Source organism: Heterodontus francisci, chromosome 1 (genome assembly GCF_036365525.1).
Source record: "Heterodontus francisci isolate sHetFra1 chromosome 1, sHetFra1.hap1, whole genome shotgun sequence".
Taxonomy (NCBI): Eukaryota; Metazoa; Chordata; class Chondrichthyes; order Heterodontiformes; family Heterodontidae; genus Heterodontus; species Heterodontus francisci.
Genome location: NC_090371.1, coordinates 142,288,933 through 142,361,021, shown reverse-complemented (window position 1 = coordinate 142,361,021; position 72,089 = coordinate 142,288,933). Strand labels below are relative to the sequence as shown.

General features: G+C 43.7%; 1 protein-coding gene across 1 annotated transcript; it reads right to left on the bottom strand.

The window, feature by feature from the left end:
• Nucleotides 1-20,684: 20,684 nt before the first annotated feature.
• LOC137368804 (putative nuclease HARBI1) lies at nt 20,685-24,929 on the bottom strand. The gene is made up of 3 exons (XM_068029040.1): nt 24,468-24,929; nt 24,119-24,418; nt 20,685-20,816 (listed from the first exon to the last, which is right to left on the bottom strand). The coding sequence occupies exons 1-3, from the start codon at nt 24,927-24,929 to the stop codon at nt 20,685-20,687; spliced, it is 894 nt and encodes a 297-aa protein (XP_067885141.1).
• Nucleotides 24,930-72,089: the final 47,160 nt, after the last annotated feature.

Genomic DNA, 72,089 nt, shown 5'->3' with positions numbered 1-72,089 from the left:
AGGGGCAATTTACAATGGCCAATTTACCTAACCTGCAAGTCTTTGGCTGTGGGAGGAAACCGGAGCACCCAGCGGAAACCCATGTGGGCACAGGGAGAACTTGCAAACTCCACACAGGCAGTACCCAGAACTGAACCTGGGTTACTGGAGCTATGAGGCTGTGGTGCTAACCACTGCGCCACTGTGCTGCCCTACCTCCTTCTGTTCTGTAACCATTCTATGATTCCATGTTTTATGATCCCATTTTGAAAACTGACAGTGGAGCAAATGGTAAATCATCTTCAGCCTAACCAATGGCCCTTATTGGGCACACTGGAGTCCGCCAATAAAATGTTTTGTGTTTTTCGCTTAACTCAATCTTGGGCCAATATTGTTCAACCATGCTCCCCCCCACCCCCGCCATTCACCTCCCACTTCACCCATGACCCACATAAGAGCCGCTGCTAGTGTCGTAGCTGGTCAAATTGGTCTATTTCAATCAGGCAAGCTGCATCAGGATGTCCAATTGGTATCTGCAGCTTGCCCAGAATTATGGAGATAAGCCCCAAGGCCCAATTTGGAATAAGCCTGGTGTTTCCATCGTTGGACACATGCATTCACCAAGTCACTGATTTTGCGCCAGGTCTCCATGAGAAAGGAATCCAAGGGCATAAGGCCTCGGCAGCTGAAGGCACAGCCACCAACTGGGGAGCAATGAAAATTGGATATGAGCAAAAGGCCAGAATTGGACAAGCACAGATATCCCAGAGGGAGGTAGGGATGGAAGAGGTTACAGAAAGAGAGACAGATGAGGCCATGGAGGGATTTGAAAATAAGGATGATATTGAATACAAAAGTAGGGAGGTTATGCTTCAGCTATACAGGGCATTGGAGAGACCACATCAGGGTTACTGTGTACAGTATTGGTCTCCTTATTTAAGGAAGGATGTAAATGCGTTGGAAGCAGTTCAAAGAAGGTTTACTGGACTGATACCTGGAATGGGTGGGCTATTTTATGAAGAAAGATTAGACAGGCTAGGCTTGTATCTGCTGGAATTATAGAAGAGTAAGATGTGACTTTATTGAAACATATAAGATCCTGAGGGGTCTTGACAGGGTGATTGTGGAAAGGATGTTTCCCCTTGTGGGAGAATCTAGAACTAGGGTCACTGTTTAAAAATAAGGGGTTGTCCATTTAAGACAGAGATGAGGAGAATTGTTTTTCTCTCAGAGGGTTGCGAGTGCATCCTCAAAAGGCAGTGGAAGCAGAGTCTTTGAATATTTTTAAGGCAGAGATAGATTGATTCTTGATAAGTAAGTGGGTGAAAGGTTATTGGGGGTAGGTGGTAATGTGGAGAAATCAGTTCAGTTGTGAACTTATTCAATGGCGGAGAAGGCTCGAAGGGCCGTGTGGTCTACTCCAGTTCCTAATTCGTATGTTCGTATGAGAATTTTATAACTAAGAGGTTGTGGGCCAGGACCCAATATAGGTCAGTGAGCACAGGAGAGATGGGCGAACAGAATTTATTGCGAGGTAAAGTGTGAGCAGCAGAGTTTTGGATGATCTCAAGATTACAGATAGTGGTTATTGAGTTTTGAGACAGCAAGATCTGTTTTGATACCCATTCTATATCAAAACACTTTCAGGGCTGCACCTTTCCTCATTTAGTCTAGCTTTAATAATTAAAGGCTGATATTATCTATTATTAACAAACAATCAGTTATAGCACCAGTATTATTAAGCATTCTATTTACAGTTTGGCATTGAATACAAATTCAGCTTTAATTCAAGCACATCAAGAAAGAAAAGGTTTTATTGTTTATTTATGTCATACTGCTTTGAATTCTCTTCAGTATATACTCACTCTGTCTAAATTAAAGTCAATAGTACTCTGCCAGTTACTAATATTTGTGATTAGTGTCACTGTAGTGTGATCTGCTCGTTGGATAAGTCATTTTTATACTGTTTTCTCTTTTTCATTTTCTTCACTCTTTTCTCTTAATGTAGTGTATTCATTGTCCCAGTAGCCTCTACCTCCATTATCACCAGCAAGCAGAAGCGGGGTAGTGCAGGAAGGCTAGGTCATGAGCGTTATGATTCAACCACCGATTAGCTTTGCTCTGTTAGGACAGTTAGGTTTCTGAATAGGTTGCTGAGAAATTTTTCAAATATAAACTAGATAATAAACTAAATTTTGAAATAGATGTGCATTTTGCCAATTGCTTCTATGTTTCAAAATGTAGAAGCATTACTTATGAAGATTAATAAGGTTGTAATTTATTTTTATCATCACAGCCCAGACTTTATTTTGTTCCCTGTCTGTTTTGGGATTTGGCAAAAAATGGTAATTCCATCAACAATACTGCTTTGTGAGTATGTAACCTGTCAGGATTTTCTTCCGTCTAAAGTGGAATATACAACATGTATTCGCTTCATCACTTTGAAGTTTGGTCAAGAACTGATAAGACCCATATAGTCTGTAGCTTGGATATGCAAGTAGCAGGTACTACAGGGAATCAAAGATAATGGGCTGAATTTTACCGGCTCCCTGACGTCGGAGGTTGTGGTGGGGGGGCCCGGAAAATGCTTGCGGGAGAGGCCCGCCACAGGCCTCGACGCCGGGAAGCCCTGGCCTATATTTCTGCCAGCGGCGAGGCCTCGTGGCAGCCCCCACACTGCCCACCCTGCTGCTAGGCGACAGGACATCCAATTAAATATGCTAAGAGATGTAAATGAAAGAATAATTTCTCACCACGTCCTGTCGGCCGTCCGCTCCGATATTACGGTCAGTGGCCGGCACTTCCCCGCCGTCCGATCTCCGACTGGAGGGGGAGAAGGTAAGTACTTCAGTGTGATGGGGGTGGGGTGAGGAAAAAACATCTGATTGGTCGAGGGGGTGATGGGAAGGGGTAAAGATAAAGGTTTCTGAACTTTGAGGGGGGAAAGGTCAAATACTCAAGGGCAGTATTTTGTGGGGGTGGGGCAGAAATGATATGTTAGGCTATTGGGGGAGTTGGGAGATGGGCTGGAAATATTTTTCTAATTATTTTTAATACTTTAAAATTCACTGTCTCTTTAAAAATGTAAACTGTCAGTAAGGGCTCTAAGCCTTTTAAAAATTGCACCGGCACCTGTGCAGTGGTGCCCAACGCCGTTGCCGGGGATAGATCACCCACCCCCTCCACGTCATCGGTGGGGGCAGCTGTCTGTCCTGGCCATGTAAATGAGCCGCCGTGTGTAATATCACAGCAGCTCCGCAGAGCAAATCCCATGTGTGCACCCCGCCATCTTTGAAGTTTGCTGCTGAGATCAGCAGCAAGCTGGTAAAATGCAGCCCAATAACTGTTTTATTTAATCTTATTGGCTCTTCTACTATTATGTCTGGTTAACTGCAACATGATCTTATTGGAATCCTGAACAGTGGCATCTGATCGTTACTTACATTTCCAAACACAGTCACCACAGTCAGTTACACGACTGTAAAAATCTCCTTTGTGCTTATAAAGGCTGACATGATGGAGACATAGAATGACAGCAAGGGCCGACAGAAAAGCAAATGCCTAATTCTAATTAACATCCCTTCTTACTTGTGCAGATAAAAAACTACTCTCACCACAAGTACAAGTTAAAATCTTATTTAGCTCAATTGTTAAATGAGTAACACAATACAAAATCATTCCTTTATATCAGCTTCCATCAAGATACAACCTTCTTAAGAACACACTCCCTTAAGACAATAAATAAGTTGTTTACACATTGGGCTGGATTTTAAGAGCCCGCCGCCGATTTCGGCGGTGAGCTCAAAAAATGACACCAAAGAGCCGCAGCAATCTTCTGCGCAGTGGCTCATTTGAATAGCTGGAGCAGCACCACCCCCCCACCCCCGCCCAATCATGTGGAGGGGGCAGGCTGTACGTCCCCAGCAATGGTGTCAGCTGCCTCAGTGCCCATTTCGAAAGGGCAGTCAGCTCTGCCGGTCAATTTGAACTGTTAAAGCAGTATCCCGCCAAAATCTATCTAAGAAATTTCTAATGCCCCTTTCCTACCCCCCAATAACAATTACATTAACTATTTGCCCTTCCCCCCAAAAAAAACTTACCTTTGAAATCTGACCTTTCCCCCTCAAACTGCACAAAGTTTAAAGTTCACCCCTTCCCACCATCCCCTTTATCCATTACATTAGTTTGACATCATTCCGGCCAGCACTGAAAATCTTACCTCCTCGCCCCTCCCCACCAGTGTGACGCTGACTTTCTCCAGAAGGGGAATTGAAGACACGGGAGTGATGGCCGCCACACTGAGGATCATGTCGAGTCTGGAAGATGGAAGGTAAGTTTATTTAAATGTATTTATTTTATTGATTTAAGTATTGGAATTCAGATCCTATCGCCAAGTGGCGGGGGCGCCGCCATGGAGCTATGCCACTGCTGGGAGGATCAAGTCAGGCCCTCCTAGCGTCAGCTTCCGTGGCAGGCCACTGCCGGACCCATATTCCACACCCCCCAACCTGCCACAGAGCCCGACGTCGTGGGCTTGGTAAAATCCAGTCCATTCTTTCTGAGTATGGATTAGGGAATGATAGAATGATAGGTGTTATGACGAGGTGAGAAAGGGATCTAGGGTTCCCTCTCAGCCTTCACCTGGTCTTACTGTAACAGGGTTTAATTTTAAACACACCGTGTTTTTTAGCTCCCCCTTAGTGAATCCTTGTTCACTAACTTCCAATTATAAGGCAAAGAAACTAGCCAAACAGGTTTTCTTAGGTTTGAAGAAAAAAGTTGAACTTTATTAAACTTAAATTCTAATTCAGTTAACACTTACTGATACGCAACGCGCCCACGCTAGCATGCATATGCGATACACACATGCAGATCGAGACAGAAAAGAGCTGAAGAAATAAAGTGGAAAAGTTTGAGGCAATATCTGAAGATGGTTTTGGTTATTGTTCTTCAAGCTCGCTGCAGAGTCCTTAATTGTAGGTTGGTCTTGCTTTGCGTTGGGGCCCAGTATTCTTCTTAAACGTTGTTCGATGTAGGAGACTTTTCACTCTTGAAGTTCATGTGTCCTCAGTGGGTCCAGAGGCTTGTGAGAAAGAGATGGGAGCAGACCGGAGATGTCTTCTCACTCCAGGAGCAAACAGTCTTTTCTCAAGTTCAAAAACTCTTGGCTAGTTCAAAAAACCCTGGACCAGCCAGTCAGTCATGTGACCAACTGGTTTAACCAGTCCTGGCTTTTGTGGATTGTATCATCTTAGCAGTCTCTGGAATGCTCTTCCTTACACCTTCAATGTCTGGTCATCAAAATCCATTGTGGGTTGAATGTGTCAGGGAATGGTCCTTTTGTCTCCACAAGCACTGTCTGTTAGTATGTAAATGTTTTTCAACTAAGTGTCTGGCAGCCCTTGTAACAGGCCTTGTCTTCTTCCCAGCAAGTTTAAAATCAATGTTCATATGATCAAATTAATATGCCTCATTTTTGGCAGGTGGGGGCCTGCAGGACATAGGAAACTGGAAGATCATCAAAGATGAGGTAAAGTGAACATTAAAAATACTTCAACTGAAAACAAAAATTGAAATATACTGCAGTGAAGAAGCTATAGCAGTAAAATACATTCCAGTTTCCAATTGCCCCAAATCAATCACTGCAAAACAAAATTAGAATAAGCGAATAGTTAGAAAACCAAATCAAATGAAAACTAATGAAATTAATGGTACAACTAAGAACATTTTGGGATATTTGTTATAGAGCCCTTGTCTTTCATTGCAAAACTAGATAAAAGTGGTAACAATTAATTTTCATCTTATCATTGATAGGAGCGTGAATTTCCAAGGTGTTCATGCTTCATAGACAACTGGGTAGCTACCAGATATGTTAAGCAATAGCCTTTAGAAAACACAGAGAATACTGATCAGTATTTTCTAAAGATCATGTTGCTATATATGTAAATATCTACTTTTTGTAAAGCAGAGATTTAAAAGATGTGAACATTGGAAATTTAAACTAGAATCAGAGAATGCTAGAGGCTAGACTGTTAGGATCTTAAAAAGAAATAACCCTTTTCTGGTTCTAATGAAGGATTCAATACAAATTATTAATATTTTATGCATTTCCACTGTTGTCTATGTTATGACCAGGTGAGAAAGAGGTCTAGGGTTCCCTTTCAGCCTTCACCTGGTCTTACTGTAACAGGGTTTTATTTTTTAACACGCTGTATTTTGAGCTCCCCCTTGGTGAATCCTTGTTCACCGCTTTCCAATTATGAGGCAAAGAAACGAGCACAACAGGTTTTCTCAGGTTTAAAGAAGAAAAGTGAAATTTATTAAACTTGAACTTAAACTCTAATTCGGTTAACGCCTGCAGATACACGATACGCCCACGCTAGCATGCATACGTGATACACACATGCAGATAAGGACAGAAAAGGGTAGAAAAAAAATAAGTGGAAAGGTTTGAGGCAATATCGGAAGAGTTGTTATGGTTCTTCAAGCTCACTGTAGAGTCCTTGCTTGTAGGTAATTCATGCTTTACCTTGGGGCCTAATATTCTTCTTAAACCTTGTTCACTGTAGGAGACTTTTCTCTCTTGGCGTTCTTGTGTCTTCAATGGATTCTGAAGATGGTGAGAAAGAGATGGGAGCAGGAAGGAGGAGAGGAGGTCTTTTCAATCCAGGAGCCAAGAGCTTTCTGTCTTCAAACACTGTTTCTTCAATTTAAAACTCTCAGTTCAAAATTCTGCAACAGCCAGTTAGTCATGTGACTAAACAGGTCTGACCACATCCGTTCTGTGTATTGAAAGCAGGGACTGATTCCTTTGTTCCAACACTGTCTGCTAGTGTGCAAAAATGTCTTTCCAGCTAGGGGCCTGGCAATTCCTTGTAATAGGCTCTCTTTTCTTCCCAGCCACAATTTGAAGTTTAATATCCATGAGGTGAAATTAACGTGTCTCATTCTTGGCAGGTGGGGGCTTGCATGACAATCTGTTTCAATTTTTATAAAACAGCACGATATATTTAGATTCCTCTATCACAGAGCAGTTTTCTTCAGCAGCTTCATGTTTACCATTTCACAAGAAAGCATTAAACAGTTTTTATTCATCTTACATCACAACTCAATAATAATACTGGTACCATGATTAATACTAATGCTATTTAGCAATGCCCGAGTACAACACCATTCTATGTTACTTATCTCCATAGATAGTAGCATAATATTTAAGCTCACAATGGTATTTATTACTAGTACAGTATTATGGAGGTTACACCAAAAAAGGTTTGCAAACAAAAATAAAAATAATGGATAACAATCTCTGCCCCTAATTTGACCTAAATACAAATGATAACCATGCCAGTTCGAGCTTGATTTCCAATTTTACAATCAGCAAGCCAAGCTGAAAGAATGGCCACTTTAATTCATAATGTTTGCCAGTCCTCTTGGGACCTCAAGCACAATAATAACAGTTGCACAGAAGTCCACTGCAAATCTATTTAAATTTGTATTTATCCAGTGTTATCCATAATTTTGCATCACATCAGTGATTCAGCTATCTTTATCGTACCATGGCTCCACGAATGTCAATTAGTGTCAGCATTGGCATTTGACGCACATAACGAAAATAGCATCTTGCCTGGGTTATTTAGCGTCATTCTGGAAGTGAGCAATCTTGATATTTTTGAATCAGCTTCTGTAAAATTATAGCTAAATGTCAAGGGTAAGCAGTAAACTAACTGAAAATCAAAAACTCTCTTTTGTCCTTTCTTTATTAATGACATTGTTACAACCAAGTAAGAAAGAGGTCGCGGGTTCCCTTTCAGCCTTCACCTGGTCTTATCGTAACAGGGTTTTATTTGTAAACACACTGTGTTTTTCGATCCCCCTTGGTGAATCCTTGTTCACTGTTTTCCAATTATAAGGGAAAGAAACCAGCTCAAACAGGTTTTCTTAGGTTTAAAGAAGAAAAGTTAAAATTTATTAAACTTGAACTTAAACTCGAATTCGGTTAATGCCTGCAGATACATGAAGCGCCCACGCTAGCATGCATACATGGTACACACATACAAATAGAGACAGAAAAAAGCAGAAGAAAAAGAAAGTGGAAAAGTTTGAGGCAATATCTGAAGATTTTTTGTAATGGTTCTTTGAGCTCACTGTAGAGTCCTTGATTGTAGGTAGATCTTGCTTTTCATTGGGGCCCAGTATTCTTCTTAACTCTTGTTCACTGTAGGAGACTTTTCTCTCTTGGGGTTCATGTGTCTTCAGTGGATTCAGAGGTTTGTGAGAAAGAGATGGAAGCAGACAGGAGAGATCTTCTCAGTCCAGGAGCAAACAATCCCTTTCTGAGTTCAAACTGTTTATACAATTCAAAAAAACCCAGGTTGCCAAGCAGGTTAGTCATGTGACTAACGGGTCTGACCACGTCTTGGATTGTATCACCTTAGTAGTCTCTGGAATGCTCTCTTGCACACAGAACCTGGTAATCAAGGTCCGTTGTGGGTTGAATGTGTCAGGGAATGGTCTTTTTGTTCTTCCAAGCACTGTCTGTTAATATGCAAATGTCTTTTTCAGCCAAGATTGATCTGTTTAACAAGTCCTTTCATCACTCCAGTAACAGTTTCAAATCAATGTTCATGACAAAATTAATGTGCCTCATTCTTGGCAGGTGGGGGCCTAGCATGACACCTTCACACCCAGCGGAATGAAATGCGATTTGAGAAAAGAACATATCATTAAAAGGGTCGAGAGAAAATATAACATACAAAAAAAAGGCATTTCACTCATTCATTCACAAATCCTAAAACTTATTAAAATTGTCCATATTTTGGCATCCTAATAAACATGTGGTTCTTTTTTGGGAAAGTTTCTCTTCCATTTGTCCATTTCCATGGTTGCCTAGAGCCTCTGTTCCTGCTGGGGTACTTTTTTTCTGGAGAGTCAGTAGTGGGCGGGTCTATCCTAAACTCTATTTTAGTGCTTTGCTGAGTCATGCAAAGGCTTTTGACCTTGGGGGTTGGGTGATTCTCTTTGATTCTGATTGTGGGCTAGGATTCTTTGCTAATCTCTCATTTGTCCTATGGGACACTCCTGCCTGCAGGTATTTGTGCAGACTATACTGCAGTTCCTTGTGGCACTTCAACTAGGTGAGGCATCGCCCTCACAATTTTTCTGCCCCCTAGAGGTCTTTCTTTGTCTCTGCAGGTTCCTGTAAATGCTGTGAGCAGCTCTGGTGGGGTGCTTCTAGTGTCTGCATTTACCTAGGAATATGTGGGGTCTAACATTTCACATTTCTTGGGATTGGCTGACTGGACAGTAAGGGTTTTCATCCAGGATTCCTCTCAGGCTTCCTTTAACCTGCCCTCTTGGCCACTTTTTCCCCTTCCCTTTCTAACTTTTTGCCGACCTTGTGCCTGCCTGTCCCCTTTTGTTCTCGGCGGGGGTCTCTTACAGATCACCAGCCCTCTGCTGGAGGGTCCTCCTAGCACCGGTACAGGACTTAGGGGTGCAGGTTGCACTCTAGGTTGGGGTTTCCTCTCAACCTGGCACATGTGAAAATTCCTCCAGTACTCCACCACATCTTTGTGCAGTTTTGGCCAGTTAAACTTTTGTCTTATGTGGGCTTTGGTCTTTTGTATACCAGCATGTACAACCACTGTAGTCTCATGGGCCCTTCTTAATATTTCTCTCCAGTACCTCTGCAGCACCACTAACTGGTGAACTACTGTCCACTCCTTGCTCTCAGGTCTGTGAGGAGAACTCCATTTCCTCATCAGTACCTCATTCTTTAAATAGTAGCAATCAGGGACTTCCTCTGCTTCACTTTCAGACTGGGCAGCAATACTGTGTCAACTCGCTGAGCCTCAGCTGGGGAAAATCCATTTAATTCATTCCCTGGGTCTCCTAAACTTCCAAAGCAACTCTCAGACAGACAGAACTGGTCATTTGCCTGCAGTGCCAATCCAGTCTCCTTTGGGGGAGCTGCTTTGATCATGGTCTGATTCATTACACATTCAGAGAAACTGCAGGGTCTGTCTCCTGTCACTGCGCTGTCTCTCTGACCTCCTGCGGTCTTTATTTCACTACTGGGGAGGGGCGGGTGGTGGTGGGTGGTGGCGGCTACCACCTTCACCCTGCCAGATCACTACCTAGGAGCAGGTCAACCCCGTCCACAGGCAAACTAGGGACAATCCCTACAGTCACCGGTCCCAAAACTAGGTTGCATTCCAGGTGCACCCGGTGTACAGGTACAGGCATACACTGCCCTCTAATACCATTCGCCACCATCATGGTGTTCACTCCACTCTTTGGGGGAAAGGTCAAGCCTTTTCCCAATAAAAGGGATCTAGTGGCCGCTAAGTCCCTGAGAATTACTATGGGCTTGTTTGCCCCACTCAAGGGGTATGGGGTTACTTTCCCTTCAAACACAAAACCCTGATAACCTTCAGGAATTCTATTAAATGTTCCTGTATTTGCAGCCGTAAGCTTCCTGGGTCTTACTCTTACTACAGTTAAAGCCACAGTTTGTTCTGCTGTGCTTTCCATCAGTGTCCCATCTTCACTGAGCGGGTGTGCCCTGATTAACCTTACAGGTTTTCCCTTTAGTTTCCAGCAGTCAGCTTTTAAATGCCCTGCCTTGTTACAATGAAAGCACACAGGTCTCCGGGTCTCACTCTTGCTCACAGCACCTTCCTTTTTGGCTGGAGGAGGGTCGCCTGTGTCTCCTGCTTTTCTTTCTCTCCCAGGACTGCTTGGGGGGATATCACCTTCCCACCCTTTGTCCTTTTTGGATTTGTGGGGGTGACTAGGAAAGGTTCTCCCCTGGGAAACCGACTGATAAATTAAAGCAAACTCATGAGCCAGAACGGCTGCTTGCTGAGTTCTCTGAACCCGCTGCTCCTCTACATGTGTCTTTATGGAGAATGGGAGAGAGTGTTTAAATTCCTCTAACAGAATTACTTCTCTGAAATTCTCATAGCTGAGCTGTACTTCAAGAACCCTTAGCCATTGGTCAAAAGCCAGCTGCTTGCTTCTTTCAAACTCCAGATAAGTTTGATTAGCTTGCTTCTTGAGGGTTCTACACCTTTGGCGATAGGCTTCAGGTACTAATTCATATGCCCCGAGGATAGCATTTTTTGTCAGTTCATAATTTGATGAACTCTTATCTGGCAACAGGGAAAAAACCTCATGGGCTTTTCTGGTTAGCTTGCTTTGTAGTAAAAGACACCAGGTCTCAGCTGGCCATTTTAGCTGCCATGCCAATTTCTCAAAGAATGCTTCTACATCCTCCACATTGAATTTTGGAATTAGTCGAGCTAGTTTTAACAATTCTGTACCCAGCCTGGAATTATGCTCTTCCGTATTGGTCATGTTTTAACTGGGGTTATTCTGTCACCCCCTAGTTAACTCAAGCCACTTCAGCTCTCTTTCTTCACATTTTTTCTTCAATATTCTTTTTCTCTCTGCCTCCTCTCTCTCTCATTCCTGCTCCTGTTTTTGGCCGGAATTTTACGCCACCCCAGCGAGCGAGATGTTGGCAGTTTGGGGGGGGGGGGCGGTGTGCAAAATGAAGCTTGAGGCTCTGGGAGCCCTTCCCGGCCCACTCCTGTCTTCACTCCACTTTAGGTAGGGCGGGGTGGGGGGGGTAGCGAAATGCAAGTCGCCCCCCCAAGCCAATCAATGTCCTTAAGTGGCCACTTAACGGCCACTTAAGGGCCCTCACCCACCTCCACGGGGATTTTACCCTTGGCAAGCGGGCGTTCTGGAGATGTGAAAAGCCGCCCAGTGATACTGTCATTTTAGCTCCCCCTTGGTGAATCCTTGTTCACCGCTTTCCAGTTATAAAGCAAAGAGCTTTCCAGTTATAAAGCAAAGAGCTTTCCAGTTATAAAGCAAAGAAACCAGCACAAACAGGCTTTCTTAGGTTTAAAGAAGAAAAGTTGAAATTTATTAAACTTGAACTTAAGCTCAAATTCGGTTGACGCCTACGGATACACGACACGCTCACGCTAGCATGCATACGCGATACACACATGCAAACAGAGACAGAAAAGAGCAGAAGAAAAATAATGTGGAAAAGTTTGAGGCAATATCTGAAGAGTTTTCGTTAAGGTTCTTTGAGCTTACTGTAGAGTCCTTGATTGTAGGTAGATCTTGCTTTCGTTGGGGCCCAGTATTTTTCTTAACTCTTGTTCACTGTAGGAGACTTTTCTCTCTTGGGGTTCATCTGTCTTCAGTGGATTCAGAGGCTTGTGAGAACGAGATGGGAGCAGACAGGAGAGATCTTCTCAGTTCAGGAGCTAACAGTCCCTCTCTGAGTTCAAACTGTTTGTACAATTCAGAAAAACCCACGTTGCCAAGCAGGTTAGTTATGTGACTAACTGATCTGACCATGTCTTGGATTGTATCACCATAGCAGTCTCTAGGATGCTCTCTTACACACACTACCTGGTGATCAAGGTCCATTGTGGGTTGAATGTGCTAAAGAATGATCCTTTGTTCTTCCAAGCTTGGTTAATATGCAAATGTCTTTTCCAGCAACAACTGATCCATTTAACAAGTCCTTTCTTCACTCCAGTAACAGTTTAAAATCAATGTTCATGACAAAATTAATGTGCCTCATTCTTGGCAGGTGGGGGCCTAGCATGACAACATGGATCTAACTGATTGCTGAGTGGAGTTTGCCGTTTGCATATTTAATTGCTGCTACAATACTAGGATTTTGCTCAGGTATCAGTGCTTGGAGCTGATGATGCACTGGTCCAATAAAGATGATTAGGTTTCACACTGTTTCCAAGATACACATGATTGATTTCCATAGTAAAATGATGAACAGTATCTTATACTCATACTTACCTGAGACCATTTAGGCAGAAATGCTGCTTATAATTATTCTAATTTCAAAAAAACACCATTTTAATTCAAATGTTGTCACTTGAAATATGTAAGTACGTATTTCAAATATGTTATAGTCCATCACTGAAACAATGACTACCAAGAAATAGGAAGAAATCAAACTAGCTAAAGATTGTTGTTTCATATAATATTCAATAAGGCTATTTATATAACAATGCGAAACAACAGTATATCAGATTTCAATATGTATATCATGAAAACATGAACGTATGCAGCAAGCTATCCAATGTAGTATTATTGAATATTCTGAGCCAGGATTGAATTAGTCTCCAATAACCTGGCATTTCACACTGTTATTCTTTTCTAAAAGTGAAATAGTGGCCAGGTATCACGTGCTAGTTGCAAACATTGTTGAAGTAACATGAGATATCAATTTGAATGCACAATTTATTGTTAATATTTTTTCTTCAGATTTTAATTATATTCCAAAATTCCCCAGAGGGAAGTGTCCACAGAATATAATGCATATATTATCCAGCCTGTTGGACTATATAATTTGATAAAAGGTAAAGTACACCCTCTCCATATCCAACATTCATTTCTAACTATCACTGCCAGTCAAGTCATTATTTATCCTGTAGCAAGCTTTACCTCTCACCCATCAATCCTCAATACAATTGTGATAGTTTCAACACTCTGCTCCTCTAACATGTCTGCAATTTTCTGGGTGAATAGATCCCACTATTTTTACTGTATAAAATTAATTTATCATTTTGGCCTAAAGAAGTCTTAATTATAAATTGCAACCAGTTTCAGAGCAGCCCATGGACCTCAACAAAATCAGGTGAAGCATAGTTTGAAATCTTGTGAACCCTGTTTCAGGTTTTACCTGATCCAGATCAATAGCATTAACTCACTGAGCATCAGGCAGGATTTTTTCACCTTTGTCCATGGGATGGACAGGAATTTGTGTGATACTGCAAGTCTTAAAGGAGCTGAATGGGGCAATTGTGCTTTCTGACATAAGAATATAAGAAATAGGAGCAGGAATTACCTTGGACTGGAGCGGCGGCGGCAGTCGGCCGGCGGACCTGGGAGGAGGCGGATCTGGTGCGGGACCTGTGAAATAAAGAGCGGGGCTCGAGGCCTTCACTTACCTTGGACCGGAGCAGAGACGACCGTCGGCAGTCCTATCTGGGAGGAGGTGGATCCGGAGCGGGACCTGTGACATAAAGAGCGGGGCTCAAGGCCTTCAGTTACCTTGGACCGGAGTGGCGGTGGCAGTCGGCAGGTGGACCTGGGAGGTTGCGGATCTGGAGCGTGACCTGTGAAATAAAGAGCGGGGCTCAAGGCCTTCCCTTACCTTGGACCGCAGCGGCGGTGGCAGTCGGTAGGCTCTCTCTCTGTGCCAGCACGCATTGAGTTTCAAAGGAGGAGGAAAAAAGACCTACAGTGACATCATGGGAAATCTGTACGCTGAGTGGTTGGGTAAGTAACAGCTGTTAGTGCCTGTAAATAGCTTAAATAAATCAGGGGAGAGAAAGTTTTTTTTTAAATCTTCAAAACCCACCTTATAAGTGATAAGGTTAGTACTACTGAAGTGTGATTTTTTGTTTTTAATTAGTGCAATTTATTAATAATTACTAATAATTATAATGAATTTTAAAAAAATATAGTAAGTACTGGTTTTCAGGGAATGATGATCCCCAGTGTAAATAATCTCAATTTTCTGGAGTAAATTAAGGGTAAGTTATGGCAGGGCAGCTCGGCAGCGTAGAGTGTACCTCCTGTGCAATGTGGGAAGTCAGGGACACTTCCAGTGTCCAGGGCAAACACGTGTGCAAGAAGTGTCTCCAGCTGCAGCTACTCGAAATCCACATTTTGGATCTGGAACGGTGGCTGGGGACACTGTGGAGCATCCACGAGGCTGAAATCATTGTTGATTGCAAGTACAGGGAGGCGGTCACACCGCAGGTCTGCGCAGGCAGAAAGGGAATGGGTGATCACCAGGCAGAGTAGAAGAACGAGGCAGGTAGTGCAGGAGTCCCCTGGGTCCATCTCCCTCCCTAACAGATATTTTGCTTTGAGTACTGTTGGGGGAGATAGCTTCTCAGGGGATGCAGCAAGAGCCAAGTCTGTAGCACCACAGGTGGCTCAGCTGCACAGGAGGAAAGGAAAAAGAGTGGGACAGCTATAATGATAGGGGATTCTATCATAAGGGGTACAGACAGGTGTTTCTGTGGCCACAAACGTGACTCCAGGATGGTATGTTGCTTCCCTGGTGCTCAGGTCAAGGATGTCATGGAGCGGCTGCAGGACATTCTGAAGAGAGAGGGTGAACAGTCAGAGGTCATGGTTCACATTGGTACCAATGACATAGGTAGAAAGAGGGATGAGGTCCTGCAACAAGAATTGAGGGAGCCAGGTAGCAGATTAAAAAGCAGGGCCTCAGAGGTTGCAATCTCTGGATTACTCCCAGTGCCATGTGCTAGTGTGCATTGGAATAGGAGGATAGAGCATAAAAACATAGAAAATAGGAGCAGCAGTAGGCCATTCGGCCCTTCGAGCCTGCTCTGCCATTCATTATGATCATGGCTGATCATCCAACTCAGTAGCCTGTTCCCGCTTTCACCCCATACCCTTTGATCCCTTTAGACTCAAGAGCTATATCGAACTCCTCTTGAAAACATACAATGTTTTGGCCTCAACTGCTTTCTGTGGTAGCAAATTCCACAGGTTCACCACTCTCTGGGTGAAGAAATTTCTCCTCATATCAGTCCTGAAAGGTTTACCCCGTATCCTTAGTTTATGACCCCTGGTTCTGGATTCCCCCACCATCGGGAACATCCTTCCTGCATCTACCCTATCAAGTCCTGTTAGAATTTTATAGGTTTCTATGCGATCCCCCCTCAGTCTTCTGAACTCCAACGAATATAATCCTAACCGACTCAATCTCTCCTCATACGTCAGTCCCGCCATCCCAGGAATCAGTCTGGTAAACCTTTGCTGCACTCCCTCTACAGCAAGAACATCCTTCCTCAGATAAGGAGACCAAAACTGCACACAATATTCCAGGTGTGGCCTCAGCAAGGCCCTGTATAATTGCAGCAAGACATCCCTGCTTCTGTACTCGAATCGTCTCGCTATGAATGCCAACATACCATTTGCCTTTTTTACCGCCTGTTGCACCTGCATGCTTACCTTCAACGACTGGTGTACGAGAATACCCAGGTCTCACTGCGTATTCCCCTCTCTCAGTTTATAGCCGTTCACATAATAATCTGCCTTCCTGTTTTTGCTACCAAAGTGGATAACCTCACATTTATCCACATTATACTGCATCTGCCATGCATTAGCCCACTCACTCAACTTGTCCAAATCACCCTGAAGCCTCTCTGCATCCTCCTCACAACTCACCCTCCCACCCAGTTTTGTGTCATCTGCAAATTTGGAGATATCACATTTAGTTCCCTCATCTAAAGCATTAATGTATATCCTAGCACCAATCCCTGCTGTACCCCACTAGTCACTGCCTGCCATTTGGAAAAAGACCCATTTATCCCTGCTCTCTGTTTTCTATCCGCCAACCAATTTTCTATCCATCGCAATACATTATCCCCAATCCCATGCGCTTTAATTTTACATGCTAATCTCTTCTGTGGGACTTTGTCGAAAGCCTTCTGAAATTCCAAATAAACTATATCCACGAGCTCCCCCTCATCAACTGTCCTAGTTACATCCTCGAAGAATTCTAGATTTGTCAAGCATGATTTCTCTTACATGAATTCATGGTGACTCTGCCCGATTCTACCACTGTTCTCTAAGTGCTCTGCTATAAAATCTTTGATAATGGACTCTAGAATTTTCCCCACTACCGACGACAGGCTGACTGGTCTATAATTCCCTATTTTCTCTCTACCTCCCTTTTTAAATAGTGGGGTAACATTAGCTACCCTCCAATCTGGAGGAACTGTTCCAGAGTCTATAGAATCTTGGAAGATGAATGCGTGGCTGAAGACATGGTGCAGGAGGGAGGGATTTTCCTGGATCAGTGGGTCTGTTTCTGGCGAAGGTGGGACCTGTACAAGTTGGACGGCTTGCACCTGAACCAGAATGGGACCAATATCCTTGCTGCGAGGTTTGCTAGTGCTGTTGTGGGGGGGATAGTTGAAACTAATTTGGCAGGGGGATGGGATACAGAGTGGAGGTACAGTAGGGGGTGATGCACAGCCAAATATAGAAGAGAAGTTAAGTCAGTCTGGAAGGCAGAGCAAATATAGACCTGTTAAGACACAAGCGAACAATGCAAGGCTGGATTGCATCTATTTTAACACAAGGAGACTTACAAGTAAGGCAGATGAATTGAGGGCATTGATTATCACATGGGAATATGATATTATTGCTATCACAGAGACATGGTTGAGGGAAGGGCAGGACTGGCAGCTCAATATTCCAGGATATAGAATTTTCTGGCATGACACGGGGGTGGGGAGGCGGGGGTGTAAAAGAGGAGGTGGCATTGCACTATTGATCAAGAAGTCAATTACTGCAGTAAGGAGGGATGATATCTTAAATGGTTCCTCAAATGAGGCCATATGGGCCGAACTCAAAGACAAAAAGGGGGCAATCTCTTGGGTGGGAGTTTACTATAGGCCTCCAAATAGTCAGGGAGAGATCGAGGAGGCAAATCTCTGAGAGGCGTAAAAATAATAGGGTAATAATAGTAGGGGATTTCAACTTCCCCAATATCAACTGGGATAATCTTAGTGCAAAAGGATTAAAGGGGGCAGATTTCTTTAAGTGCATACAGGAGAACTTTTTGAGTCAGCACGTAGAAAGTCCTACAAGAGAAGGGGCAGTACTGGACCTAATCCTAGGGAATGAAGCCAGACAAGTGGTAGAAGTGTTAGCGGGGGAGCATTTCAGGGATAGTGATCATTACTCTGTAAGATTTAAGGTAGTTATGGAAAAGGACAAAGAGATACTGGAAATAATGGTACTGAATTGGGGGGGAAGGACAATTTCAATATGATAAAACAGAATCTGGCCAAAGTGGACTGGGAGCAGCTACTTGTAGGAAAGTCTACATCAGACCAGTGGGAGTAATTCAGAAAGGAAATAATGAGAGTTCAGGGCCAACATGTTCCCGTAAAGGTGAAGGGTAGGACCAACAAGTCCAGGAAACCCAGGATGTCAAGGATATAGAGGATTGGATATGGAAAAAAAAGGAGGCTTATGGCAGATTCAGGGGGCTGAAAACAGCAGAAGCCCTAGAAGAGTATAGAAAATGTAGTGGGGGGGTACTTAAAAAAGTAATTAGGAGAGCGAATAGGGGGCATGAGCAAACACTGGCGGGCAAGATAAAGGAAAATCCCAAGGCATTTGATAAGTATATGAAGGGCAAGAGGATAAACAGGGAAAGTTTTTGCAATTGGAAGCCTGTGACCAGTGGTGTACCTCAGGGATGGTGCTGGGACCCTTGCTGTTTGTAGTGTACATTAATGATTTAGATGTGAATATAGCAGGTATGATCAATAAGTTCGCAGATGACACAAAAATTGGTGGTGTCGTAAATAGTGAGGAGGAAAGTCTTAGATTACAGGACAATATAGATGGGCTGGTAAGATGGGCAGAGCAGTAGCAAATGGAATTTGATCCTGAGAAGTATGAGGTGATGCATTTTGGGAGGACTAACAAGGCAAGGGAATATACAATGGGTGGTAGGACCCTAGGAAGTACAGATCACTGAAGGCAGCAGTAGAGGGAGATAAGGTGGTTCGGAAGGCATATGGGATACTTGCCTTTATTAGCCGAGGCATAAAATATAAGAGCAGGGAGGTTATGATGGAGCTGTATAAAACGCTAGTTAGGCCACAGCTGGAGTACTGTGAACAGTTCTGGTCGCTACACCATAGGAAGGATGTGAGAGGGTGCAGAGGAGATTCACCAGGATGTCGCCTGGGCTGGAGCATTTCAGCTATGAAGAGAGACTGGATAGGCTAGGGTTGTTTTCCTTAGAGCGGAGAAGGCTGAGGGGAGAGGTATACAAAATTATGCGGGGCATTGATAGGATAGATAGGAAGAAAGGTTTTCCCTTAGCTGAGTGGTCAATAACCAGGGGGCATAGATTTAAAGTAATGGACAGGAGGTTTAGAGGGGATTTGAGGAAAAACTTTTCACCCAGAGGGTGGTTGGAAACTGGAACATACTTCCTGAAGGGGTGGTAGAGGCAGGAACCCTCACAACATTTAAGAAGTAGTTAGATGAGCACTTGAAATGCCATAACGTACAAAGCTACGGGCCAAGTGCTGGAAAATAGGATTAGAATAGATCGATGCTTGATGGCCGGCACGGACACGATGGACCGAAGGCCTGTTTCTGTGCTGTATAACTCTATGACTCTATGAATATGCCATTTGGTCCTTAAAGCCTGCTTCACCTACCCGCACTTTCTCCCTATCCCTTAATTCCTTTAGTACCCAAAAATCTATCAATCTCTGTCTTGAACTCAATGACTGAGCTTCCAAAGATTCACAACCCTTTGAGTAAAGAAAGTTTTCCTCAACTCAGTTCTAAATGGCCGACCCTTTATTCTGAGAGCGTAACCCCCATGTTCTAGATTCCCCAGCCAGGGGAAACATTTTCTCAGCATCTAGCCTGTTAAACCCATTATGAATTTTATATGTTTCAATTGGATCATCTCTCATTCTTCCAAACTCCAGGGAATATAGGCCTAGTCTACTCATTCTCTCCTCATAGGACAATCCCCTCCTCCTAGGAGTCAGTCTAGTGAACCTTTCTTGCACTCCCTCTAGGGCAAGTATATCCTCCTTCTAAGGAGACCAAAATTACACACAGTACTCCAGGTGTGACTTCACCTGTGCTCTACATAATTGTAGTAGGACTTCTCTGCTCTTACACTCCTATCCCTTTGTAACAAAAGCTTACATGCCATTTGCCTTCCTACCTGCTTGCTGTACCTGCATGTTAACTTTCTGTGATTCATATACAAGGAATATATTTCTTCATGGTTTGATGGTGGAATATGCTGACAAAAGTATTTGGGAGCTGCTGTGGCAGCAATGGTGGATCCTGTTTCGAGGTGGGGACCACTGTAAACTTCCCGCTGCAAGTGCAATGCAGAAGGGAATTCCTAGTTCCCCCAAAGGCCATCAGATCAGTCAAAGAGTGGATCGGACAGCTTGGCAGCAGGTCTTATGCAGGAGACTTGGATCAATATTTATCAATGACCTTACCAGAAATGGCAATGTAACAGTAAACTCATAGTTATGCTTTGTAGCAACTGTTGCTGCCATGATCCCCACACAGTCTTTCACTATTTGTTTAATTTCCAGTTACCTATTTGGTGTTACTGTATGCTTCAAAGCACCTCCCTTTTTCAGTACTGCTTCTTTCAGCAGCAATCTAAACAGTATTATCCCATACAAACTCCTTTCATATGCAAAATCTGCATTTTCCATGCCCCGATCTCCCCATCATCTCTGGATAACATCCTGATACATAGGTTTCAGTGTAAGTGTTGTCACCAATATCATCTACTCTGCTTTTGTAAGAGAAGAAAGTCAATAAAAATAGGAAAAACAGTAGGATAACCTGCCAGGTGGAACCAATGAAGCAATGAAAAGCCCAAAGCTACACCTCAAATTCGAACTGCAGCATAAGATCTTGCATGTTTAACCACTTTTTGGGCTGGATTTTAAGCGCCCGCCGACACGGGCCACACACCACGGAGCCGCGATCTCGCATGCGGTGGCTCATTAGCATGCCCGCGTTGGCCCGCCCCCCCCAAATGACATGGAGGGGCGGGCTGTACGACGCCATGAATGGCATCAGTTGACAAGTCAGCATGTGCTGGCGCCATATTTAAGTGGCAGCCAGCCCTGCAAATACCCTCTTTCACTTTTAAACCTTTGCTGCTGGAAAAGACCAGCCAGCAGTGATGTCTGAAGAGCCCCAGTGACCAAAGAACTACCCTGCAAGGCACCAGAGATGGTAGAGGTGTGAGGAAGGGTAGCCCCACGGTTCAGCGATGCCTCCCTGCTCACTCTCCTCCAGGCTGCAAGGAAAAGGTGGGAAGTCCTTTTGTAAGATGGTAAGAAGAGGTCCTCCCGCCTGTCTAAGCAAGCCTGGGCAGAGATTGCAGAAGAGGTGGGGTCACCCACAGAGACTGGATCCAATTCCGCAGGAGGATGAATGGTGTCATGTGCTCAGCAAAGGCAAGTGGTACTTTGTTGCATGGGTCCGTTTGACCTGGGTGTCCCCACACAGAGTGCCACATGGGTGCCACTGACATGTCAAAGACAGGGAGGTCAGGCGAGGAAGATTGATGCCACATGAATGGCTACATGTGTGAAAGAACCCACCCTTGTTTGCACCCCAGAGCATGCACCTACATGACAGGCTGAGTCCGTATTACAGACTGAGCATTCCCCCACCTTTTGTTTTAGCGCCCCTGTTGTAACATGTGTCATGTTGCTGTTTGCCAATGTTCAATATCTGCATCCTGGCTCTTCCAGGTGAAGAGGGCCCACAATGCATGAGAGGCCTCCAGGACCAGTGGCGGGATGCCAGACATTAGACCACTAAAACAGGCTGCGGAGGAGGCCCGGGAGCTATCTGGCAGTCAGGAAGGGCATGTGTTTTGGACGTAGAGCTTGGGGTTCCAGATGAACATACAAGCACAGTGATTACTCAAAACATTTTATTTTTGGACACAATGCTGTCATATTCATTACATGTGCACCAAAAAACCTAAAACTGTGCTTTTCACATTGTATCTTGCAGGGTGACACTGAACATTGGAGCTCCTGGAGACTTCCAGCACCTCTGAGGAAGAAATCACCTCAGAGGACGCAGTGTCTCATGACACTCCCACACTTTCTACTGTGCAGATATACTCACTTCGGTGGGAATGCATTCAGCTGTAGTGTCTGGATCACAAACGGGTGAGACCACCTCTGACAGTCACAGGTCTGTGGGTGTCCAGGCCCATGCTGAGACCCAGGCTGATGATGATCCTCTGGAGTCGACAGCACAAGGTATGCTGGAATTGCAGGGAGAGGTAAGGCAACATCCTGGCGGAGATACCACAGGCCAAGCGCAGCCTTGAGCAGACAATGGGGAAGTCCATCCAGACCATAGCTGCCATGTCCCAGGCATATCAGTGCATGGCTTCCTCCATGGAGAGGTTGGCGACCCTCATGGAGAGCAACATTCCACTGATATGCGCAGACCTGAAAACCCTCGCCTTGGCCATGAGCTGGAATAGCAGTGGCAAGGCGAGAAAGGGACCAGGGGCCTGGAGAGTGTTTCTGCTCATGGTCCTTCTCCCGAGAGCAGCGAGGTTTCTATGAGCCTTGAAAGGGAGGAGGTGAACCAGCGCTCCACATCTGGGGTCCCCCCTCATGGTGATTCCAATGTAGGCACTGGCTCCTCAGCTCCTCCACCGGTGAGTCCAGCTGCAGCAGCCACAATTTCTGACGACAACCCTGCACTCATGCAGGAAACCCTCAGGTAACCAAGGCCCTTCAGGCCTCAGGCACCCAGAGGATGACCGCCCAAGTCATCCAAAGCCAAAGGGCATCCTGATTAGCAGCCTGCCTCCAGTCAAGCTGCTAGCGCAGAAGTAGCCCCACGAAGGAGAATCCTCAAATGTTTCAGAAAGACATCATGACACAATGGATTTTCACAGATGACACGCCTATGTATTAATTACTTCTCACTAAATGTGCTTTTCTAACATGTGTCTCCTTTTTATTGTGTGAATGACGCATGCCAGCAAGTAACGGCAAGGCCCATTTCCCGCACCTCTACCCTCACCCCTTCCCCTCCCTCCCAGAACCATAACAGGGTTCCCCTTGTCCTCACTTTCCACCCCATCAGCCTCCATATCCAAAGGATCATCCTCCGCCATTACCGCCACCTCCAGCGTGATGCCACTACCAAACGCATCTTCCCCTCCCTTCTCCTGTCAGCATTCCAAAGGGATCGTTCCCTCCGCCACACCCTGGTCCACTCCTCCATTACCCCCACCACCTCGTCCCTGTCCCATGGCACCTTCCCCTGCAATCGCAGGAGGTGTAATACCTGCCCATTTACCTCCTCTCTCCTCACTATCCCAGGCCCCAAACACTCCTTTCAGGTGAAGCAGCGATTTACTTGTACTTCTTTCAATGTAGTGTACTGTATTCGCTGCTCACAATGTGGTCTCCTCTACAATGGGGAGACCAAACACAGACTGGGTGACTGCTTTGCGGAACACCTCCGCTCAGTCCGCAAGCAGGACCCTGAGCTTCCGGTTGCTTGCCATTTCAACACTCCCCCCTGCACTCATGCTCACATCTCTGTCCTGGGATTGCTGCAGTGTTCCAGTGAACATCAACGCAAGCTCGAGGAACAGCATCTCATTTACCCATTAGGCACACTACAGCCTGCCGGACTGAACATTGAGTTCAATCATTTTTTACAATCTTTTTTTTTGTGTTTATTTCATTTCATCTTAGTTTGTTCAGTTTGCTTACCCACTGTTTATTTTCATGTTTGTACTTGCTGCTGTTCAATCTTCAGTCCGTTAACACCCTATCTGTATTGATGCTATGTCTTTCAACACACCATTAACATATTGTTTGCCTTTGCTCCATGACCTTTTGGTCAGCTATGTGGCCTTGTCCAATCTACACCTTCTCCTTTGTTATCTCTTGCCCCACCCCCGCCTCACTTGCTTATAACCGTTGACATTTCTAATATTTGCTAGTTCCGAAGAAGGGTCACTGACCCGAAACGTTAACTCTGCTTCTCTTTCCACAGATGCTGCCAGACCTGCTGAGTGGTTCCAGCATTTTTATTTCAAATTTCCAGCATCCGCAGTATTTTGCTTTTGTTATAGTAATGATTATGTGTCCTCCCATTACATAATTGACCTGACAGAATTGCCAATGTATGGAATAACATCATTGCCATGCCAGTATGTGTGATGTGGCACTGCACGGATGCAGTCACATGGGCAATGGTTCAGTCATCTACTGCCATTAATGCTGGAGAGACAGATTTCACAGATGCAGAAGACTGCCTGCCAGATGAAGCATGATGGTATGTGACGTGGGAAGTATATTGTGCACCTCAGGGATTGTGGAAGCGCTCCGCAATAAGGTGTTGTCATGCTTCCCTTGCTCTCTACTTGCCATGTATGCACTCCGTCCTCCCATGCGCATATGCTGCTGCAATGCCGCTGTGTCCCCATCTTCTGAGGATGTCTCCTGCTCCCAGTCTCATCTACCTGCAAGGCCTCCCCCCTCTGTATTGCAAAGTTGTGCAGAGCACAACAAACAGCAACGATGCGCCCAACCCTGTCTGGTGCGTACTGCAGTGCCCGACCTGATCTATCCAGGCAGCAGAGGCGCATCTGCAGCATGCCGAAGGCCAGCTCGATGGTAGCTCGGGTCGAGCCGTGGCAGGCATTATATTCTCTGCATCGCTGGTGGGGTTTCTCACCGGTGTCAGGAGCCATGCCTGCAAGGTGCAGTAAACAGCAGTGGCACCTGAGACTGGTACTGGATGAATGAGCCATGGCAGCTGCCTGGAAAGCGGGCACACATTTGCATGAAGCGCTTCCTGTGGTCACATACGAGCTGCACATTGAGAGAGTAGAAGCCCTTTCTATTGAGGTATTCAGCTGGTTGTCCAGCTGGAGCCTTGATGGCCACATATGTGCAGTCTATGACCCCTTGCACCTGTGGGAATCCCGCAATGGCCCCAAATCCAAGGGCCCTGAGGTCCTGACTCTCAGGGTCCATCCTAAAGCGCACATAGTCACTGGCCCTCCTGTACAAGGCATTGGTGACCTCCCTGATACAGCGGTGTACTGCTGACTGTGAAGCCCCACACAGGTTGCTGGTGGATCCCTGGAATGATGCAGAGGCGTAGAAGTTAAGAGCCGCAGTCACTTTGAGGGCCACAGGCATAGGGTGTCCACCAAAGCCCATCAGCTGCAGGTCATCATTCAGCAGTGCACAGAGATGTGTCACCACTTCTCTGGGCATCCGCAGTGGCCTCTGACACTGGTGCTCAGACATCTGCAAGTATGTCATGTGGGGCCTGTAGATCTGCTGTCTTCTCTGGCCTCAAATGCGCCTTGGTGGCTGCTGCTGCTTGCATACATGAGCTACCACGTGGGCTGCGCCTGCCTCTTGGTTCCATCTCCAGCAGATCTGGCTCCTCACGGCACGTGGATCAAGAACGACAGGGTGGACCAGCCCCATCTCTATGCCAGAGGTGAACTTGGTGCCTTCAGTAGGTCAATGGTACTTAGCAGGGCAGAGGGTGATGTGAATTGGTGCTTTGGTTGTGTTCTGCCAATATGGAATGGCATGACATTGCCAGTCTTCGCTTTAAATAAGAGCGGGGCGGCATGACCACAGACATATTATTGCAGTTGCCTGGATTGGCAACATGACCTTAAACCTGCTACCATTTGTGGCTCCCACCCCACATAAAGGAGTCATGGACTGCCATTGTTTCCCCCTCCTCCAAACATCATTGACCGAATGCCGGGTCAGTCCCCTTCCTCCCCACCAAACGTTCTTGGGCACAGAATGGCCCCCTTTACAGAAGAAGAGTACGGGTTGCTCCCTTCATGAATGCAGAGTTGGACCCCCTTCACAGGCTCGGAGGACTGACGCCTCGGTGCCACCGGCTTTTTTCGGATGTGACATCGAATGCATGTGAGTTCCACACGTCCAGCTGAAGATGGTAACCTGATGGTTGAATCACAGTGGCATGCATAGTAATGTATGGTAAGCAGCTATTTAAATATTCAAATCCTGGTCCTGTCGCTGAGTGGCAGGGGGCCGCCATGGAACCTCGCTGCTGCCAGGAAGATAGGTCCTGGCACTCCTGGCATTAAGCTCCGTAACGGGCCTCTTCTGGACCCATCTTCAGGCCCTCCACCCCGCCATGGATCATGATGTCGGGGGCTGGGTAAAATCCAGTCCCTTATATGTCTGTCAAAAGAAGACCAAAGATTCTTTACATATTTGCACTGTAACCTTTAAAAACCCATGCAAATGTAAATCAAGATCTCTGTGCTCCTCTACTCATTTAAAATTGTATCTTTTAAACTGTACTTCTTTAATCTTTTCTTACCTTTAAAATATATTACTTCACACATTTTTTACATTGAATACATCTGCCAATTATCTGCCCATGCTGCTCATATACCTATATCCTCCTGTGGTCTTTCACAATCTTCATCACAATTTGCCAAAGCCCTGAATTTGATATCATCAGCAAGTTTTGGGATTTCTCCTTTAATTCCAAAAGCCAGATCATTTATACTTCTAATCTATATATCATATCTTTGCAGTCTTCCTTTCACATCTACCCTATTCTTCCAGCCTTCTAACTATCTCATGTGGCCACATTCGCTTAATTTCATTGTAATATGATTAATGCACATTAGTGTATGTTCACTGTCGCATAAAATACAATCTATAACATGGTGAATAAGGATCAATTCACACTGTTTGCTATTTATAGTCAAATCATAACTGCACTTACTGTACATGTTTATCATTTCACTTTAAATAGCAAGTAGCTGAAAGCATTCCCCATTTTCATTAATTGTATTTTGCATACACATCTTGTTCCAGAATATGGATATAAATATTTCCAAACTAGACACATCAGAATGGGTTGAATTGTGTCACTAACTCACTCCATTTTCTTGGTCTATAAAAAGAAAGGATTATTGATTTTTGAGCCCAAGTTGCAAACAGAAAATTAAGTACATCCTCATGTAATGCAATTTTATTTAAGCTCCTATAGCTGGTCATATATCACTCAAAACTTTATTTGTCAGACATAATATCAGACCACTCATGGGAACCAACAGCATTCCATTTATAAATTAAGAAAACCTAATATCCATCCACATAAATACACGCCATAATTCTCAAATAGTCAGAACAGCACAAAGGGTTTATGTCATCATCAGTGCTGTGTCTATAAAAATTGGCAGCATGATCTAGTGCTCATATAAAAGGTGATTCTCCTGATGGACCAGTTTTATTAGAATTGATTTTCTTACAGAACCTTTTGTATTTAAGTAATCATATCTCTGTGTGAATACATTTCCAGGCTACTTCAATGTCACGATGACCACAGTAGGTTTCTGTTCAAGGTCATCACGTATATCAGCATAATGGCAAAAAGTGAAAAGGGAGGAGTACTGTTACCAAGATTTCCCAATGTAAATGTCCTCTGGGCAAAGGTCTGAGCCAATATCGCAAACTCAGAAATTCCCTCAAAAGGTTGATTTGAGTTAAATGTAATGGAACAAAATCCTGTAGAAGTGAAATTAAAAACAAAATTTGCAAGGTCAATAGATCTGTAAAATTATATGCCAAATATGTTGGTTTTTGATAATTCACAAGCCTGGAAATTATGTCAACATTAAGCCACAGGTTTATAGTAATTGAGGGTACTACTGAAGTAAAATCAGAAGATCGGGTTAGCACCGATTTCTCAATTGTTCACTGCTCTTACCCAAATTACAGCAAGCAGAAGAACAGAAGAAGAATTTTGTTCTCTGAAGTGTATTACATGGGCAATGCAACAATTAAGCCTAATGGTACCAGCTTAACTGTTAGTTAACGGTGCAATGAACAGTATTAGTGAGCTATAATGTGTTCTTCCTTCCCATATATTTCAGGTGTTGGAGCTGAGCCAGTATTTCTTGCAGTGGAGACATTCCAGGTAAATGGGTGTTCCTCCAACTGAAGAAAGGTTGGAAGTGGTGTACCTCAGGGGTCAGTGCTGGGTCCATTTTCTTTTGGGGCACATCCAATTCTGGTCTCTTGCGCATCTCCAATTTCAATCATCTCATTAATGGCAGCTGTAGCATTAGTTGCCCAGGTCCTAAGCTCTGGAATTTCCTCCCTAAACCTCTCTGCCCTCTACCTCTCTCTTCTCCATTAAGATGCATCCTTAAAACCTATGTTACAGCCATGTGGTGAGGGGTGTGGGTGGTTCCCATTGTTGAACTCATACCTAACCACAGCAAGTGTTGTTTTTGTTATAAGGGTTTAACCCCTTTGTTTTTATTTGTCAAATGGACAGACAGCGATAGGTTTTCTTGTAGGTTTAAAACCGAAGATTAATTATTTGTTGAGCAATGTGCCTTGTCCCAAAATTGTCACAACTACATCCACTCACACATTCACTACCGCGCGCGCACACACACACACACACACACACACACACACACACACACACACACACACACACACACACACACACACACACACACACACGACAGATAGAGAGGAAAAGGGGTAAGTGGTTTTCAAATGAGGTAGAGTTACAGAAGAGTGAGGGGGAATCTCATAGAAACCTATAAAATTCTAACAGGACTTGACAGGGTAGATGCAGGAAGGATGTTCCTGATGGTGGGGACGTCCAGAACCAGGGGTCATAGTCTAAGGATATGGGGTAAACGTTTCAGGACTGAGATGAGGAGAAATTTCTTCACCAAGAGAGTGGTGCGCCTGTGGAATTCGTTACCACAGAAAGCAGTTGAGGCCAAAACATTCTATGTTTTCAAAAAGGAGTTAGATATAGCTCTTGCCTACAGGGACCAAAGGGTATGGGGTGAAAGCGGGAACAGGCTACTGAGTTGGATGATCAGCCATAATCATAATGAATGGCATAGCAGGCTCGAAGGGCCGAATGGCCTACTCCCGCTCCTATTTTCTATGCTTCTATGTTAATTCTTTCAGAAGTTAAGTTCTCGTTGGTTGCAAACCTGCTGTGTTTGAATGTTTCTCTCGTGGTTGAAAGTTCAGTTTGAAGAGATGGGATCACTTCCAATTTCACTGCTGCATAAGTTAAAAATATAGAATTTACAGCCTCCTTCTGGCTTGCTAGATCTTTTCCTAGCTCTTAACTGGACAAGCTTCTGGGTGATGCTTCTTTCTGGGTCTCTCTCACTCTCTCTCAAGGACTGCCTTTTTAAGTTAAAAGGTTGTCATATATTCTGGTAGGAGATGCTTTGGTCATCTCCCACATGGTGATCACACAAGGGCCCAGGATGAGAATAATCCAGTTATGATCTTTCCACTTCATACCTTCTTTTTTTCAATAGAACCCATTCAATTCAGGAATGTTTCAGGATGGGTGTAATTGACAACTCTCAACCTCGTTAGAAATCCTTTGTTCCAAACAGACAGTGTGGCAATGCTAAAATACCCATGTAGCCATCTTTTACAACATTGTCCATTTAAAAAAAAAAGAAAAGTCAATTTTCATAACTCTTCAGTTTGAGTTTGTATTTTTTTCCATCATCACACTTCTCATAAGCATGACACCTACCTCTTTGACCAAGCTTTTGGTGATCTATTCTAATATCTTGTTATGCGGCTCAGTACAAATCTTATTTGATAATGGTCCTGTGATGCGTCTTCGGATTCTTTACTACATTAAAGGTACGATATAAATGCAAGTTGTTGATGTTGCTTTAGTGTATATAACTGATTTGAAGTTGGGCAAAGGGAGCACAATCTCAAAATTTGTTGCCAACACAGAAGTAAGAACACAGGGTAGCAGAAATATCTTTACAGAGAAGATTGTTACAGAATGGAATATTTACCATAGGGAATGATTGAGGATGAGACAATTGAACCTTTCATAGGAAAATTTGATAAATATTTAAAGCAGAGAAAGATACAGGGGTATTGAGCAGTGGAGTAGTGAAATACCTCCTGAATTGTTCTATCATACAGCTGGTTCAGACACAGTGGAGTTTTGATAGATGTTGGGCTGGATTTTATCGGTCACCCAGCGATGGGCTGGGAGGTGGGTAGTGGGTGGTGGGGTGAAGAGGGGAAGGATAGTTCTTGGGAGACCAAGTTCATTATTTTCAGCCCTGGTAAGTGACACGCTTGCAGCAGCCATAGACTGAAGCAGAGTACAGACACAGTAATGCCCACGCAATCACCAGGATTATTAATGGGCATGCTTAGATGCTTAAATGTCTAGAAACATCAGGGACAAATTATAGTACTTGCCCCCATCCCAACAGAATCATATTGTACAAACATATGAATTAGGAGTAGGAGTGAGCCACTGGGCCCCTTGAGTCTGCTCCATCATTCAACAAGATCATGGCTGATCTGATTGTAACCTCAATTCCACATTCCTGCCTACCCCCGGTCACCTTTCACCCGCCACCCTCCCCCCACCCCCCCCCCCCCGCCCCACTTATCAAGAATCTACCAACCTCTGCCTTAAAAATATTCAAAGACTCTGATTCCACCACCTTTTGAGGAAGAGAGTCCCAAAGACTCATGACCCTCTGAGAGAAAAAAATTCTCCTCATCTCTGTCTAAATGGATGACCCTTATTTTTAAACAGTGACCCCAAATTCTATATTCTCCCACAAGGGAAAACATCCTTTCCACATCCACCCTGGCAAGACTCTTCAGTATCTTATATGTTTCAATCAAGTCGCCTCTTACTCTTCTAAACTCTAGCGGATGCAAGCCTCGCCTGTCCAATCTTTCCTCATAAGACAACCCGCCCATCCTAGGTATTTGTCTAGTAAACCTTCTCTGAACTGCTTCCAATGTATTTACATCCTTCCTTAAATAAGGAGTCCAATACTGTACATAATACTCCAGATGTGGTCTCACCAATGCCATCTATAACTGAAGCATCACCTTCCTATTTTTGTGTTCAATTCCCCTCGTAATTAATGATAACATTCTATTAGCTTTTCTAATTACTTGCTGTACCTGCATACTAATCGTTTGCGATTCATGCACTAGGACACCCAGATCCCTCTGCATCTCAGAGCTCTGCAATCTCTCATTATTTAGATAATATTTTTATTCTTCCTACCAGAATGGACAATGTCACATTTTCCCACATTATACTCCATTTTCCAGATCTTTGCCCACTCACTTTACCAATCTATATCCCTTAGTAGCCTCGTTATAACCTCTTCACAAATTACTTTCCTATCTATCTTTGTATTATCAGAAAATTTAGCAACCATACCTTCGGTCCCTTCATCCAAGTCATTTATATAAATTGTAAAAAGGTGAGGCCCCAGCACAGATCCTTGCAGCACACCACGCGTTACATCTTGCCAAACCGAAAATGACCCATTTATACCTACTCTCTGTTTCCTGTTAGCTAGCCAATCTTCTATCCATGCCAAAATGTTACCCCTTACACCATGAGCTTATATTTTTCGCAATAACCTTTAATGTGGTACTTTATCAAATGCCTTTGGGAAATCTAAGTACAGCACATCCACCAGTTCCCCTTTATTCACAGCACCTGTTACTTCTTCAAAGAGCTCCAATAAATTGGTTAAACATGATTTCCCTTTCATAAAACCATGTTGACTCTGCCTGATTACCTTGAATTTTTCTAAATGCCCTGCTGTCATGTCTTTAAAATTAGTTTCGAACATTTTCCCTAAGACAGATGTTCAGCTAACTGGCCTGTATTTCCTGCTTTCTGTCTTCCTCCCTTTTTGAATAAAAGAGTTTCATTCACTATTTTCCAATCTCATGGAACCTTCCCCGGATCTAGGTTAGTTTGGAAAATTAAAATCAATGCATCAACTTTTTCACTAGCCACTTCTTTTAGGACCCTAGGATGAAGTCCATCAAGACTCAGGGACTTGTAGCCCACAGCTCCAACAATTTGCTCAGTACCACTTGCCTCGTGATTGTTATTTTCTTGAGTTCCTCTTCTAGAGTGAAGACCAATGCAAAATACCCGTTCAAATCATCTGCCATCTCCTTATTTTCCCTTATTAATTCTTCAGACTCACCTTCTATGGCACCAATGCTCAGTTTGTTAACTTTCAAATAAAATCTATGCTATCTCTTAAAATCGCTTACTATCTGTTTTTATATTTCGAGCTAGCTTTCTCTTATACTCTAATTTTTCCCTCCTTATAAATCTTTTAGTCATTTTTGCTGTTTTTTATATTCTGTCCAATCTTCTGACCTGTCACCCATCTTTACACAATTATATGCTGTTTCTTTATGTTTGATACTATCTTTAACTTTTTTAGTTAACCACAGATGGTAGGTCCTCCCCTTAGAATTTTTCTTTCTCGTTGGAATGTATCTATTCTGTGTATTCTGAAATATCCCCTTAAATGTCTGCCACTCCATCTCTATTGACCTATCTCTTAACCTAATTTGACAGTTCTGCAATCTCTCCGTTCAAATAATATACTGCTTTTCTATTCTTCCTGCCAAAGTGGACAAGTTCATATTTTCACACAATCTAGAAAAGTGGGAATGGAGGTAGGGGTCGCCAAGAGTGTCCCTGCTGACTGCATCTGCGGGAAGTGCACCCAACTCCAGCTCCTCGCAGACCGCGTTAGGGAACTGGAGCTGGAGCTGGATGAACTTCGGATCATTCGGGAGGCGGAGGGGATTATTGACAGGAGTTATAGGGAGGCAGCCACACCTCAGGTAAAAGAAGTAGGTAGATGGGTTACCGTCAGGGGAAGGAAAGGGAACCAGCAGGCAGTGCAGGGATCCCCTGTGGCCGTTTCCCTCAACAACAGGTATACCGTTTTGGATACTGTAGGGGGGGACGACATACCAGGGGTAAGAAATGGGGTGCAGGTCTCTGACACAGACTCTGTCCCTGTTGCTCAGAAGGGAAAGGGGAAGAGGAGCAGAGCATTAGTCATTGGGGACTCCATAGTTAGGGGAACAGATAGGAGGTTCTGTGGGAACGAGAGAGACTCACGGTTGGTGTGTTGCCTCCCAGGTGCCAGGGTACGTGATGTCTCTGATCGTGTTTTTGGGATCCTTAAGGGGGAGGGGGAGCACCCCCAAGTCGTGGTCCACATAGGCACCAACGACATAGGTAGGAAGAGAGATGGGGATTTAAGGCAGAAATTCAGGGAGCTAGGGTGGAAGCTTAGAGCGAGAACAACCAGAGTTGTTATCTCTGGGTTGTTGCCCGTGCCACGTGCTAGCGAAGAGAGGAACAGGGAGAGAGAGGAGTTGAACACGTGGCTGCAGGGATGGTGTAGGAGGGAGGGTTTTGGTTTCCTGGATAATTGGGGCTCTTTCTGGGGTAGGTGGGACCTCTACAAACAGGATGGTCTTCACCTGAACCAGAGGGGTACCAATATCCTGGGGGGGAGATTTGTTAGTGCTCTTCGGGGGGGTTTAAACTAAATCAGCAGGGGAATGGGAACCGAAATTGTAGTTCCAGTGTACAGGCTGTTGAGAGTAGTGAGGTAGGGGATAAGGTTACAGGGACGCAAGAGGGCACTGGCAAGCAAGAACTTGGTTTAAAGTGTGTCTACTTCAACGCCAGGAGAATCCGGAATAAGGTGGGTGAGCTTGCAGCATGGGTTGGTACCTGGGATCCTGATGTTGTGGCCATTTCAGAGACATGGGTAGAGCAGGGGCAGGAATGGATGTTGCAGGTTCCGGGATTTAGATGTTTCAGTAAGAACAGAGAAGAGGGTAAAAGAGGGGGGGGTGTGGCATTGTTAATCAAGGAAAGTATTACAGCAGCAGAAAGGACGTTTGAGGACTCGTCTACTGAGGTAGTATGGGCCGAGGTTAGAAACAGGAGAGGAGAGGTCACCCTGTTGGGAGTTTTCTATAGACCTCCGAATAGTTCCAGAGATGTAGAGGAAAGGATAGCAAAGATGATTCTCGACAGGAGCGAGAGTAGCAGGGTAGTGGTTATGGGGGACTTTAACTTTCCAAATATTGACTGGAAATACTATAGTTCGAGTACTTTAGATGGGTCTGTTTTTGTCCAGTGTGTGCAGGAGGGTTTTCTGACACAGTATGTGGACAGGCCAACCAGGGGCGATGCCACATTGGATTTGGTACTGGGTAATGAACCCGGCCAGGTGTTCGATTTAGATGTAGGTGAGCACTTTGGCGATAGTGATCACAATTCGGTTAGGTTTACCTTAGCGATGGGCAGGGACAGGTATATACCGCAGGGCAAGAATTATAGCTGGGGGAAAGGAAATTATGACGCGATTAGGCAAGATTTAGGATGTGTAGGATGGGGAAGGAAACTGCAGGGGATGGGCACAAACGAAATGTGGAGCTTATTCAAGGAGCAGCTAATGCGTGTCCTTGATAAGTATGTACCTGTCAGGCAGGGAGGAAGTTGTCGAGCGAGGGAGCCGTGGTTTACTCAAGAAGTTGAAGCGCTTGTCAAGAGGAAGAGGGCGGCTTATGTTAGGATGAGACGTGAAGGCTCAGTTAGGGCGCTTGAGAGTTACAAGCTAGCCAGGAAGGATCTAAAGGGAGGGCTAAGAAGAGCAAGGAGAGGACACGAGAAGTCATTGGCGGATAGGATCAAAGAAAACCCTAAGACTTTCTATAGGTATATCAGGAATAAAAGAATGATAAGAGTTAGAACAGGGCCAATCAAGGATAGTAGTGGGAAGTTGTGTGCGGAATCAGAGGAGATAGGGGAAGCGTTAAATGAATATTTTTCGTCAGTATTTACAGTAGAGAAAGAAAATGTTGCCGAGGAGATTACTGAGATACAGCCTACTAGGCTAGATGGGATTGAGATTCACAAGGAGGAGGTGTTAGCAATTTTGGAAAGAGTGAAAATAGATAAGTCCCCTGGGCCAGATGGGATTTATCCTAGGATTCTCTGGGAAGCCAGGGAGGAGATTGCAGAGCCGTTGTTGTTGATCTTTATGTCGTCATTGTCGACAGGAGTAGTGCCGGAGGACTGGAGGATAGCAAATGTTGTCCCCTTGTTCAAGAAGGGGAGTAGAGACAGCCCTGGTAATTATAAACCTGTGAGCCTTACTTCGGTTGTGGGTAAAATGTTGGAAAGGGTTATAAGAGATAGGATTTATAATCATCTTGAAAAGAATAAGTTCATTTGCGATAGTCAGCACGGTTTTGTGAAAGGTAGGTCGTGCCTCACAAACCTTATTGAGTTTTTCGAGAAGGTGACCAAACAGGTGGATGAGGGTAAAGCCGTGGATGTGGTGTATATGGATTTCAGTAAGGCGTTTGATAAGGTTCCCCACGGTAGGCTATTGCAGAAAATACGGAAGTATGGGGTTGAAGGTGATTTATGGCTTTGGATCAGAAATTGGCTAGCTGAAAGAAGACAAAGGGTGGTGGTTGATGGCAAATGTTCATCCTGGAGTTTAGTTACTAGTGGTGTACCGCAAGGTTCTGTTTTGGGGCCACTGCTGTTTGTCATTTTTATAAATGACCTGGATGAGGGTGTAGAAGGGTGGGTTAGTAAATTTGCGGATGACACGAAGGTCGGTGGAGTTGTGGATAGTGTCGAAGGGTGTTGTAGGTTACAGAGGGACATAGATAGGCTGCAGAGCTGGGCTGAGAGATGGCAAATGGAGTTTAATGCGGAGAAGTGTGAGGTGATTCACTTTGGAAGGAGTAACAGCAATGCAGAGTACTGGGCTAATGGGAAGATTCTTGGTAGTGTAGATGAGCAGAGAGATCTTGGTGTCCAGGTACATAAATCCCTGAAAGTTGCTACCCAGGTTAATAGGGCTGTTAAGAAGGCATATGGTGTGTTAGCTTTTATTAGTAGGGGGATCGAGTTTCGGAGCCACGAGGTCATGATGCAGCTGTACAAAACTCTGGTGAGGCCGCACCTTGAGTATTGCGTGCAGTTCTGGTCACCGGATTATAGGAAGGATGTGGAAGCTTTGGAAAGGGTGCAGAGGAGATTTCCTAGGATGTTGCCTGGTATGGAAGGAAGGTCTTACGAGGAAAGGCTGAGGGACTTGGGGTTGTTTTCGTTAGAGAGAAGGAGGAGGAGAGGTGACTTAATAGAGACATACAAGATAATCAGAGGGTTAGATAGGGTGGATAGTGAGAGTCTTTTTCCTCGGATGATGATGGCAAACACGAGGGGACATAGCTTTAAGTTGAGGGGTGAAAGATATAGGACAGATGTCAGAGGTAGTTTCTTTACGCAGAGAGTAGTAGGGGCGTGGAACGCCCTGCCTGCAACAGTAGTAGACTCGCCAACTTTAAGGGCATTTAAGTGGTCATTGGATAGACATATGGATGAAAATGGAATAGTGTAGGTCAGATGGTCGGCGCAACATCGAGGGCCGAAGGGCCTGTACTGCGCTGTAATGTTCTAATGTTCTAATGTTCTAATACTGCATCTGCCAAACTTTTGCCCACTCACTTAACCTATCTAAATCCCTTTGCAGCCTCTTTATGTCCTCTTGAAAGCTTACTTTCCTAACTATCTTTGTGTCATTAGCAAATTAGCAACCATACGTTTGATTCCTTCATCCAAGTCATTGATATAGATTGTAAATAGTTGAGCCCCCAGCAACTCCACTGTGTGGATCCCTGTGCAACTCCACTAGTTACAGCTTGCCAACCCAAAAATGACCCATTTATCCAAACTCCTTGCTTCCTGTTAACTAACCAACTCTCTATCCATGCTAATATGTTACCCCTACACCATGACCTCTTATCTTGTGTAATAACCTTTGATGTGGCACCCTTTCGAATGCCCTCTGGCAATCCAAGTACACCAGATCTACAAGTTCCCTTTTATCCACCTTACTTGTTACTTCCTCAAAGAACTCTAATATATTAGTAAAGCACAATTTTCCTTTCACAAAACCATATTGGCTCTGCCAGATTGCATTTTGATTTTTCTAAATGTCCTGCTATTATTTCCCTCATGATGGATTCTAGCATTTTCCCTATAACAGATGTTAGGCTAATTGGCCTATAGCTTCCTGCTTTCTTTCTCCATCCTTTCTTGTACAGAAGTGTTATATTTGTGATTTTCCGATCCGCTGGGAGCTTTCCAGAATCAAGGGAATTTTGAAAGATTATAATCAATGCATCTACTATCTCTGCAGCCACTTCTTTTAAGATCCTAGTGTCATGCTAGACCCCCACCTGCCAAGAATGAGGCATATTAATTTCGCCATATGGACATTAAATTTCAAACTGTTGCTGAAGTGAAGAAAGACTTATTTAAATAATCACCAGGCCCTTGGCTGGAAAAAATATTTTTTGCATACTAACAAACAGTGCTTGGAAGGACAAAGGGGCTATCCCCTGCTCCAATTTAACCCACAATGGACTTTGAGCACCAGGTATTGTGTGTAAGAAGATACATTCCAGCGTCGGCTAAGACAAGAGAATCCACAAACAGACGTAGTCAGACCAGCTAATCACATGACTAACCTGCTTGACAACCTGGATTTTTCTGAGTTGTACAAACCGTTTGAACTCAAGAGTGTCTGTTTGCTCCTGGACTGAAAAGACCTCTCCTGGCTGGCTCGCCACGGCCTCTCCTGTCTGCTCCCATCTTTTTTTCACGGAACTCCAAATCCACTGAAGACACATGAACCCCAAGAGAGAAAAGTCTCCTACAGCGAATAAGGTTTAAGAATAATACTGGGACCCAATGAAGAGCAAGATCTACCTACAATCAAGGACTCTACAGTGAGCTCGAAGAACCGTAACAAAAACCCTCTTCAGAGATTGCCTCGAAGTTTTCCATTTTATTTTTCTTCTGCTCTTTTCTGTCTCTATCTGCATGTGTGTATCGCATCTGCTTGCTAGCATGAGCGTGTCGCGTATCCGTAGGTATTAACTGAATTAGAGCTTAAGTTTAATAAAGTTCAACATTTTTTTTAAAACCTAAGAAAACCTGTTTGGCTAGTTTCTTTACCTTGTAATTGGAAGCTAGTGAACAAGGATTCACTAAGGGGGAGCTAAAAACACGGTGTGTTTAAAATTAAACCCTGTTACGGTAAGACCAGGTGAAAGCTGAGAGGGAACCCGAGATACCTTTCTCACCTGGTCATAACATGAGGATGCAGGCCATCAGGTCCAAGGGACTTGTCAGCTTTTAGTTCTAATAGTTTTCCTAGTATCCTTTCCCTCGTGATTGTGATTGTTTGAACTTCCTCCCTTCCTTTTACCTCTTGATTTTCAAGTACTCTTGGGATTTTTGTGTCTTCGACAGTGAAGACAGACAAAAAATATCTGTTCAGCACTTCCGCCATTTCCTTGTTTCCCATTATTAATTTCCCAAGCTCACTCTCTAAGGGACCAATACTCACTTTAGTTATTCTTTTCTTTTTTAAATACTTGTGGAAACTCTTACTATCTGTTTTTATATTTCTAGTTAGCTTTTGCTTATACTCTAATTTCTCCCTCTTTATTTTTTTTAGTCATTTGTTTGCTGGTTTCTAAAATCTGTCCAATCTTTGTCATATTTTTCTTTCAATTTGATACCATCATTAACTTCCTTAGTTAGCTTTCTTTCTCAATGGAACATATCTTTGCTGAGAGTTATGAAATATCTATTTAAATGTGTGCCCTGCTTCTCTACTGTCCTATCCTATAACTTAATTTCCTGGTTTACTTTAGCCAACTTTGTCTTCATACCCTTGTCATTGTCTTTAGTTAAGTTTAAATCACTAGTCTTAGACTCACACTTCTCACCTCAATGTGAAATTCTATCATGTTATGATCACTGCTGCCTAGAGGCTCATTTACAATGAGATCATTAATTAATACTCTCTCATTTTGCATTACCAGGTCTAAAATGTCCTGCTTGCTGGTTGGCACTAGAACGTACTGCTCTAAGAAAATGTCCTAAATGCACTCTAAGCGCTGGATTTTATGTGCCTTTGGAAGACAGGTTTTCTGGCTGGGGGGGGGGGACTGGAGAATTGGCACAGATTCATCCACCACTGAAGCCGCACCATGATGCCTGGTTCCAATTTTCTCAGAGGTGGTGATGATCCATGGCGCACCACCACTGCGAAGTGATGGGATTATAGTTTAAATATGTTAAATACTGTTTTACATGCATTAGTATATAATTCACCAGCATTCTATCAGACATTTGTGATCTTCTGTATGACATGCAGTACTCATGTGCCTTCACTTTCCTGCACCATGCTGCCATGGTCTTTTCACCCTGCAGGCCCCGTTCTCGTCCATACAAGTTGCAAGAACGTCAATAATGTTGGGATAATTTCAAGGGCTGAGGCTCCTCCACTTCGACCTTCCTGATCCCCATGTCTGCCTCACATGCAGTCACACCCTCTTGTCCCTGGGCACGGACCAAATCAGAAGACCCTAACCTAAGGGGTGTGACTGCCTTCTGGAAAAAAGTGCCCAGGTAACTGTTCCCCTCCCTGATCCATCGCAGTGACAGAAGTTCGGCCTCCAACTCATTAAGTCTGAGCCGATGTTCCTCAAGCCGCAGACACTTACTGCAGATGTGGTTGCCATGGAGCACACTGGTGTCCACCAGCTCCCACATGCTACTGCTGCAACACAACACCTGCCCTATCATCCTTATTGTGTTTTAATTAACTAATTCATTAATTATTTTCTTAGTTAAATTTTAATTAATGCTTCTAGTCCTGCTTGTGCATGTATTATTATTTCAATTAATATTATCCTTACCCCGATTAAAATTTCTTAGTTTAGATAAGAAAAGAAGAGAAAATACTCACCAACCAATCATTTACCTTACATCACAATTTGCTTTTCTTTAGAATGCTCTGAACCCACATACTACCCACCCCCTCCCCCCCACCCCCAGCTGTTCAAACTCTCGCCACTGTCTCTAGGTAAACCTCTACTTCTGGTATGGTCTCACCTGCCTGCCCTCCAAATTAATGCTTCTGGGCTTCAACTCTGTCAGAGCAGCACCTTCTCCTTCGCTGCTCAAAATTCCCACACTTATCAAATTCCCAAGCTCACACTCTGTTTCGAGCTGTACTCAGTCACGAGATGCTACCTTCATGCTTGCTTACTATCCCTCTGCTTCCTATTACCCTCTTCTACATTACTGCTCACCTATTTCAAGCCTTCACAGAAGCTGACACTTTTTTCATTGAATCGCCGATGCACCCATACCTCAGCAGTGCATACAGTCAAGCTTCAACTTGCTCCATTTTGTCAGTGCTTAGTGCAACAAATCTGGTCACTTGCTGTCATCAAGCATTGGCTTCAGATTAGACATATGTCAGACATCAGTGATCCACTAGGCTTTACAAAAAGCAACTGAAACATTTGTTATGATCCCCATGGAGATCAACAAACAAAAGGAACCAAATTTACCAAATGGCCTCAATAAAAAAACATATGGACAAGATTTCACTTTTATAACTATTACTCTAATAATCAAACCAAAATCAACATAAATTAAACATGAAATAACAGACAAATCATGGTCTATATATATAGTTTAAAGAATACGTGTTAATTATCAGATACAACAAAGATAGATCTCATGGATTTACTGGGCTGGCCAACCAGCAAAGATGACACCAAACAGCCACAAAGTTCTTCAAAACTCAAGTTCTTCAGGTAGATTTCCAACTCCAGTCCTCCAAGATGCTGTCACCGATTTAATACTTACTCGTCGATAACGAGTGTTGCAGTCTTTCCTTCAACGCTTCAGTTTTGTCGCTTCTCGAACCTACTCTACTCTGCTCATTACAACCTTGATGGCATAGCTCCATAAGTATCACTTCTTGCAACCGAAAGCAGCTGCAATAACCCATATTTGCCATTGGCCAGCTCCCAGAATTAGCTTATACTCTCTGCAGCTTGTCTGCCATAACAACACTTGCTGCAGCCTACTTGAACTCTCCAATCTTGTAATCTGAGCTGGGATAGCTCTTGTCACATGCGTCTAGTCAAATGACTCTGGGACTATCTAAAAAAAAACAAGCTTAGAAACCAGAATCAGTAAACCTAACAGAATTAAGCAAGTCATCTGTCAGACAACAGCCTGCACATGCTCCTGCACTGGTCTCACAAACCAGGGACTTCATCACACATTGGGCAACTCTGTCGTGCTATTCAGTGGCAAAGGAGATGGAAGTACAGGCCATGCTGATGGACACGTCAGTCTGTTGTTTGGCCCACAAGCGAGCAGCACATAAACTAATATTGGAGAACTACAACAACAACTTGGAACACCACCACCTGTAAGTTACGCTCCAAGCCACACACCATCCTGATTTGGAACTATATCGCCGTTCCTTCACTATCGCTGGGTCAAAATCCTGGAACTCCCTTCCAAACAGCACTGTGGGTATACCTACCCGACATGGGCTGCAGTGGTTCAAGAAGGCAGCTCACCACCACCTTCTCAAGGGCAATTAGGGGTGGGCAATAAATGCTGTCCTGGCCAGTGACGCCCACATCCCATGAACAGATTAAAAAAAAATAGCGCTTTTAATGTAATGAAATGTCTCAAGGTGCTTCACAGGAGCACTATCAGACAAGATTTTGACACCAAGCCACATAAAGAGATATTAATTCAAAAGCTTGCTCAAAGAGGTGGGTTTCAAGGAGTGCTTTAAAGGATAGTGCGAGGTGAACATAGAAACATAGGAACAGGAGTAGGCCATTTAGCCCCTCGCACGTGTTCCACCATTCAGTGAGATCATGGCTGATCTGCAATCTACCTCCATATACCTACCTTTGCCCTATATACCTTAATATCTTTGGATAACAAATATCGATCAATCTCAGATTTAAAATTAACAAATGATCTAACATCAATTGCCCTTTGTGGACAAGAGTTCCAAACTTTTACCACCCTTTGCATGTAGAAGTGTTTCCTAATTTCACATCTGACAAGTCTGGCTCTAATTTTGTCCCCTAATCCTAGACTCCCCAAACAACAGAAAGAGTTTCTCTCTATCTACCCTATCTGTTCCCCTTAATATCTTGAAAACTTCAATTAAATCACATCTTAACCTTCTAATTTCCAGGATACACTACCTTAGTTTGTGTAATCTCTCGGCTTAGTTCAACCTTTGGAGTTCAGGTATCAAATGGTAAACCTACACTGCCCTCCCTCCAACGCAAATGTATCCTCCTAAGGTGTGGTGTCCAGAACTTTTTTTTTATTCTTCCAAGGAATGTGGCGTCACTGGCAAGGCCAGCATTTATTGCCCATCCCTAATTGCCCTTAACAACTGAGTGGCTTGCTAGGCCATTTCAGAGGGAAGTTAAGAGTCAACGGCAGTGCTGTGGGTCTGGAGTCACATATAGGCCAGACCAGGTGAGGACGGCAGATTTTCTTCCCTAAACACCATTAGTGAACTAGATGGATTATCCAACAATCGATGATAGTTTCATGGCACCATTACTGAGAGTAGCTTTCAATTCCAGATTTTTTTTAATTAATGGAGCCAAGATATGGTCAAGTGTTCTCAGAACTTTTTAGTATGCATACTTTCATCTTTCACCTTGTACCTTCTCAACCTCAACTGTGAAATATTACACTTGAGACACTTTAAAAATATATATCGTAAGCAGTTAAAAAACATATATGTTAAAAAATAACATTTTCAGAAATATGGAAAATGTCTACAAAAAGATACTGCAAACATTGCAAAAAAATTATGAGCTCCCTTGACCAATAAACTTCCTGTGATATTATTCCAAATGGACACCGGGTAAAAAAGAGCAAACTTGGGCGAACACCACAGAATAACGCAATATGTTCTTCTGCATTAAATCTGGAGTCTTCAAGAGGCTAAGGCAGTAATTCGAGTATAACCACTTGCACACACAAAATGAATCAGAGAGCAGAATTGCTGCCCAGCAAAATATATGTATTGGATCCCCTTCTGAGATTTTCCTCCTGTGGCCATTACATAATCGACTCACCTGGCATGCTGCAGAATCTACCCCAAACACTAATGCAATAATAATGCAAACAAACAAAAGAACAAATCCTACAGCTCTCACCCATCTTAGCTTACACCCCCAACTTCATTGTTTTTGCTCCAGGCCTCAGCCCCTGGAATGCCTTCACTCATGGCCTCAGTCCCGACAACACTTCAGGTTCCAGCCTCGGGACACCGCATACTTCGATCCCCAGGTTTCCTTACATATAAGAACATCGGAAATAGGAATTGGAGTGGGTGATTTGGACCTTCAAGCCTGCTCCATCATTCAATGAGATCATGGCTGATCTTCCACCTCAACCTTACCATCCTGCACTATCCCCATATCCCTTAGAACAAAAATCTGTCAATCTCTATCTTGAATATACTCAACAACTGAGCATCCACAGCTCTCTGAGGTAGAGAAATCCAAAGATTCACAACCCTTTGAGTGAAGAAATTTCTCCTCATCTTAGTCCTAAATAGCCAACCCCTTATTCTGAGACTATGACCCCCATGTTCTAGATTCCCCAGCCAGGGGAAACATTTTCTCATCAGCTACCCTGTCAAGTCCCTTAAAGATTTTATATGTTTCAATTAGATCACCTCTCATTCTTCTAAATTCCAGGGAATATAAACCTGGTCTACTCAGTTTCTCCGCCAAGAACAATTCCCTCATCCCAGGAATAAATTGCACTCCCTCCAGGGCAAGTATGTCCTTCCTTAGGCAAGAAGTACTGCACACAGTACACCAGGTGTAACCTCACCAATGCCCTGTATAATTGTAGTAAGGCTTTTTTACTTCTATAGACTAATTACTTTGTAACAAAAGTTAACGTACCATTTACCTTCCCAATTGCTTTCTGTACCTGCATGGTATCTTTCTGTGATTCACATACAAGGATGCTCAGGTCCCTCTGAATGCATACAGTTCCCAGTCTTTCACCATTCAAAAAATATTCTTTTTTAAAATTTTTCCTACCAAAATGTATAACTTCACACTTCATCACGTTGTATTCTATCAGCCATGTTCTTGCCCACTTACCCATCCTGTCTATATCCCGCTGCCACCTCTTTCCATCCGCATTACCAGTTACATTCTCACCTAACTTTGTGTCAACAGAAATTATGGATACGTTCCACTCATTCCCCTCATCTAAGTCATTAATATAGATTGGAAATAGCTAAGGCCCAAGTACTGATCCTTGTGGAACTCTGCTAGTTACAGTGTGCCAACATGAAAATGCCCCCTTTATTCCTACTGTCTGTTTTCTGTCTATGAACCAATCCTCAATCCATACTAATATATTACACCCATCCCATGAGTCCAAATTTTGTGTAATAACCTCCTTTTTTATACATATACTTACATGGGATGTGGGCATCGCTGGCACGGCCAGCATTTGTTGCCTATCCCTAATTGCCCTTCACAACTGAATGGCTTGCTAGGCCATTTCAGAGGGCATTTAATAGTCAACCACATTTCTGTGGGTCTGGAGTCACATGTCGGCCAGACCAGGTAAGGACAGCAGATTTCTTTCCCTAAAGGACATTCGTGAACCAAATGGGTTTTTACAACAATCAACAATGGTTTCATGGTCAACATTACTGAGACTAGCTTTTTAATTTCAGATTTATTAATTGAATTTAGATTCCACCAAATGCTATGGTGGGATTTGAACCCATTTCCCCACAGCATTAGCCTGGGCCACTGGACTGCTAGTTTAGTGACATTACTACTACCCCACCAACTCCCCTTTGTGTGGCACATTATCTAATGTTTTTTGAAAATCCAAATACACTACATCCACTGGTTCCTCCTTATCCATCCTACTAGTTACTTCCTGAAAAAACTCTTACAGATTTGTTGAATACGATTTTCCTTCATAAATCTGTTTTAACTCTGTTTCACTGGAGGGCCTCACTGTTCCTCGCATTGGCAGGCTATGCCACAGCCAGAAATTAAAATATCCCTCCAGCCAACGAATTACGTGAGTGCTCGTTTTCCAGCATGGTCACACTGCTTTGCAGCTGACTGCAAAATTCGGCTCATTATGATTTTCTAAGTGCCCTGATACCTTGTCCCTAATAATAGATTTTTTCATTTTGTCTACTACTGACGTTGGGGCTAATTGGTCTATAGCTCCCCATTTTTTGTCTCTCTTCCTCCTTTCTTAATTAGTGGGGTTATGTTTGCTACCTTCCAATCCTTGGGAAGAATTCTAGGAACATAGGAAGATAGGAACAGGAGTAGGCCATTCAGCCCCTCGAGCTTGTCCCACCATTCAATGAAATCATGGCTGATCCGCGGCCTAACTTCATATACCTGCCTTTGGCCCATATCCCTTAATATCTTTGCTTAACAAAAATCTATCTCAGATTTAAAATTAACAACTGTTCTAGCTTCAACTGCTGTTTGTGGGAGAGAGTTCCAAACCTCTCCCACCCTTTGCATGAAGAAGTACTTCCTAATATCTCTCCTGAAGGAAAAACAAGAAATGCTGGAATCACTCAGCAGGTCTGGCAGCATCTGTGGAAAGAGAAGCAGAGTTAACGTTTCGGGTCAGTGACCCTTCTTCGGAACTTCTGTTCCGAAGAAGGGTCACTGACCCGAAACGTTAACTCTGCTTCTCTTTCCACAGATGCTGCCAGACCTGCTGAGTGATTCCAGCATTTCTTGTTTTTCCTTCAGATTTTCAGCATCCGCAGTATTTTGCTTTTATCTCTCCTGAAGGGTCTGGTCCTAATTTTTAGACTATGCCCCCTAGTTTTAGAATCTCCAACCAGTGGAAATAGTTTATCTTTATCTAGCCTGTCTTTTCCTGTTAATATCTTGAAGACTTCGATCAGATCACCCCTTAACCTTCTAAATTCTAGGAAAAAAAGGCTTAATTTGTGTAATCTCTCCCCGTAACTTAGCCCCTGTAGTCCAGGTATCATTCTTGTAAACCTATGTTGCACTCCCTCCAAGGCTAATATATCCTTCCTGAGGTGCGGTGCCCAGAACTGCTCACAGTAGTCCAAGTGGGGTCTAACCAGGCTTTTGTACAGCTGCAGCATAACCTCTGTGTCTTTATACTCCAATCCTCTGGATATAAAATCTAGCATTCCATTAGCCTTTTTGATTATTTTCTGAACTTGCTCGTGGCATTTTAAAGATCGATGCACCTGAACCCCCAAGCCTCTTTGGACATCCACTGTACTTAACCTCTTCCCATTTAGAAAGTACCCTGCTCTATCCTTTTTTGGCGCAAAATGGATAATCTGACATTTGCCCGCATTGAAATCCATCTGCCACAGTTTTGCCCACTCACCTAGTCTGTCAATATCTCTTTGCAATTTTATGCTATCGTCCAGACTGTCTACAATGCTGCCTAACTTTGTATCATCAGCTAATTTGGATATATGACTTACTATGCCATCATCCAAGTCGTTAATAAATAATGTGAATAATTGAGGCCCCAACACAGATCCCTGTGGGACACCACTAGTCACATCCTGCCAATCGGAGTACTTACCCATTATCCCCACTCTCTGTTACCTACCACTCAACCAACTTCCTAACCATGTCAATAATTTGCCCTCAACTCCATGGGCTTCTACCTTAGTTAACAGTCTCTTATGTGGGACTTTATCAAATGCCTTCTGGAAGTCCATATAATAACATCCATAGACATTCCCCTGTCCACCACCTGAATCACCTCTTCAAAAAAGTCAATGAGATTTGTCAGGCATGACCTTCCCGTCATGAATCCATGCTGGCTGTCCCTGATTAACTGAAATTTTTCTAGGTGTTCAGTCACCCTATCCTTGATTATAGACTCCAGCAACTTGCCCACCACAAATGTCAGGCTAACCGGTCTGTAATTTCCTTGGTTCCCCCTTTCACCCTTCTTAAAAAGTGGAGTGACATGTGCAACTTGCCAATCCAGAGGGACTACTCCTGAATCTAGGGAACTCTGAAAGACTACAGTTAGGGTAGCTACAATGTGCTCCCCAACTTCCTTTAACACCCTCGAATGGAAACCGTCAGGTCCTGGGGATTTCTCACTCTTTAGTTCCATTAATTTCCTTGTTACTGATGTTTTACTTAACGTTAATTGTATTAAGTTCCTGTCCCCTATCAGCTATTAAACTTTTCAGGACTTCCGGCAAGTTATCCTCCTTTTCAACTGTAAATACTGAGGCAAAGTAATTGTTCAACATGTCTGCCATTTCCCCATTATCAATGACAATATCTCCATTTTCAGCTTTTAGTGGGCCTACATTGCTCTTGACCACCCGCTTTCCCTTTATGTAACTATAAAATGTCTTCCTGTTGATTTTGATGTCCCTTGCAAGTTTCCTTTCATAATCTCTTTTAGTAGCGCTTATAAGCTGCTTCGTGACCCTTTGCTGGTCTTTGTATCGATCCCATTCGGCCGGATCTGTGCTGCGTTTTGCATTTTTGTAGCCCTTTCTTTTTGTTTTATGCTATCCCTAATCTCTTTAGTTGCCCACGGCTGTTTCTTCTGTGAAGTGGAGCTTTTTCCTCTCAGGGGTATATACTCACTCTGTATTTCGTTAGATGTTTCTTTAAATATTCTCCATTGTTCTTCAGCCATTTGACCTATTAACAGATCTACCCAGTTTACCGTGGACAGTCTCTGTCTCATCCTGTTAAAGTCAGCCTTACCCAAGTCTAAAATTCTCATAGCTGATTCGTGCTTTTCACTTTCAAACGCTACCTTGAATTCGATCATGTTGTGATCACTATTTGATAAATGTTCACGCACAGTTAGGCTACTAATTAAATTTGGCTCATTACTCATAACTAAATCTAATATTGCCCGTCCCCTTGTTACATCTAGGACATATTGCTGTAGGAAACTATCCCGGACACATTCCAGAAATTCACTACCTTTCTGACAGGTGCTAGTCTGCCTCTCCCAATCTATGTGTAAGTTAAAACCCCCCATTAATACTACTCTGTCTTTGTTACACACTTGCCTAATTTGTGCATTTGTACAATCTAACACCTCAGAACTGCTACCAGGGGATCTAAACACAACACCTATTACAGTTTTAGATCCTTTTCTGTTCCTCAATTCCACCCATAAGGTCTCCAATGGATGCTTTTGCCTCATTATATCCTCCCTCACCAATGAGGTGATATTATTTCTAATCAGTAAGGCCTCCTCTACCATTTTCCCTGTCCCTCCTGTAAGCTTCATAATTAGGTATATTTAGTTCCCAGTCCCGACCATCCTGCAGTCACGTCTCCGCAATGACCACCACATCATAATCTTCCATTTGAAGTGCGCCTGCAGCTCATCTAGTTTATTCTTTATGCTCCATGCATTTGTATATAGAACTCTTATTTGGGCTATACCACCTAACCTGTCCCTCAGCACTGATACTTTATTCGCCTGTTTATTATTTCTCTCTTCTTGTTTAACCAGCATACTTCTTGCAGTTTGGTAACAATCAGCCTCACCACTAACCTGCACTCCTACCTGCTCCTTTAACTTCCTGTTTTTCCATGCAACAGAACCCTCCCCCACAGTATTTAGTTTAAAGCCCTATCGACAGCCCTAATTATGCGATTTGCCAGGACTCTGGTCCAGCATGATTCAGGTGGAGCCCGTCCCATCGGTACAGCTCCCTCCTTCCCCAGTACTGGTGCCAATGTCCCATGAATTCGAACCCATTTCTCCCACACTAATCTTTGAGCCATGCATTTACCTCTTTAATCTTATTGACCCTTTGCCAATTTGCTCGTGGCTCAGGTAGTAATCCAGAGATTATTACCTTTTTGGTTCTGCTTTTTAATTTAGCCCCTAGCTGCTCATATTCCCTCAGCAGAACCTCTAACCTCATTCTACCTATATCGTTGGTGCCTACGTGGACCACAACAACTGGATCTTTTCCCTCCCACTCCAAGTTCCTCTGCAGCCCAGATGAGATATCCCGAACCCTGGCACCAGGTAGGCAACAGAGCTTTCTGGACTCTCGATTCTGGCCAGAGAGAACAGTGTCTATGCCCCTAACTATACTATCCCCGATTACGACTTTTTTTTTCTTTACTCCCCTCACGTGAATGGCTCCCTGTACCACAGTGCTGTGCTCAGTTTGCTCATCCTCATACAGTCCCTGCACTTGTCCACACAGGGAGCAAGAATCTCGAACCTGTTGGACAAGGACAATGGCTGAGGCTCCTGCAGCACTACCTCCTGGATCCCTCTACCTGCCTCACTCATAGTCATACCCTCCTGTCCCTGACCAATGGCTGAATTCAAGGTAGTTAATCTAAGGGGTGTGACTGCCTCCTGAAACACAGCATCCTTGTAACTCTCCCCCTCCCTGATGTGTCGCAGTGTCCGAAGCTCAGACTCCAGCTCATCAACTCTGAGCCGGAGTTCCTCGAGCAGCCAACACTTGCTATAAATGTGGTCACGAGGAACCACAATGGGTCCTCCAGATCCCACATAATGCTGGTACTATCCATCACCTGGCCCTGCATCTCTATTTTATATAATTAGAATTTAATTTGTTATTTAAATTTCCAACTGGTCTTTTTTTTTTGGTGTTTTTTTAAACTGCTTTAGTCTTTAGTTTAAATACTTATAAATCAATCAAGTCTTACTCTATGTTGATTCAATTAAATTGAATGAAAAACTTACCTGAATACTGACTCCAGCTGCTTTCTGTTTCCCTGCTGTCACTGTTCAATGTGATGTCACTCTGATGTCACTTCCCGACTTTTTTTCTCCGCTCCTCGGGCTCCGCTTCTCTCTGCCTCTCTCCCGCACAGGTTTTGGCGCGCTTCTTATACCTCTAGAAGCTAAGGAATTCTGGAAGATCAAAACCAATGCATCCACTATCTCTACAGCTATCTCTAATAAACCCTAGAATGCAGGTTGTCAAATCCAGGGGATTTGTCGCTACTTCGTCACATTAATTTCTCCTATACCTATTTCTTTACTTAAATGGATTTCTTTAAATTCTTCACTCTCACTAGACTCTTGGGCCAGAATTTTAAGACCCCCCCCACTCCATCCACAGGAGTGGGCTGGTGGTGGGGTGGTTATAAAATTGAATGGGAGGTGGGGGTGCCATTCCCGATGCCTTCCCGACCCACTGCAAATTTACGAGGGAAGGCGGCGGAGAGAAATGGCCCACTTGTCCCAGGCCAATCAAGGCCCTTAGGTGGCCAATTAACTGCCACTTAAGGGTCTCCTCCTGCCGCCGCTGGCATTTTACCAGCAGCCAGAGGGTGTTTGAGGTCCACCAGGAGGTCACCAGGTAAAGCCTGGCGGCATCCTTGCAGGCTGGGGGGGGTGCCCTTCTGATCCGGCACCCTCGGCTCCATGGAGGGCACCCCCACCCCCCGCACAGCCCAATCGTCCTCCCTACACAACACTCCCTCACCCTCCAACTGACACCCCTTCCCTCACCAGGGCCTGGCTGATTGTCCCCGGTGAGGCCCCACAAACATACCCTCATCCTGGGCCAGCATCCCTCTTGCTGCTGTGGCTGGGTGCCATCCCAGAAGTGGCCACTGCTCCCAGTAGCGCTGCTGGGACTGAGAGCTGCCGGCCCGCTGATCGGCTGGCAGCTCTTGGTGGCGGACTTCCCGCCCAAGGCCAATTAAGGGCCTGGAAGCCATAAAGTCCTGGCGTAGCTCACAGGCTGTTCCTTGTAAATACCTTCCATCCAATTTTAATGTAGGTTATTACAATCAGGTGAGCAACTGCCGAAGGGCTCACCTATTTTCCTTCTCCTTGTTTGACTACAGCAGATTTCTTTTCCTTTTAAATGGATATACGTGTCAATTCAGTACATCTTTAACTTGTTTATGTGCCGTGATCATAAAAAAGCCATTCAGATAGGTTTTCTCAAGTTTAACAAAGAGGTTAACTTTATTGTACTTAAACTGATCTAAGTAAAATAATATTACACTCCAACTTACACACACACACAAATAGATTACAGAGTGTGGAAGGATAGATTGGTTGAATTGGAGTCCAGAGAAATAAAAGGAGAAATAAAAAGTCTGCGGAGGTTGGTGACTCACCTGGCATCAGGCTGAATTCAGTGGTCCTGAGGTTTCCAGTTTGAAGAAGTGGACGCTAATTCAGTGGTTCTCTGGGAGACAGTGATGCAGCTGAATTCCTTCGAGGGAGGTCTCTATCTATTCTTTTCAGAAATTTCTCTACTGTGTAGCTGAAGGAAGTTTCTGTCCTTTCCAGAAATTTCTTTACTGTGTAGCTGAACAAGGTTTCTGTCTGTTCTTTCTAGAAAGTTCTCTCTCTCTTTCGCTCCCTCCTCAGGCTTAAGTAAGTAAGCACAGTCAGCAGACAGTGTTCGAAGCTTGCAAGGTTTGAGTGGTTCGTCTCCACCAGTTTAATATTCACGTTTCCAGCCAATGGATTAAAAATTCATCCTTCGACCTAGCACATGTTTGTGACAATGTAAAATCACTGAACACCGATGATTTATCTTGTTATGAGCAGACTAGCATAAAGACCATAACCCATCTCTGCCAGCTTCAATGTTACCATTGTTTACTGGGACACCAACAATGCTCAAAATTGTGGCACCTGCTGCAACAAATCATTTTGATTCTTTGTGATGTATATAAGGCTTTCACCAGGTTTCAAACCAAAGTCTATTTTCTGGAATCAGCCATCCCAATGGCTAGCTGAAAGCTGCAAGATACATAATATTGGAAGAAGACAGAATGCTCATTTGGGAACAAGTGGATTAATCAGACACCTGCAGCAGTTTCAGCTCACAGCACTGTGTGGAATTTTCCATGACAATGATATGGAAATTGATCAAAGTGAGTCACCAGAAACATTGCCAATGATACTGTTATTATTAGTTCTCATGTCAGTGGTCATGGAGTCTTGGGTTGTAAATAACAGTTTAAAGTCCTAGTTCAATGAGTAGATTGATCCCAAAAAAAGAAGGAATGTTGTTGCCATGAATAATTTCCACACACCTAATTAAAATTGAGAGAATCTTCTCAAGGGCATTACAGCTACTTCATCAGAGCTAGATATACAATGTGTCTTGAATGATAAAACTCCATGGCACTTGGAAATCTTTATATCCCAGCTCCAGAAATTCCTTTGTATAATTTTCATTCTAAATCTCTTATTTTGGGGAGAATACCTGAAAAATATATTTTTTCTCAACTGTTCATTTATCATTCAGATTTAAAAAAATGATAGGTACATTATGATGTAAAGAATTATGATGATCCTTCCTATTGGGTCTTTTTTCTTATATATTGCATCTAGGAAATTTCTATCGTTGTTTCAACAACCGCATTGTTCGTTACTGTTTTGCAAAAATCCAATAAAGATGCAATAAAATGTAAATGTATAAGTCCAACCCTATAACCCAGTATATATGATTCTTTATGTTACCTCATAACCATGCCTTCTCCCAAGAACAATAGATCCAGCCTGTTAATCTTTCATTTGTGTCCACTTTCAGTTTATTTATGATGTTTTCCATTGCTTTATGTTTTTTTATTTCCCTCTAGAGTGCCATGTGAGAACCTAATCTGTCAAGCATGTTTATTGAAGTTAAAAATAAATTATTAACTGTCTTCCTGACGGCACTGTAGAGAGAAGGCAACGGCAGTACTTCACTGCTCCTGAAGTAAATGGCCCCACAACAGCATCAGTTCCTTGGTTCCAAAGGAAATAAGATTTGAGGTGTTTAACCAATTCCCCTGTTGGCCTCAGATTACCCTGGAAGGATAATGTATCCCAAAAGTTTGAGCAACAAGTGAAGTTAGGTGTTTCATGCTGCTAAAATGTAGTAGCAACACGTGTGGTGTTCGTCACTAAGAGGATGGTGCCATCAATCCAAAAGGACGTCCTATCAAACGAATGAGTAATGTGATATATGAATTTCAATGCCAGTGTGATGCTACATACATAGGCCGTACGTCCCAAAGGCTGATGGATCGTATCAAACAACATATCCCTTCCGCTGTTTGCAACAGGCAAGGTACAGGCCGTACCCAACCAGCCCATGCTCACAAAATTCAAAGCACAGTGTCCAACATTAGATGTAATTCCGTGATCGGACAACATTTTCTAAATAATCCTCAGTGTGCTAGGAATTACACTGACAGCCAATTTAAGATTGTAAGTAGAGCTTGCAGTGTGGTGCATTTGCACGTACTGGAAGCTACATATATTAATGCACAGGGCCCTGTTCTTTGCAGACAGAAAGAACATGTACAGACATTGCGTCTGTTTCAGTTAAACAAAATAAGTGACAGCCATTCGCTGGATCATTCCTCAAGGCATTGGTCAATGCCTTGACCAATCAGAGTCAAGTTGCCTGGTTTAAATTTCAAACAAAGCTTGGCAGTTAACTGTCAGTCACTATAAGCTGGTGCATTCTCCATGGCAATGCTTCTACCAATCAGAGACCACTTGCCAACCAATCAGCACTCTCTTCTCATATAGTATAAAATTGTTTTTTCCCCTTACAGTGGTTTATTTTTTCAAATGTCCTGATGAGTGCAAGATGAAAAGCTTCAACAAAATGTCTCTATTTTCAGCAATACACAAGTTAAACATTCCAAGTCATTCACAGGAGAGTTAGGATATGGGTGCAGAGTTTTGGATGAGTTTAAGTTTATAGAGGGTAGAATGTGGGAGCCCAGACTGATGTGTGTTCGAATAGTCAAGACTAGAGGTAACAAGGGCATGGATGAGGGTTTCAGCAGCTGATGAGCTGAGGCGGAGGTGGAGTTGGGCGATGTTACAGAGGTGGAAATTGGCAGTATTTGTGATGGCATGGATATATTCAGAAGCTCATCTTGGGGTCAAATTTAACACCAAGATAATGAACAGTCTGGATCAACCTCAGGCAGTTGCCAGGGAGAGGAGCTGGAGTCAGAGGTTAGGAAACAGAGTTTGTGGTGGGGACTGCAGATAATGGCTTCAGTTTTCCCAATAGCTGTTTGGAGAAAATTTCTCCTCATCCAGTACTGGCTGATGAACAAGCAGTCTGACAATTTAGTAACAGTTAGGGATCAAGAGCATTGGTAGTGAGGTAAAGCTGGGTGCCATCAATTTACAAGTGGAAATTTAAGGCTATTGTCCAATGCAGCAGATGTTTTAATGCACAAGTTAAATGTGGCAACCAAAAGCATGTTCTTACTCTCAAAACATGGATTAAATTTCCACTTGGATTTCTTTTAAAAATGTCTAGAAACAGCAACTACCTCAAAGGAAGTAGAAAGTGTTCTATCTTTGGGCACTTGAATATGAACACAATCAAATAATATGGATTGAATATGCGCTGCAAGTCATCTCCTGAATGAATTTTCAAATAGCTAAAGAAAATTGATGTTGCTTTATCGCAGACCAACAGATGTGTCAGATGTTAACCAATTTTCTTATTTTCTATAGCTACAGGAATTTTGGGCTTATCTCTACTCAATGATGTTGTAACCAACAGAAGTAATATCCCAACCAGTTATATTATGCTGTACAAAATAGGTACATGGATTTTTTTTTCTTTTTGGAACTATTTATCAAAACATTGAAGCGTGCATATCAGCAATGATAGTGGTATTAGCTGCAAATCTTTATTCTTCCTGACAATTAGACAGGAATGTACAAAATGGAGCATGTTATCATTTGGAATGAGTCCTGAAACTGAATTCTGAATTCTAACTGTTTCCTAATTAGGTCAAAATTTTGACATCCAAGTAAAAAGAAATCAAGCATTCCACAATTCAAAATCAGAATGACCAATTTTTTTTCTTTAAATTGCAGCCTCATGTGTCTAGATAGTTACTTTCCAAATGTGTTCAGCGTTACATGTGTGTTTTTCTGTTTTCTAAGTGAGCATAAGAATCTAATTTTGTCTCTAGATTTGCATAATAATTATATTGCTGGACAATTCCTGATGTCACTGATTACATCAAATAATGAATGTGATTCTTTATATGTTTACTGTGTATTATAGTGATGTCTGCTTGTTTTTTTATTCAGCTTCAAGTTTCCTGGTAATTCTGTCATGGCTTAGAGATTGAGGGAATACACAAAATTCTCTGGTGATCTAGTGGAATGAAATTATATTTAACTGAATTTTTAATGGCTTAGGGAGGCTTTTCCAAGCAGAGAGTGTACTTAAACATTTTTGCATTCAATTGTATTTAGGCAATTACTACTGGCTCTTAGTGTCATGCTAAGCCACCACCTGCCAAGAATGAGACACATTAATTTTGTCATGAAATTTGATTTTAAACTGTTGCTGGAGCAGGAAATGACTTGTTAAACAGATCAGCTGTGACTGGAAAATACATTTGCATATTAACTGACAGTGCTTGGAAGGACAAAGGACCATTCCCTGACACATTCAACCTACAATGGACCTTGAACACCAGGTATTGTGTGTAAGAGGAGCATTCCAGAGACTGCTAAAGTGATATAATCCAGGACTGCTTGGACCAGCTGGTCACATGACTAACTGGCTGTTCCAGGGTTTTTTGAACTAGCCATGGAGAGTTTGAACTCAGAAAGACTGTTTGCTCCTGGACTGAGAAGATCTGTCCTATCTGCTCCCATCTCTTTCTCACAAGCCCCTGAATCCACTAAAGACACATGAACCCCAAGAGAGAAAAGTCTCCTACCACAAACAAGGTTTAAGAAGAATACTGGGCCCCAACGAAAAGCAAGATCTACCTACAATCAAGGACTCTACAGTGATCTCAAAGAACCGTAACAAAAACTCTTCAGATATTGCCTCAAACTTTTTCACTTTATTTTTCTTCTGCTCTTTTCTGTCTCTATTTGCATGTGTGTATTGCATATTCATGCTAGTGTGGGTGCATCGTGTATCCATAGACATCAACCAAATTAGAGTTTATGTTTAGGTTTAATAAATTTCAACCTTCTTTAAACTTAAAAAAACCTATTTTTGCTAGTTTCTTTGCCTTATAATTCTTATAAACAAGGATTCACCAAGGGGGAGCTAAAAACACAGTGTGTTTAAAATTAAACCCTGTTACAGTAAGACCAGGTGAAGGCTGAAAGGGACGCCTAGACATCTTTCTCACCTGGTCGTAACATTAGTCACAGCAGAATTTCACTCAGGGGGGTATGGGGGTTAAAATCTCTGCACAAAGTTGTCAAAGATAAAGTTATGAGTGGAGCAATTCAAGATTACATCTAAGATTAAGCTAATGTGAACATAAGCCATGTGGGGAATAGTTCTGGTATTGCTATCAAATTCATTATTTTGATGCAGGTCTCCGAGGAGGTAATAACTTTACAAAATTTTCACAAGTATTTTACTTGCTGTATTAGCTCAACGTGTGATCAACCATCAAATAAATTAGCAATTCCAAAAATGTTAACAATATCATTAAAATGACTGAAAACTCAAATTTGGGATCAAACATTAGATGAAAACCAGTACCCAGGTGAAGAAGAACTATAATTCCTAATTTTGGAGATGTAAGAGAGTAGCTTGCCGAAGACAAGACCAACCTAAAAGATGCCTCAGATCAGAAGACAAACACCTCCAACAGCATTAGCTTATTTATCAACAGAAAGAAAATTGTGATAAAGAATGATACAAGACTTAAAGCAGCATTTACAAATCTCAATAGTTGGTAACCAGAAAGCTAAGAAAGATTATTGACTGCAACAGCAACCGTACAAATGAAAAGGGTGAAGAAAGCGAAACAGTTCTCAAATGGGAGAAACCAATGTTGACTTAAAAAGCTAGGAAACAGCCAAAAAAATGGTTCTCTTAGAATTAGTACAAAATGCATCCTTACAACAGTGTAATTGCTTTTCAGAATAATGCTGAGCACTCTACAGCTTAGAACACAATTGATGGAAGGATTTGATCACATATGCCTCAAGTAAATGATTAAGATCAGTTGAAATGATTCTTCAAAAAGTCCTGACAAAGAAGAACAAAATAAAACACATGTAACAAACATTGGTGAAGAAATAGATGAAACAGATGGAACATATGAATAGACAACTGCAGACTGCAACTCATTGATGGAGAATGCAAGGTGAGAGACCTGGGCTAGAAATTGGATAGCCCCGTTTTTTGGTCGTGGGGGTCACAATTCGCAATGTGCCCGTGTCCATTCAGATCGAGGTTGGCAACATGCAAAATTCATGTACCAACCTCATCTGCACAATTGTGTTGCTACCAGGCGTGCTTCCTGTGCTGCTCTCTGCTCCTGAACACTGCTGGCGAGCTCTGCAAAAACCAGGAGGCCCTCGCAGCATTGTTTGCAGATCATATGTTACAGCCAGCCTATTCTTCTTAAAGGCAGGCTGTCCTTTAAAGGGAAGTTGCACAAAATGATTGTTACAATATAAATTCTTGCAAAGTGAACACCAGGGCACATTGAGGGATCAACAGTGGCAGATGCAGCACTGAAGGCATTAGTGGGGCAGGTGAGCAGAAGGAGAGATGTCATGGTTCCATAGGGGGCCAGGAGACCATTTAGGACCACACTCAGAAGGGAGTGGGGGCAGGTGGCCAGGAAGGTAAATTTCAGGAGTCTGGACCCAAGGACCTGGCAGCAGTGCCACAAGAATTCTAATAACCTCACTTGGGTGGTCAAGGTCAAGGGTGGTCAGATTAGAATGCATTTTCACATGGCATCTCCTACCCATCACGTCATTGGCCTCTCGTGCTGCTCAATGCACCACACCCTCATCGATGACCCAATAGTACTTCCTGGCTCTCAGGACTCACGACGAATATCCAGATACTGAACTTCACCCTTGCAAACCTACCAAAGTTGCCAAATTCACCCCTGCCTCATGCTGCCTCCATATACCACCTATTCAGCTATGGCAGGCGCATCACCCAAATACAGTGCTGCACAATGACTGGCATTCTGCCTTCCCTCATGCAGAACAAGGTGGCACACAATAGAAGGGAGCATGTGGTAGTGTGCTCCACATCGTACCACTCTTTGCCGAAAGAAGCTTTTCCTGAATTTCTTATTTATTAGTGATTATCATATTTATGACCTCTAGTTTCCACATGTGGAAACATTTTCTCTATGTCTACCCTCTCAAACCCTTTCATTTTCTTAAAAATCTCTATTTTTCAGAGAAAAGAGCCCCAGCCTGTTCAGCTTTTCCTGATAAACATGTCCTCTCAGTTTTAGTATCATTGTCATGATTTTTGTACCTTTTTCAATGTCTCTATATCATCTATATCATATGGAGATTAGAAAGATGCACAGTACTCCAAATGTAGTCTAACCACAATTTTGCAGAGACTAAAACAAGCAATGACCTTGGAATATATTTTTTTCTCTATTTATTCATGGGATGTGAACATTGCTGGCAGGGTCAGCATTTATTGCCCAACCCTAATTGCCCTTGAGAAGGTGGTGGTGAGCTGCAGTACATCTGATGTAGGTAAACCAACGGTGCTGTTAGGGACGGAGTTCCAGGATTTTGACCCAGTGACAGTGAAGGAGCAGCGATATAGTTCCAAGTCAGGGTGGTGTGTGACTTGGAGGGGATCTTTGCAGGTGGTGGTGTTTGCATGCATCTGCTACCATTGTCCTTCTAGGTGATAGAAATCGTGAGTTTGGAAGATACTGTCAAAAGGACCTTGGCGAGTTGATGCAGTGAATCTTATAGATCAGGGTTGTCCAACCTTTTTGTGTGGGGGCCACATTACAATTTTTGTCTTACATAGGGAGCCGGTGAGACAATTTCAGAAAGATAAAGACATTAAAAATGTATCTTACTGTTAATCAAAACAATAACAAATGTGCATTGTTGTGAAAAAGCTTTAAATGAGAAGACTGATTGATTGACTTAGTTTCTCACCATTATGTTGGACACTGATTTAGTGAGATACCTGGCATTTCTTTGCAAATAGGAGTAGTCAATGTTTGCTGCATACTTGTAGCAATGCGGAGTACTTTCGATAGATGTCCATCTTGATCACTCTCTCTCCCTCTCTCTCTATTTTCCTCTCTCCCTGTGTCCCCCCTCTCTGTATTGTTTCCCCACTCTCTGTCATCCTCGCTCTTTGTGTCCCCCCCTCTCTCTGACCCCCCTTCTCTCTCTCTGTTGCCCCATCCCCACTCCCTCTCTCTGTCCCCCTCTCTCTCTCTGTCCCACTCTCTCTCTGTCTCACTCTCTCTCTGTCTGTTCCCCCCCTCTCTCTGTCCCCCTTTCTCTCTCTGTACCTCCCTCTCTGTCTTTGTCCCTCTCTCTCTCTGACCACCCCTCTGTCTGTCCACCCTCTCTCTCTCTTACAGTTGCAGGGAGCAGGAGCGTCAGCACAGCAGCTTTGTGGTTGGTCAATTTAAAAAAAACATAGCACTGTTAGTTTCACAGCTGACAGGTGCTGACATCAGGACCAGCAGTTTCTGAACTTTGGACAGATTTGGGGTATTCTAGCGAGTTCTGACTTTTGTTTAAAAGCCCGCCAGAAAACCCCAAATCTGTCAGAAGTTGGGGAATCGCAGTTCCCAATGTCAGCACCTGTGAGCTGTGTAACTGACAGCACAATGTTTTAAAAAGCCAGTCTGAAACAAGAAGACAATGGAAAATTTCTCATCTCTGAAATACATCTGCGGGCTGGATGGAAACCCTTGGCAGGCCGGATAGGGTCTTGGACAGCCCTATTATAGATGGTACGAGCTTCCTGAGTGTTGTTGGAGCTGCACTCATCCAGGCAAGTGGAGAATACACTCCTAACTTTTGCCTTATAGATGGTGGACAGGCATTGGGGAGACAGGAGGTGAGTTACTCATCATAGAATTTCCAGCTTCTGACCTTCTGTTGCATCCACAGTATTTATATGGCTGGTCCAATTAATTTTCTGGTCAATGGTAACCCCCCAGGATGTTGATGGTCTGGGTTTTAGTGATGTTAATGCCATTGAATGTCAAAGGTCAATGATGTAACTCTACTGTTTGGATACAAAAATTATGAGAAATAATGACAATACTCAAAGGTCAATTTTTTTTAAAAATTCATTCATGTGATGTGGGTGTTGCTGGCTAGCCATTTCCCTTGAGAGGTTGAGTGAGCTGCCTTCTTGAACCGCTGCAGTCCTTGAGGTGTAGGTACACCACAGTGCTGTTAGGAAGGGAATTCCAGGAATTTGACCCAGTGACAATGAAGGTATGGTAGTATAATTTCTTTCGAACATACGAACGTATGAAATAGGTGCAGGAGTAGGCCACTCGGCCCCTTGAACCTACTCGGCCATTCAACAAGATCATGGCTGATCTGATTGTAACATCGACCCCACATTCCTGCCTACCCCCAATAACCTTTCACCCCCTTGCTTATCAAGAATACCTCTGCCATAAAAATATTCAAGACTCTGCTTCCACTACCTTTTGAGGAAGAGAGTTCCAAAGACTCACAACGCTCTAAGAGAAACATTTTCTCCTCATCTTTGTCTTAAATGAGCAACCCCTTATTTTTAAATAGTGAGTCCTAGTTCTAGATTCTCCTACAAGAGAAAACATCCTTTCCACATCCACCCTGTCAAGACCCCTCCAAAATTTATATTGTTTCAATCAAGTCGCCTCTTACTCTTCTAAACTCCAGCGGATACAAGTCTAGCCTGTCCAAACTTTCTTCAAAAGACAACAGGCCCATTCCAGGTATTAATCTAGTAAACCTTCTCTGAACTGCTTCCAACGCATCTAAATCCTTCCTTAAATAAGAAGACCAATAGTACTCCAGATGTGGTCTCACTAATGCCCTCGATAGCTAAAGTATAACCTCCCTATTTTTGTATTAAATTCCCTCGCAATAAATGAGGACATTCTATTAGCATTCCCAATTACTTGCTGTACTTGTATATTAACTTGTGCAATTCATGCACTACATAACCCAGATCCCTCTGCATCTCAGAACTCTGCAATCTCTCACCATTTAGATAACATGCTTCTTTTTTATTCTTCCTGCCAAAATGGACAATTTCCCATTTTCCCACATTGTACTCCATTTGGCAGATCTTTGCCCACTCACTTAACCTATCTACATCCTTTGTAGCCTCCTTATGTCCTCTTCATAACTTGGAGGGGAACTTGCAGGTGCTGGTGTTTGCATACATCTGCTACCCTTGTCCTTCCAGGTGGTAGAGGTCTCGGTTTTGGAAGGTGTTGTCAAAGGAGCCTTGGTGAGTTGCTGTAGTGCATCTTGTAGATGGTACACACTGCTGCCACTGTGCATCGATGGTGAAGGGAGTGAATGTTCATGGTGGTGGATAGGGTGCCAATCAAGCAGGCTGCTTTGTCCTGGATGGTGGCGAGCTTCTTGAGTGTTGTTGGAGCTGCACCCATCCAAGCAAGTGGAGAGTATTCCATCACACTCCTGACTTGTGCCATGTAGATGGTGGACTGTCACTGGGGAGACAGGAGGTGAGTTACTTGCCACAGAATTCCTAGCCTTTGACCTGCTCTCATAGCCACAGTATTTATGTAGCTGCTGCAGTTCAGTTTCTGGTCAATGGTAACCCCCAGGATGTTGCTAGTCGGGGATTCAGCGATGCTAATGTCATTGAACAACGAGGGGAGATGGTTAGATTCTCTCTTGTTTGAGATGGCCTGGCACTTGTGTGGCGCAAATGTTACTTGCCACTTATCAGCCGAAGCTGGGATGTTGTCCAGGTTTTGCTGCATATGGACATGGGCTGCTTCAGTATCTGAGGAGTCGAGAATGGTGCTACCCATTGTGCAATCCCCACCTCTGACCTTGTGATGGAGGGAAGGTCATTGATGAAGCAACTGAAGATGCTTGGGCCTATCCTGAGGAACTCCTGCAGTGATGTCCTGGGACTGAGTTAATTGACCTTCAACAACCACAACCATCTTCCTTTGTGGTAGATATGACTCCAACCAGCAGAGAGTTTTCTCCCTGATTCCCATTGATGATAATTTTGCCAGGGCTCCTTGATGCCATACATGGTTAAATGCTGCCTTGATGTCAAGGGCAATCACTCTCAGCTCACCTCTGGTGTTCAGCGCTTTCGTCCATGTTTAGACCAAGGTTGAAATGAGTTCAGGAGCTGAGTGGCCCTGAGCAGGTTATTGTGGAGCAAGTGCTGCTTCATAGCACTTCATCACTTTGCTGAAGATCGAGAGTAGACTGATAGGGAAGTAATTGGCCGGTTTGAATTTGTCCTGCTTTTTGTACACAGGACATACCTGGGCAATTTTCCACATTGCATGGTAGATGCCAGAGTTGTAGCTGAACTGGAACAGCTTGGCTCGGGGCGGGGCTAGTTTTGGAGCACAAGTCTTCAGTACTATTGCCGGAGCGCTGTCAGGGCCCATAGCCTTTGCAATATCCAGTGCCTTTAGCTGTTTCTTGATATCACGTGGAGTGAATCGTATTGGCTGAAGACTGCCATCTGTAATGCTGGGGACCTCATGAGGAGGCCGAGATGGCTCATATACTCAGCATCTCTGGCTAAAGATGGATGCAAATGCTTCAGCCTTGCCTTTCGTACTGATGTGCTGGGCTCCCCCATCATCCTCCTGCCAGTTGTTTAATTGTTCACCACCAAGCACAATTGGATGTGGCAGGAGTGCAGAGCTTAGATCTGATCCATTGGTTGTGGGATCGCTTAGCCCTGTCTATTGCATGCTGCTTCCGCTGTTTGGTACGCAAGTAGTCCTGTGTTGAAGCTTCCCCATGATGACACCTCAATTTTAAGTATGACTGGTGCTGCTCCTGGCATGCCCTCCTGCACTCTTCACTGAACCAGGGTAGGTCCCCGGGCTTGATGGTAATGGTAGAGTTGAACACTGACATCTTTATTAAGTTTAGTAGGAATTACAGAATCACAAACTTGTTACAGCACAGAAGGAGGCCATTTGGCCCATCGTGTCCGCACCGGCTCTCTGAAAGAACAATTCCCTCAGTTCCATTGCCCTGCCTTCTCCCCATAACCCTGCTCATTCTTCCTTTTCATATAATTGTGTAATTCCCTTTTGAATGCTTCATTTGAAACTGCCTCCACCACGTTCTCAGGCAGTGCATTCCAGACCTTAACCAATCACTGTGTGAAAAAGTTTTCCTCATGTCACCTTTACTTCTCGTTCTAAATACTTTAAATCTGTGCCCTCTCATTCTCAATCCTTTCACAAGTGGGAACAGTTTCTCGCTATCTACTCTGTCCAGACCCCTCGTGATTTTGAATACCTCTATCAAATCACCTCTCCGCTTTCCCTTCTCCAAGGAAAACAGTCGTAACTTCTCCAATCTATCTTCGTAACTGAAATTCCTCATCCCTGGAATCATTCTCGTGAATCTTTTCTGTACTCTCTCCAATGCCCTCACATCTTTCCTACAGTGCGGTACCCAGAACTAGACACAATACTCCAGTTGAGGCCGAATTAGCATCTTATACAAGTTCAACATAACTTCTTTGCTCTTGTACGCTATGCCCCTATTAATAAAGCCCAGGACACTGGCCTGCTACCTTCAATGACTTACGCACTTAAAAACCCAGGTCCCTCTGCTCCTGCACCCTCTTTGGAATTGTACCCTTTACTCTATATTGTCTCTCCATGTTCTTCCTCCAAAATGAATCACCTCACATTTCTCTGCATTGAACTTCATTTGCCACCTGTCTGCCCATTCCACCAACTTGTCTAAGTTGTTTTGAAGTTCTGCACTATCCCTCTCACAGTTCACAATGCTTCCAAGTTTTGTATCATCTGCAAACTATGAAATTGTGCCCTATACACCAAGATCTAGGTCATTAATATATATCAGGAAAAGCAAGGGTCCCAATACTGACCTCTGGGGAGCTCCACTACAAAACTTCCTCCAGCCCAAAAATCATCCATTAACCACTACTCTTTGTTTCCTGTCACTCAGCCAATTTTGTATCCATGTTGCTACTGTCCCTTTTATTCCATGAGCTACAAGTTTTCTCACAAGTCTGTTGTGTGGCACTGTATCAAATGCCTTTTGAAAGTCCATGTACACCACATCAACAGAACAGCCTTCATCAACCGTCTCTGTTACCTCCTCAAAAAACTCCAGCAAGTTAGTTAAACATGATTTTCCCTTAAGAAATCCATGTTGGTTTTCCTTAATTAACTCACATTCGTCCATGTAACTATTGATTTTGTCCCGAATTATTTTTTCTAGAAGTTTTCCGACCACCAAAGTTAAACTGATTGGCCTGTAATTGCTGGACTTATCTTTACACCCTTTTTTGTACAAGGGTGTAATGTTTGCAAATCTCCAGTCCTCTGGCACCATCCCAAGAAGACTGAAAAATTATGGCCAGTGAACAAAGAACAAAGAACAGTACAGCACAGGAACAGGCCATTCGGCCCTCCAAGCCTGCGTCGATCTTGATGCCTGCCAAAACTAACAACTTCTGCACTTCCGGGGCCTATATCCCTCTATTCCCTTCCTATTCATGTATTTGTCAAGATGTCTCTTAAACGTCGCTATCGTATCTGCTTCCACCACCTCCCCTGACAGCAAGTTCCAGGCACTCACCACCCTCTGTGTAAAAAACTTGCCTCGCACATCCCCTCTAAACTTTGCCCCTCGCACCTTAAACCTATGTCCCCTAGTAACTGACTCTTCCACCCTGGAAAAAAGCTTCTGACTATCCACTCTGTCCATGCCGCTCATAACTTTGTAAACCTCCATCATGTCGCTCCTCCACCTCAGCCGTTCCAGTGAAAACAATCCGAGTTTTTCCAACCTCTCCTCATAGCTAATGCCCTCCAGACCAGACAACATCCTGGTAAACCTTCTCTGTACCCTCTCCAAAGCCTCCACGTCCTTCTGGTAGTGTGGCGACCAGAATTGCACGCAATATTCTCAGTGTGGCCTAACTAAGGTTCTGTACAGCTGCAACATGACTTGCCAATTTTTATACTCTATGCCCCGACCGATGAAGGCAAGCATGCCGTATGCCTTCTTGACTACCTTATCCACATGCGTTGCCACTTTCAGTGACCTGTTGACCTGTACGCCCAGATCTCTCTGCCTGTCAATACTCCTAAGGGTTCTGCCATTTACTATATACCTCCCACCTGCATTAGACCTTCCAAAATGCATTACTTCACATTTGTCCGGATTAAACTCCATCTGCCATTTCTCCGCCCAAGTCTCCAACCGATCTATATCCTGCTGTATCCTCTGACAATCCTCATCATTATCCGCAACTCCACCAACCTTTGTGTCGTCCGCAAACTTACTAATCAGACCAGCTACATTTTCCTCCAAATCATTTATATATACTACAAACAGCAAAGGTCCCAGCACTGATCCCTGCGGAACACCACTAGTCACATCCCTCCATTCAGAAAAACACCCATCCACTGTTACCCTCTGTCTTCTGTGACCGAGCCAGTTCTGTATCCATCTTGCCAGCTCACCTCTGATCCCGTGTGACTTCACCTTTTGCACCAGTCTGCCATGTGGGACCTTGCCAAAGGCTTTACTAAAGTCCATATAGACAACATCCACCGCCCTTCCCTCATCAATCATCTTCGTCACTTCCTCAAAAAACTCAATCAAATTAGTAAGACACGACCTCCCCTTTACAAAACCATGCTGTCTCTCGCTAATACGTTTGTTTGTTTCCAAATGGGAGTAAATCCTGTCCCGAAGAATCCTCTCTAATAGTTTCATCTGCTTCATCTGTTCCTAGCCTTCCAGCCCTTACAAATGCTTCCTTTTTCTTTTTGACTAGGCTCACAATATCCCGTGTTATCCAAGCTTCCCAAAACTTGCCAAACTTGTCTTTCTTCCTCACAGGAACATGCTGTTCCTGGTTTCTAATCAGTTGATGTTTGAAAGACTCCCACATGTCAGATGTTGATTTACCCTCAAACAGCTGCCCCCAATCTAAATTCTTCAGTTCCTGCCTAATATTGTTATAATTAGCCTCCCCCCAATTTAGCACCTTCACCCGAGGACTACTCTTATCCTTATCCACAAGTACCTTAAAACTTATGGAATTATGGTCACTGCTCCCGACATGCTCCCCCACTGAAACTTCGACCACCTGGCCGGGCTCATTCCCTAATACCAGGTCCAGAATGGCCCCATCCCTAGTTGGACTATCTACATACTGTTTCAAGAAGCCCTCCTGGATGCTCCTCACAAATTCTGCCCCATCCAAGCCCTTAGCACTAAGTGAGTCCCAGTCAATATTGGGGAAGTTAAAATCACCCACCACTACAACCCTGTTTCCTTTGCATCAGAGTGCCTCTGCGATTTCCACCCTCACTTCCCTCAGTATCTTTGGTTGCATCTCATCTAGTCTAGTTGCTTTATCCACTTTAAGTACAGACAGCCTATCTAATACTTCCTCTTTCTCAATTTTAAACCCCCTCTATTTTCTGACTTACCTCCTCTTTCAACATTGCCTGGGTTTCACCTTCTTTCTTGGTAAAGACAGATGCAAACTATTCATTTAATACCTCAGCTATGCCCTCTCCCTCCATGTGTAAATCCCCTTTCTGGTCCATAATCGGCCCCACTCCTCCTTTTACCACCCTTTTCCTATTTATATGGCTATAGAAAACTTTGGGATTTCCTTTAATGCTAGCTGCCAGTCTCTTTTCACACTCTCTCTTTGCTTCTCATATTTGCTTTTTCACTTCCCCTCTGGACCTTCTGTATTCAGCCTGGTTCTCAATAGTATTTTCTACCTGGCATCTGTCATAAGCTCACTTTTTCTTCTTTATCTTAATCGCTACCTTTTTTTTCATCCAGGGAGCTCTGGATTTGTTTGCCCTACTTTTCCTCTTCGAGGGAACATACCTTTACTATGCCCGAACTATCTCTTCTTTGATTATTCATCTACCGGTTTTCCTGCCAGCTTTTGACTCCAATTTATTCGTCCCAGCTCCATTCTTACCCCATTGAATTTGGCCTTGCCCAGTTAATTATTCTTAACCTGGTTTGCTCTTTGTCCTTTTCCATAGTCAAACTAAAACTTATGATACAATGATCACTATCCCCTAAGTGCTCTCCTACTGCTACTTGATCCACTCGGCCCACCTCATTCCCAAGAACCAGGCCCAGGAATACCAGTACACAATACAATGCACTCGTTCGTCACAAATACATTAGGCGGAATTATAAATACGATCACCAAGCAAGCGGTCACCTCACACACAATCATTCCCTTCAGCAGCTGGCCAAGCTACCTGACTTAAGCACCAAATCATTCTTTGCAATGATATTTATACCTTTCTTTCCAATGTGGGCAGGATGTTTCATTGACAAGATTGTACTATCCTATCAAAATTCACCTTAAGCGACAATTGTCCAATGAGGCATCTCATTCTTTGTTCAAACTGCAATGTTGGAGACTGCCTTGACAATAAGCATATGTTTACATTTCCTTCAGTAATTTCATCACACCTCATAGATGTTACAGATGCCTTCAAGATCTTTATCAGCAAATACAATAGCAACTTCCTTTCCTGGTCACGCACATAGGCTGGGATCTTGTGGAGGCACCAGGGCTCCCAGCGTTGGCTGAAAAGGCGGGGGGAGCCCCGTCTCGTCCTTTACGTGCCTGACTGGCATGATCCTTCATTGTTCTGGAGGCGAAGTTTCCAGTGCTAGGACCTCCATCCCTATAAAGATGGGGATTCTGCCTTCAAGAGCTGTCAGCCAATTACAGAGCCAGCAGCACAGCAGTATTTGCAGTGCCATTGGAAGCAGTGGCTACTGCCAGTACTACAGGGGCCTTGGACCCAACCCCAGACCTCATGCAAGTGGGATGGGGTTCCCGGGGCCAGTCCGGAAGGCCCCAGTGATGGGGGCGGGGTGGGGGGAGAGGTGCAGTGAGGGTTGGGCGTGAAGTCCAGGGGAAGGTGATCCATGGAGGTGGAGGTTTTGATGGCGGGGTTCCTCTGTGGGCCACAGATTGCCCATGGAGGGACCCCCACAAACCCGCAGGGCGTGCACCTTGTTTTACAAAGTGCCCTCCCAGGGTGGTAGAGGCACCCCCCATGCCCCCGCAACCGCTGGTTAGATCTCAGCAGCAATGGGAAGAGACCCTAAAGTGGCCATTAATAGGCCACTTAGGGAACTCAATTGGCCTTTGCACGCGAAGGCCGTCGCCGCCCTATACAGACGCTGGCAAAATCACTTGGTAATGGGGCGGCTATTGGCCCTCTGCCCCCCGCTACCCATCACGATTCTATGGGCCCTCCCCCCACCTCCGACTTCGCCTCAGGGGGACCCATAAAATCCAACACATATTTTCAAACCACAGGACAATTAAATAATCCAAGTCCCTTAAATTACTAACTTCTTACAAACTGTTGCTTGAAGTTTCTCTGCATTTCAAAAGAAGGCAAAATCTGACATCATCAATCAACATTAGATTGCGTTACTCTCTTGCAGCTTTTCAAAACATTTTGGACCTGTTAGGCCAGCTAAATTAGCATTTTCAAAGCATGTTCATTATCTTATCTTCATGTTTCCAGACACGATGACTCCATGTGTTTGTGTACGTGTAGCTTCTCCAAAGTTATAACTTGGCATCAAAGCAAAACATAGCTTTGAAGTATGTCTGTTTATTGGTTTTGACTCGATTTCTGCTTTTGCTAAACATTGACTGGCATTAAAGTGTTTTTTCGCCAGTGACTCTATTTAGGTTGCAGTTTTTAGCAGGTTACTTAAACTCAAAAGGCCTTTTTGATCTTCGCAATGCATGCCAGCAGTCAGTTTTCTGTACATCTGTATACAGCATAGCTTCTAGTATTTCACTTCATCTATCGATGGTCTTGGGTTGGATAGACTCAAAAATCTCAACAACAAATTCCAATTAAAATATATTATGGTTTCTCACAATGGTTAGATTCTCTTTTGTTGGAGATGGTCATTGTTTGGCAGTGTTTGGCACAAATGTTAGTTGCCACTTATCAGTGCAAGCTTGAATGTTGTCCAGATCTTGCTGCATTCGGACATGGAAGTCTTCAGTATCTTATGAGTTTTGAATGGTACTGAATACTGTGAAATCATCAGCGCACATCACGACTTCTGACCCGATGATGGAGGGAAGGTCATTGATGAAGCATCTGAGGATGGTCGAGCCTAGGAAACTACCCTGATGAGCTCCTGCAGTGATGTCCTGGGACTGAGATGATTGGCCTCCAATAACCACAAACATCTTCTTTTGTGCTAGGTATGACTCCTATCAATGGAGAGTTGCCCACCTGAACACCATTCACTTCAATTTTACGAAGGGTCCTTGATGCCACACTGTCAAGTGTTATCTTGATGTCAAGGGCAGTCACTCTCACCTCCTCAACTCTGGAATTCAGCTCTTCCATATTTGGACCAAAGATGCAATGAGAACTGGAGCTGAGTGGCCCCAGCAGAGCCCAAACTGAGCATGGCTGAGTAAGTACCATTTGTTAGCATTGTAGACGACACCTTTCATCACTTTGCTGATGATTGAGAGTTCTTCTTCTTCTTGTTTGGCCTCCTTGTCTCGAGAGACAATGAGTAAGCGCCTGGAGGTGGTCAGTGGTCTGTGAAGCAGCGCCTGGAGTGGCTATAAAGGCCAATTCTAGAGTGACAGGCTCTTCCACAGGTGCTGCAGATAAAATAGGTTGCCGGGACTGTTACACAGTTGGCTCTCCCCTTGCGCTTCTGTCTTTTTTCCTGCCAACTGCTAAGTCTCTTTGACTCGCCAAACTTTAGCCCCGCCTTTATGGCTGCCCGCCAGCTCTGGCGATCACTGGCAACTGACTCCCACGGCTTGTGATCAATGTCACAGGATTTCATGTCGCATTTGCAGACGTCTTTAAAGCGGAGACATGGACAGCCGGTGGGTCTGATACCAGTGACAAGCTCGCTGTACAACGTGTCCTTGGGGATCCTGCCATCTTCCATGCGGCTCACGTGGCCAAGCCATCTCAAGCGCCACTGACTCAGTAGGGTGTATTTGCTGGGGATGTTGGCCGCCTTGAGGACTTCTGCGTTGGAGATACAGTCCTGCCACCTGATGCCAAGGATTCTCCGGAGGCAGCGAAGATGGAATGAATTGAGACTTCACTCTTGGCTGACATACGTTGTCCAGGCTTCATTGCCGTAGAGCAAGGTACTGAGGACACAGGCTTGATACACTCGGACTTTTGTGTTCCGTGTCAGTGCGCCATTTTCCCACACTCTCTTGGCCAGTCTGGACATAGCAGTGGAAGCCTTTCCCATGCGCTTGTTGAATTCTGCATCAAGAGACAGGTTACTGGTGATAGTTGAGCCTCGGTAAGTGAACTCTTGAACCACTTCCAGAGCGTGGCCGCCGATATTGATGGATGGAGCATTTCTGACGTCCTGTCCCATGATGTTCGTTTTCTTGAGGCTGATGGTTAGGCCAGATTCGTTGCAGGCAGTCGCAATGCTGTCGATGAGTCTCTGCAGACACTCTTCAGTGTGAGATGTTAATGCAGCATCGTCAGCAAAGAGGAGTTCCCTGATGAGGACTTTCCGTACTTTGGTCTTCGCACTTAGACGGGCAAGGTTGAACAACCAGCCACCAGATCTTGTGTGGAGGAAAATTCCTTCTTCTGAAGACTTGAACGCATGTGAGAGCAGCAGGGAGAAGAAGATCCCAAACAGTGTAGGTGCGAGAACACAGCCCTGTTTCACGCCACTCAGGATAGGAAAGGGGGACTGATGACAGTGGACAGTAGAGATTGGCCAGATTGGATTTATCCTGCTTTTTGTGGACAGGACATGCCTGGGCAATTTTCCACATTGTCGGGCAGATGCCAGTGTTGTAGCTGTACTGGAACAGTTTAGCTGAAGATGCAGCTAGTTCTGGAGTACAAGTCTTCAGTATTAAAGCTGGGATGTTGTCAGGGCCCATAGCTTTTGCTGTATCCAGTGCTTTCAGCCATTTCTTGAGATCATTTGGAGTGAATCAAATTGGCTGAATGTTGGGGACCTCAGGAGGATGCTGAGATGGATCATCTACTCAGCACTTCTGGCTGAAGATGGTTGCAAATGCTTCAGTTTCGTCTTTTGCACTGATGTGCTGGACTCCCCCATCACTGAGGATGGGGATGTTTGTGCAGCCTCCTCCTCTAGTCAGTTGTTAAATTGTCCACTACCATTCACAACTGGATATGCCAGGACTGCAGAGCTTTGATCTGATCTGTTGGTTGTGGGATCTCTGAGCTCAGTCTACCAAATGCTGTTTCTGTTGTTCAGCATGCGTGTAGTCCTGGGTTGTTGTTTCACCAGGTTGACACTTCATTTTTAGGTATGCCTGGTGCTGCTCCTGGCATGCCCTCCTGCACTCCTCATTGAACTATGTCTGGTCCCCTGGCTTGACGGTAATGGCAGAGTGAGGGATATTCTGGGCTTTGAGGTTACTGTTACGACCAGGTGATAAAGGTGTCTAGAGTTCCCTTTCAGCCTTCACCTGGTCTTACTGTAACAGGGTTTAATTTTTCAAAACATGTTTTTAGCTCCCCTTGGTGAATCCTTGTTCATCGCTTTCCAATTATAAGGCAAAGAAACCAGTACAAACAGGCTTTCTTAAGTTTAAAGAAGAAAAGCTGAAGTTTATTAAACTTAAAACATAAACTCTAAATCGGTTAATGCCTATGGATACATGCCGCGCCCACGCTAGCATGCGTACACGATACACACATTCAAATAGAGACAGAAAAGAGCAGAAGAAAAATAAAGTGGAAAGGTTTGACGCAATATCGGAAGAGTTGTAGTTACGGTTCTTCGAACTCATTGTAGAGTCCTTGGTTGTTGGTAGTTCTTGCTTTTCGTTGGGCCCAGTATTCTTCTTAAACCTTGTTCGCTGTAGGAGACTTTTCTCTCTTGGGGTTCATGTGTCTTCAGTGGAATCAGAGGCTTGTGAAAAAGTGATAGGAGCAGACAGGAGAGAGATCTTCTCAGTCCAGGAGCAAACAGATTTTCTGCCCTCTGGGTGAAAAAGTTTTTCCTCATGTCCCCTCTAATCCTTCTATCAATCACCTTAAATCTGTGCCCCCTTGTAATTGGCCTCTCCGCTAGGGGAAACAGGTCTGTCTACTCTATCTAGGCCCCTCATAATTTTGTACACCTCAATTAAGTCACCCCTCAGCCTCCTCTGTTCTAACGAAAACAACCCTAGCCTATCCAATCTTTCCCCATAGCTGCAACTTTCAAACCCTGGCAACATTCCTGTAAATCTCCTTTGTACTCTCTCCAGAGTAATTATGTCTTTTCTATAATGTGGTGACCAGAGCTGTATGCAATACTCCAGTTGCAGCCTAACCAGCGTTTTGTACAGTTCCAGCATTACATCATTTTTAGTTATTTTTTCTTCCTTTTTTTTTGGCATTCCTTTTTACATTTTTTACAATCTTTTTTTGTATTTATTTCAGTTCATCTTAGTTTGTTCAGTTTGCTCACCCACTGTTTTTTTCAGGTTGTTTTTCTTCAGGTTTGCTCTTGCTGATGTTCAATATTCAGTATATTCACACCTAATCTGTACTAATGCTTTGTCTTTCAACACACCATTAACATATTGTTTGCCTTTGCTC

Bases quoted from the DNA above. Each gene is read 5' to 3' on its own strand.
- LOC137368804 (XM_068029040.1), bottom strand. From the start codon at position 24,929: ATGACATACTTGCAGATGTCTGAGCACCAGTGTCAGAGGCCACTGCGG. The intron at 24,419-24,467 runs GTATGTGACCAC...CCCGCTTTCCAG, and splicing joins ACTCTCTCAATGTGCAGCTC to GCAGCTGCCATGGCTCATTC. The intron at 20,817-24,118 runs GTAGATGAGACT...GGTGCCTTGCAG, and splicing joins AGAGGGGGGAGGCCTTGCAG to GGTAGTTCTTTGGTCACTGG.